General features: G+C 39.7%; 2 protein-coding genes across 2 annotated transcripts in view; both read left to right on the top strand.

Moving 5' to 3' along the window:
• Positions 1–15,978, top strand: part of eps8l2 (EPS8 like 2) — a 165,620-nt gene extending 149,642 nt beyond the window's left edge. The window contains exons 16-21 of the mRNA XM_043706415.1: positions 1,902–2,013; positions 3,696–3,827; positions 4,507–4,666; positions 8,432–8,615; positions 10,174–10,306; positions 13,310–15,978. Of these exons, the coding sequence (XP_043562350.1) occupies positions 1,902–2,013; positions 3,696–3,827; positions 4,507–4,666; positions 8,432–8,615; positions 10,174–10,306; positions 13,310–13,381 (793 nt within the window). The 3' untranslated portion in view covers positions 13,382–15,978. The remainder of the gene's footprint in view (positions 1–1,901; positions 2,014–3,695; positions 3,828–4,506; positions 4,667–8,431; positions 8,616–10,173; positions 10,307–13,309) is intronic.
• Positions 15,979–39,998: 24,020 nt separating this feature from the next.
• On the top strand, positions 39,999–59,749 carry taldo1 (transaldolase 1). The gene is made up of 8 exons (XM_043705994.1): positions 39,999–40,150; positions 44,975–45,098; positions 49,693–49,800; positions 50,843–50,974; positions 52,454–52,629; positions 54,174–54,371; positions 57,194–57,339; positions 59,526–59,749. The coding sequence occupies exons 1-8, from the start codon at positions 40,048–40,050 to the stop codon at positions 59,556–59,558; spliced, it is 1,020 nt and encodes a 339-aa protein (XP_043561929.1). The 5' UTR covers positions 39,999–40,047; the 3' UTR covers positions 59,559–59,749.
• Positions 59,750–72,089: the final 12,340 nt, after the last annotated feature.

Here is a 72,089-nt window from a genome sequence, read left to right as displayed (position 1 = left end):
CATAAAAGTAGTGGTAAGCTAATACCTTTAATCCAGTTTGACAAGTTGAATATGGTCTTCCTGTGTAGTACTAAGTTATGTGAAACAGAGGTTCTGTACTGAGCTAGCTAAACTAATCCAGAAAGGGCTTCAATTAGTCTTAATGCTAATGGTAAGAAAAGAAAAATTGACCTGGATGTCCAATCACTGGCCTGTCTCCCTTGCTGAAAATTATGCCAGTGCAAAAGAAAGGAATTGACTCACTTAATATATTCCCATGGTGCATTATCTTGCCTAAACAAACAAAGCTAAGATTTAGTTGCTCAGGTTAGCTGGTCCCCCGCAAGGAATTCAGCCAGTCTTATGACTACAATGTTTGGGGTACGTTTCAAGTCTATTAATGCCTGTCTCAACTGCCTATCTGATAGTAGGCACTGATACACAATTAGTTTTACTACCTTCTAACAAGTTGAAAGTCAGTTACTTGTTGGTTCTGATATAACTTAAACTGCATTCATTGTTAGATGAAATGAACTGAAGGAGTGTGAGGAATCAGAAGTGTAATATCATATCCGCATAACAATTGCAGTAAGATTAGTCTGCCTAGTATTAGAAAGTGATTTGGAGATGACGGTGTTGGACTGGGGTGTACAAAGTAAAAAATCGCACATCACTAGGTTATAGTCCAACAGGTTTAATTGGAAGCACAAGCTTTCGGAGCGCTGCTCCTTCACCAGGTAGTTGTAGGAGCAGCGCTCCAAAAGCTATTGCTTCCACTTAAAATTGTTGGACTATAACCTGATATTGTGTGATTTTTAACTTCGTATTAGAAAGCATAGCATACAGCAGTTAAGTTTACACAGTTTGATACCAGATTAATTGATTACAGAAATTGATTTCCTCCATTTCATGAAAAAGCCATTAGCAAACCTACAATTTTATTTTGGCAATTGAGAAATTGTCACTGGAACAGTGTATTGAATATCAGCCTAATGTTCTTACAGATAGATGAGGTGTGTTTACCAAAAACATTATTCTGTTAGTAATACTTCTATTTGAGGTATTTTTCTGAAAACACTGCACCACTCTAATTGTATATGATCTAGCCATCACATCAATAAATATAGATGGCATCTGGATTTAAAGTATGGTATTGAATCTAGCACGTAACTAGAAGTGAATATAAGGTATGGACTCATTATATATGTAGCAGTGTGTTCTGAATGGCTGGGATTTGGTAGAAGAATTGAGATGTTTTTCTTGAACTCCCTTAAACAGGCTGGCTATTACATATTACAAAACAGAGATGATATTCAGTTTTTGTGGATAAAACAGTGATTAGTGAAGGATCTTTACTGGGAAAAAAAGTGAAACACAGCATATGGAAGAGTATGGGAAAAATAAACTTGAATTTAAACCTTCTTTGGGAAAAGGCCTCTTATTACAATGGTTATTCAGGCAATCGTTAACTTATTGTCAAGATAGTTATATTGGTGAAGACCAAAAGACTCAGCACCAGGAACAGAACATTTAATTTTGTGGGTTTTGAAATTTCTCATTCGGAGTCATGCTTGGTGTAGCCAAGTTGGCAACTGAGTCCTATAACCAGTAGGTCATTGATCCTGATGAAAGCTTGCCTCCAATGCCAGATACGGAGAATTTTCGGGTAGGTTTGAGGACATTTGAATAGTATTGACCAGTTTTTACTATAGCTTGCTATCTATATATCTGATTACAGCTTCAACCTCCTATTGAAGGGCTAGTGATAAAACAAATGTATAATGTCTCATACCCACAACCACATAGGGGAAGAAAGATCTCCAGACTTTCTTGTCTTTTAAAATTCTTTTTTGGTAAATGATTATCTGTCCTCACTAAAATATTGCATGTGTTGTTTAGAATGGTTCTTTCTTTTCCAATAGAAATTACGAGGCACAAGGAATCCAACAACAGAAAAGATATGTTCGAATAGTATATGATTTTGTGGCAAGGAATGCCAATGAACTCTCTGTCCTAAAAGATGAGATATTGGAGGTGATAAACCATTCTCTATTTATTGTATGCGTGTGTTTAATACTAATTATTATTTAATATTATGCCTCCTATTTACTCAAGATATGTTTAAAAACAAGGACCCATCGAATGTGAGTAATTTAGTACCTGGACAAGTGCATATCAATCCACTGAGAGAAGTCTGCACAAGTAATTTGTTGCTGTTCTGTGCCATTACCTGTCATCAGAAGTAGAAAAAGTTAGAGCAGTAGAGTTTTTACAGAAGTGAAATGGGGGAGGCTGGGAAGAAAAACACAGGAGAGTGTCTGTGATAGGGCAGAAGATGGGGACATATTAAATGCTAGTAGCATTTATGGTGTCATTACTCACTGGGAATAGCGCATTAGAAGTCAAGCTGTAATATTCCCCAAGTCATCGCAAATTTGAGAATTTGATGAGATGGACAAATTATCCAATTCTACCTAGCTATCTAATTTGGGTTAAAAGAATATGTACACCTTCTTTCATCTGCAATAAGAGAATAGCTACTTATTGTAATCAAACTGTCACCCAAAATAGTAGAAAAATGCAGAGGAATTGAATTGCTAAACTTGAACTGTACAATTTACACCTTTTTAAAAATTTCTCATAATTATGTACACAGACATGAGAAAAAAAGACATGTATACGAAAGGTGGGGTCAGTCAGAGAAAGCAGAGTTCTGACACCACTCCAAATCACCGATGGTTCTTTCTCGATTCTTTGCTGAGGATACAAGATTGTGGGATGTTGATTTTCAGTCACTGCTTGACAATTTGTCTGTACACTGTCTCTGAAGGTAGTTTTCTGTTTTTCCTTTGAAAAAGATTTACAGAAAGGACAGCTTGCAGAGCAAAGGTGAGGGAGAATAGCTAGCTACTAGGAATTTTCTTCTTCTGCATAGGCAAGAGAGGTGGAACCATTGTCTTTGTAAGCTGGATGTTTCTGTTTTCTTGTCCATGCACCAGGCTATAGGCACCTGCCTAGTCACCAATCATGAGATTGTTACTATGATGAGCACCCCTGAACCTACTACAACTGGTGCTAGTTGAAAAGCCAATCAAAAGCACTATCTCTAGGTAGAGTTACCTTGCACACGTACGAGCAGTGCTGATTTGTCTGGAATTCTGCCTCACTGCCTGAATAAGGTAATGCTCAATATGTTCCAGTACTTTTTCTTTTAAAAGTACAAACACCTTCAGAGACAGCTTCCTTAATTTAGAGTAGTATATTTTCCTGCTTTTCAGCCATAGTCCCCCAAAAAAGTTGATTTTACAGTGGGAATAGTCAAAGGGAGTGATATGTGAAAAGGATCAAAAGATTTACTTCTTGGATGTCAAAATGCAGAACAGCAAACCACCTCTATCCAAAAACAAAAGCTAGAAAAACAAAACGAAGACTAAAACCTACCAAGAATCAGAAAGAAAACAGGCTTGGGGAGTTCGCAGGAGAGTGCAGGAAAGATTATGGTCCGAACTCGATACTGAGGCTAGAAGTCTGTCAACTGCCCAACTGAAAGTTTTGGTGCTGTTCCTTGAGCCACTTTAAGATTTGCTGGAACATATTAAGTTGATTGAGCACTGCAATATTTGCATGAGACCAAAGTGAAAAATTAAAGTGTTAAATCATCAAGAGCTCCAAATCAAAACTGTTAACAATCTAAACACCTGACTCTCTCCCTGCAGGTAGTGGAAGATAACAAGCAGTGGTGGAAGCTGAAGAGCAAATTTGGAGAGACTGGCTATGTCCCGTTTAATATGCTGAGTGTAGTAAATATCGATGCCATCCCCGCCCAGTCTGACTACCCTTACAGCCAGGTAAATGATACTGCACAAGAACGTCACTCAAAGATATGGTTCAGGCTGTGCATTATTAATAATGTTGTTGTAATCAAAAGATCGTCTTTTATACTAGTCCAACTTAATCAATACTGAATAATGAATCTGTAATGTTAGATGAATTATTAGTTTCTTGTGGGGACCAGTGAGAAACTTCACAATAATTGTATGTTTTATATTATTCCCTTTGCACCCCCAAGAATGCAGAAATTTTCTGCAATGAGGCGTCTTGTTTAAATGCTCGTTCTAGACATTCTCCCAGGGACAAGTGACTGTAATAGGATGTGTCATGGCAATTGCCTAATATATATGTATCTACACGGTTTGTTGTAGCACCATTATTTGTGGGGTGTTGGATTTATGTAGAGTTTAGCATGTCATACCTATCTATATTTAGTCACTTTTTATAGAAGATCTGTTTCCAGGGTGGAATCTGTGGTAGAATAAATTACAAAGTGAATTTGGGAGAGTGGGGTCTGGAGGAATACTATTATTTGCTTCATGCTTTCTTAAGGTCATGATGGCATTTTGGTGGCACAGGAAAGTTCTGTATTTGATATCCTGACATTCTGTCATCTCCTACTGTACCAAAGGTCAGTAATTCAGATAATATTGTGACAAAGAAGCTAATACTTTATCAACACTTAATTTCTTTAAGAGTGGCCAACGATACAAAGGAGAAATGAGTTCAAGAGGAACCGGGCCTAATACGCCAGGCTACATTTCACCTGGACCCTTTACTGGTCCTGGCCATGTGAGACATGGAAGCCATGAGCTACCAGGACTAGCAAACAGGCCCTACTCAAGAGACAAGGACCGTAAGTAAAAAAAAGTCATCAACTCTAATATAAATTTATAGGAAAACCACATCATAACGTAAGTATCTCTTTAATAAAGAGTAGGTTTCACTATCATTTCACTGATGCATCTCCTTAATAATAATAATTAATGAGGCTGATGTTAAGGATGCACACCTTCCTACAGTGTGGAAACAGCCCCTTCGGCCCAACAAGGCCACACCGACCCTCCAAAGAGCAACCCACCCAGACCCATTCCCCTATATTTTACCCCTGCACCTAACACTACGGGCAATTTAGCATGGCCAATTCACCTGACCTGCACATCTTTGGACTGTGGGAAGAAACCAGAGCTACTGGAGTACACCCAAGCAGACACGGGGAGAATGTGCAAACTCCACACAGTCAGTTGCCCGAGGCTGGAATTGAACCCGGGTCCCTGGAGCTGGGAGGCAGCAGTGAGACCCATTGAGCCACCATGTCGCGCTCGCATTGAGTGGCCTACTCCTGCACTGACTTTCCCATGTCTACTTTGTAATGAAACTATCCTGAAATAGTTGACATGAAAGACAGAGAAGCAATAACAATCACCTGATTTTACACATCTGACAGCAAGACCTAGCCAGCAAGTAAATGTGCAAACTTTGATTGCAGTTTTAAGCTGGTTGAAAATGATGCTCACCAGTTTTCTGGAGTTCTAAGATTTGCCAACAGCATTCAGGGTTCCCTAGAGGAACATTAAAAATTGGACAACTTATCTTCAATTATTTTGCTCAATTATTTGAAAGGCCAATCATTTTGATTTCAAACCTTAGCACTCTACCATCAAACTATCCCCTGGCATGTAGCTACACCATGCTTTCCTGTTTCTTAGTTATGCTCTGCATCCTGTCCCTATCTTGTTGCTGTCCTGTCTCCACTGCTCAGGAGTAATGCTTCCTGCAATTGAATAATCTAACAACACTCCCTGTTGGGGATCATGTTTTAAAAATGGTCACTTGTGTAAGAAATACCAGTGCTCATGAGGTTGTCTCCTTCCTGAAAAAATAATGCCCGAAGGCAGAACGCAAAGTGGCCAGAAAAATAATGTGATATTTCTGAGGTCAGACATTCAGCTGGGAATTTGCCAATATCCAGAAGAGACCCTTTGAGAAGTGAAAATGAGGACTTGTCTTCAAGAAAGTCTTTGAGTATTTTGGTTTGGCATGGTGTCACTCTATAGCATTTCATCAATAAATCATGATATCAGGAATGAGCTAGGCAAAAATGAAAATGTTTTGTTTAAATCTCCAAATTTAATAAATTAAATACACATCAGGAAGCAGTGGTTTATGCATAATTAAGTAAATGTACTACAGCCATCATAATTCATTTTTCATGTGTTATAAATCATTGTTATGTACAATGCCAAAGGAAGCTGTGCAGTCTATTGAGTCAATGCCAGCTGTCGGTAGAGTAATCCAGTTGGTCCCATTTTCCTGCTTTATCATCTTGGGACCAATTAATCTGTTCCTCAGGTGATGACATATTTCAAAACATATGATTATTTAGAGATATAGACAAGCTGACTAACTTGTGCAGTCAATATAGTAAGATGTTTTATTTTGCTTTTAAGAAAATCAATTTTCTTTGATAGCAAAATGCTATGGTGCAGCCTTCTAAAAACTTGTAAAGCACTTCCTTTACAGGGCCTCATTTATTGTTTGCTCCAAGAGTCTTAATCATTTGTTGTCAAGGGTGATCGTCAGGAATGCTGTGGTACGTGCCAGTTCCTGTACTCTGCCACACAGCATGCTCCTGATTTCAGTAATGTCACCAGGCAGTTGGACAGTAGATTTGTGGGGCTTTCACAGAGTAGGATCAAAATGTGTTAAAGTTTCACGAGGTGTAATGAGCACTGATTGTTGCCAGAGTTTGTAGGTAACTAGGAGGCCAGGACATTGGGATGAGATAGGTGGAGACTGAGGTGCTACTGAGACATCTGGGAACAGGATTGGTTGCCTGCATATGGGGTTATGGTGACTAGAGATTGGGAATGCATCTCTCCTTGGTGAAAGTGAGGACTGCAGATGCTGGAGATCAGAGTCCAGATTAGAGTGGAGCTGGAAAAGCACAGCAGTTCAGGCAGCATCCGGGGAGCAGGAAAATCGATGTTTCGGGCAAAAGCCCTTCATCAAGTCTGAAGCCCTCATTCTTGATGAAGGACTTTTGCCCAAAAAGTTGATTTTCCTGCTCCTTGGATCTGCCTGACCTGCTGTGCTTTCTAGCACTACTCCGATCTTGACATGCTTCTCTCCTTGCCCTGGACAACACTTCAATCAGATCTGATTTCAAAGTGAAACTGTTCCTCTTGCACCCGGGGCAGTCACTCAGTCTAGATCATGTTGGTGATTTATTGACCTGATTAGAAGACAGGTTAAGTTATAGAAGACATAGAGTAGAGAAAATAGGTGAGCATGCAAATTGGATGGATTGACCAGAGATTGACAGAGTTGTGTGGAGATTCAACTATTCAGTATGTTTATGAATGACTTGCATAATGATTATGCAAAATCTTGGGAAATATGACGGAATTTATCTTAGGAAAATGTGATGTTATGCAGTTTAGCAGGAAGTATACAGGAGCTGAATATTATCTTAATGGAGAAAGACTGTAAAATCAGACTGCAACAGAATAGAGTGACTTCGGACTCCTCTTGCATGAATCACAAGATGGTTAGCATCCAAGTTCAGCAAGTAATGAAGAAAGCAAATGGAATGTTTGCCTTTATTTCAAAGGGAATTGATTTTAAAAATAGAGAGATTTTGGAAAAGTATACAATAACATAGCTGGAACATTGTGTGAAAGGTTTTGAGCCCCTTATCAAAAGCAAAATATACTAACAATGCAGGCAATCCAGAGAAGTTTCACTCAGTTGATACTGGGTATGGAGAGATCCCCTCATGAGGAGAGCTCGAGTAGTTCGGGCCTGGACTCATTAGAATTTAGAATAAGAGGCAAGCTTTTGAAACATACAGGATCCTTGGAGGTGTTGACATGGTAGATGTATAAAGGTTGTTTTCCATTTTGGGAGACTCTAGGACCAGAGGGCATAATCTCAGTTTAAAGGGCCATCTATTTAAAACTCATGTGAGGATAAATTTATTCTCCAAAGGTAATGAACCTGTTGAATTCTTTACCTCCGAGGGCTGTCGAACATGGATTGTTAAGAATATTAAAGGCTGAGATAGAGAATAAGAGGGTTATCGGGAAAAGGCAGCAAAGTGAAAATGAGGGTTATCAGATCAGCCATGATCTCTTTGATTGGTGGAGCAAACTTGATGGGCTGAATGGCCCAGTTCTCGTCTTACATCATATGGGAATAAATTTGCCAATTCCATAATCATTGATGGCATAGTAAATAGTTTGTTTAGAATACAGTCACTTTGTGGATGGGTTCATTGTTCTCAGTGGTGAGTTTTGAGAAGATTTGTAGCTCAGGTTGAGGTTCTGGATGTAGGGTTTGTTTGCTGAGCTGGGAAGGTTCATTTCCAGACTTTTTGTCACCCTCGTAGGTAACATCTTCAGTGGACCTCCAGGCAAAACTTGCAAGTAGAGTTCAACACAAATAAGTTCAGATCAACCAATTTGAACCAAGAAGAAAAACATTTGAGTGTTTTTGAAATGGTGACGCTCCTAAGAAGACTGGGCATTCTAAAGATTTAGGGGTCCATGTAGGAAAAGCAATTATTGTTATGAAAGCATTTTTTAAATAAAAATGTTGGTTTTGTTTTTTTTAAAAACAGACATAATGACACAGATGGATGAAGTGAATGATGAACTTTTACATTTAATAACTGCGAGCAAAACAAAACCACCTTCTCGCAATTTTATGGTCCCAAAGCAGTCATCCATTCAAATACCACTAGGTTATGAATCTAACTCAGATGATGTCAAATCCTGGTTGGAAGCAAAAACCTTCAGCAAAGCGTAAGTAATATTTTAACATGATTGCCTACTACGTATAAGCATACAAAATGAACAAGAGAAGATCAACTGATTGATTCTAATCCAGTAACTTTGTAACATAAATCAGCCCCATCTGCACTGTCCATGTGTTCAATTTCCACAAAAAAAAAATGTGGCATCAATTAATAACTGAAGGATAGCTTTGAAATCTAACACTGAAAACAGTCAGGTCTACCTGACAAAAAAAAATCCAACTCCTTGTGCCTATTTTTTTTTCTTTGTTGCTAGAACAGAGTCAGTACCCTAAAGTGAGGAAACTCTAAATCTCCTAGTTATAGATATTTTTTAAATTTTACCCCCACCCTACTGCCTAACTGCGGTAGTGCATATATTTTCCCCAGCACCCATGGTGTGTGTGTGTAGGTGCGTGTGTGTGCAGGTATGTGAGACACTGAAAGACAACAAGTGTACAACTCTTTATTCAATTTCCACCACCAGGAAGAAAGGAAACATCCAAGTGGCCAGTGACTTGTGCCTATTCTTGGAAAAAGTCATATTATTGGATAATTTAGCTTTTTTCTAGTGATGGCACCATATAGTTCTACTATAAACCACTGACTAGATTGCAAAAGAAAAATGTTTAGTGATTTTTATGTTTTATGGTCACATTTTTACTAGTAGATGCAACTATACATTTATTTGCACTGGATGGCAGGGGATGTCACAGACAAATGTTAAATGTTAACAGTAATTTCTATCCTCCTGTCTTACAGTTCTTGGGCAGAAAACAGATTAATTTTTAATGTAATCAGTTGAAGGATCTTTTTTCAATGACCTTAACTTGCCCTATTTCAATGAGATCTACTTAAAGATTACAGTTTTGAAATATAAAAAGGAGCAGGTAAAATCAAACCTATATTTGGACTGGTACGGAGGGCTGGATCAAATAGCGAATCAATTTTGAGCATTACTTTTGCTCCGAGATGGACCAAGTATGGAGTGCACATGCAGATGGATTAATTCCATTGGCTGGCGTGCAAACTTACAAGCACCATCTATCCTCCTGGTTATTTTTCTGGAAGTAGAATGAAGGACTACCGACCAGCAAGCAGTGGGTACCTAAGGGAATTAAATGCCCTTGTGAGGCCTATTGTTGACCAGTAGATCCTCCAGGATGTTGGGAACTATACCAGCTTGTGGAGGTCACCTCCTGGTAGGCCGGATTGAGGTCAGCCCTCCACAAAGACTTTATGGTCTTCCCATAAGCCTAGTCACAACTGCGCTACAGTCACTTTGCGGATGGGTTCACCATGCTCCGTGGTGTCCTGGCTGCTGAAGGCTCAGGCCTTCACTGCTTCTGGAACGTACTCCTACGTTCTGAGACTAAGCCTTCAGTACTTCTGAAATGTAACATGAAGAATGATGTAGTATCATGTGATAAATATGACCTGATGTAATGTTGCATTAAATAGTCATCATTCTCTCATGCTTCTTTGGCCTTGATTTGCCTTGAACTGTAGACAATGTGAGGGAAATATACAGATCCCTTTAATCTGAACTCTTTTTTTTCCAAAAACAGGACAGTGGCTGGTCTGGGTATACTGACAGGAGCACAGATATTTTCTCTTAATAAAGAAGAACTGAAGATGGTGTGTGGAGAGGAAGGTGCTCGAGTGTACAGTCTAATTCAAGTACAGAAGGCTGAGCTAGATGTAAGGACCAATGTCCTGCATTCTACTAATGCCACATTTTTTTCCCATTTCTTCCATCAGCTGATTTACTATAAATGATGTACAAAGCAAAAATTCCTTCTGCATTTTGCAAGCTTGAGAAGGCACAGCAGTAAAACATTTTGGAAAGGCCTGGCAAACAGTTAAACTGTGCTTGGAGTATTTCTTCTGGTAGTATTCATGCAAACACTGACCAGTGTGTTCAAAGGGGATCACGATTATTTTACGAATAGGAAAGGTTTAGCGGGATATGGGCCAAATGCTGGCAAATGGGACTAGATCAGTTTAGGATATCTGGTTGGTGCGGACATATTGGACCGAAGGGTCTGTTTCCGTGCTGTATAACTCTGACTCTATGTCATGGTTTACTTGAGCATAGAAGGAATTTAGAAGTTGAGATCTAAATTGATTTTATCAGCTCATATAATGGATATCTAGCAATGTTAAACTGTCTAAAACTAGGTTTCACACATAAATGTCAAGACATGAAATGGACTGGCCCAAATCTCAATTATTTGGGAAGGAAAGACCTCAAGACCAGTACTTGCAGCTATAGACTCTGCTAGTGCCTATCTGATTGCAGTATTACATTTCTTTCTGATCAACATAAAATAACTCTTTTCCATGACAGTATCAGTAAAGGTACTTCTGACTGGATATGGCAGGACTGCAGAACTTAATTGAGATCTGTAAGTTGGGGGATCATTTGGTTCTGTCTATCATTTCCTGCTTAATGCTTTTTGGCATACAAGTAATCTTTTGAAAGCTTCACAATTATTACTCCCACATAACGGTACCCCTAGCAAATATTATCATTGTTTCTTCCATTTCCATGTTGAGATAATGTATCATGAGAGAAAATAAGAACAGATTTGAACAACAACTCAGCTCCAGGATATCTCTGCAAGAGATCTTCAGACTAGCCATCTTCAGCTGCTTCATTAATGGCCTTCCCTCCATTATGCGGTCAGAAGTCGGGATATGTAATCATTGGTGAATAATGTTCAGCACCATTTATAACTGTTCAGATACTGTGAATCAGATATTGTGTCCAAATGCAGCAAGATCTGAACAATATTCATGCTTTGGCTGAAAAGTGGCAAGTAAAATTTCCTGGCAAGCAACACAAATGCCAGGAAATGAGAATCCCTAATAATAGACCATCTTACCATAATCTCTTGATATTCAATGACATTATTGTCACTGAAACCTCACTGTCAACATCCTGGGGTGGTGGGGGTGGGGGGGTGGTGTAAGGTACCTTTAACTAGAAACTCCACTAGACTCTGTATATAAACACAGTGGTTCCAGGAGTAGGTTAAAGCCAAAGAACAATGCAGCAGGTAACTCACCTTCTGACTCCTTAAAGCCTGTCCACCATCTACAAGTCACAAGTGGGAAGTGTGATGGAACATTCCCCAATTACCTGGATGGGAATGCAACTTCAACAACACTCAAGAAGCTTGACACCACAAAGCAGCCTGTTTGATTGGTGCCACACTCCATCCACAACTGACGCTCAGTAGCAGCAGTGTGTCCTATCTACAAGATGTAGTGCAGACATTTACCAAAGATCCTTAGTCAGCCAGCTTCCAAACCCATGAACACTTCTATCTAGAAGGACAAGAACAGGAGATGCATGAGAACACCACCACCTTCAAGTTTCCCTCCAAGTCACTCGCCACCCTGACTTGAAAATATCTTGCTGTTACTTTAATGTCACCAGTTCAAAATCCTGGAATTCTCTCCCTAACAGCATTATGTGTCTATCTACAGCAAGTGGACTGCATTGGTTCAAGAAGGCAGCCTACCACAACCTTCTCAATGGCAGCTAGGGATGGGCTGCCCAGCCGACATCCCACGAGCAAATTGAAAACAAAATCTCTTATGCTCCTGACACTAGTTTCAGACTGGTTCAGACTGAGCTATATTGTATGCGCTGCCAACACTTACCAGTTTGTAGTTGGGTAATTTGCTGCCAGGAATCCCCTTTCTTTGGCTGTGTCTTAGGGCAGACTTGGTTTGCAGTAATAGAGTAAAACAACTAGTGAGTCTCGATGACAAGAGGCCCATGTTTTCAACAAGACGTCATTTACAGTATATTAGTAATCAGTTATAACTTAGTAAACGTTGTTATAGAGTCATAAAGCACAGAATCAGACTGGTTGGTCCACTAAACCAGCCAACCATAATTCCAAACTAAACTAGTCCCACCTTGCCTGCCTTTGGCTCATATCTCATAACCATTCCTACTACTTAACCAAATGTCTTTTAAATGTTGTAACTGTACCCACATCCACCACTTCATGTGGAAGTTCATTCCACAGATAAACCACTGTCTGTTTAAAAAAAATACCCTCATGTAATTTTTTTCTCCTTTCACCTTAAAAATACAGCCCCCTAGTCTTGAAATCTCCCACCATAGGGAAAGACACCTACCATTCACCTTATCTATACCCCTCATGATTAGATAAATCTCTAAGGTCACCCTTCATCCTCCTAAACTCCAGTGAAAGAAGTCCCAGCCCATCCAGCCTCTCCCTGTAACTCAAACCCTCCAAGCCTGGCAACATCCTGGTAAATCTTTTATAAACCCTCTCCAGCTTAATAATATACTTCCTATACCAGAGTGACCAGAACTGGACACACTATTCCAGACTAAGACAATTAGAGATGTGGATATTGGTCTTCACCCTATAAAATCTTATGATGTTCTGCCTTTTCCCACCAATGTCTGATTGGATAGAGCTTAATGCAGTCTTGAACATTCAGAACCATCACCTGTACAACAACCTACAGCAGATGGGTACTTGCCTTACTCTGCAAAGGTTTCTGCTGGATCAGTGTACAGAATTACCCAACCAGTATTGTATTGTCTCAAAACTGGACCATATATTTTCTCACCACCCATAATCAAGGTAACTTTTTTTTTTAAAAAAGATGTTGATAACTTTATTCTCTCCTTTCCATATTCTAATTTTACAGAAGCATCGAGGAGATACAGAACTGGAAGAAATCATGAAACGAAGACAAGAGAGGATTGATTCCAGTCAATAAAGTTTCATTGCTGTTTGCTTTGCGATTGGACAATAAGACCAGAAATTAACCCTGTACAAATGGAAGGGTGGGGTCTGTTATACAGAATTAATAACTACTGATTGTTTTGTGTATTTTACTCCTGTTGTTTCAAGAGGAAAATTCCATTCAGAACCTGCGTGGCTTTCATACTGGTAGTTGGCCTGAAGTATTAATACGTGCACCATATACTTTTAGAAATATAAATATATATATTATATATGCATGTAGCTGTAATAGTGGACAACTGTGGAGCATTGTTGCCAAAACCTGAAGCCAAGTGAACACAATATAAATGTAATTTGCTCATTATTAGTTGAATGGCAAAATGATAACTCTGCAGCAAGCTCCTGACCTATACAGATAAGCTGAGAAACTGCTAATAGGCAACATTAATGGATGAATTGTGACAGTAATCTTGTAACGTTCCTATACCTGCTATTTTATTGGAGAGGGCTGGCATCTCTGCTAAAATGGAAATGTAATTGTTATGGACCAGGCCAGCCCCCTCAAAATGTTTCCAGACGATAGCCTAGACCTTAACTTTTTGTATATTTTTTTAGGCAGATGTAAAATGGATATTCCAGGGGTGATTTATCTGGTCAAACCATTCAGCTTTAAACAAATCAGAATTAATTTAAACACTATGGATGAAACATGAACAAAAGAAAACAGAATTTAGAATAACTGAACTTATTTGAATACCCAACTGCCTCTATCACAACTTAACGAAGGAGCTAATCCAATCTCTGCAACACACCCTTGGAAAAAGGTAAATCCAAACGTAGGTTCTTACAGGCAGGAGAGCTTTCAGGGAGCATGGAATCTCTTTGCCCTGTAGCTGCTTCTCTAGGTCCCCAGCAATTTTTGACTGCTTGCTAAAATAAACCAAACTAGAAAAAAACACCTGAACTGGGAGAACTGGTCAGTCCCCTGCCATTGTTTCAAAGTAGACATTTCCAGACATATAGGAACTTCTGCCTTTATGACCTCTCTTGAAATAAAATCGAGGCCAACATAACCTTGTTAAAGGGGCAGCATCATCAGACAATACCATATAAACTATAAACACTTGCCACATAATATCAGCATTCTATCAATAATGGCTTAAATATGAGTATTGACTTAATAGTTCAGTAGGTAACTTATAAATTCAGTTATTTAAGACTTAACACAAGTGTACAACAGGTTGCACACATAATAATGGTCCTATCATTCTAGAATATTAATGTAATGACTACCTATTAATAGTCACTATGGTACATAATGTGAGTCTTGCTAAAAAGACATCCTGTTGAAAATTTTTATCTTGCACCCTTCAGAACAGACAGATCTTACATCTGTCTTGATGATTATAAGATGCTTCTGTTTCCAGTACAACTGCAGAATAATGTTTGCTTAGGCTTCTTGAAACAAGCATAAATCATAACACACCACATCCAAACAGACACTAAACTGAGACAAAGTATTGAACTTTGTTTGGGAACCTCCTTGCTGGAATAAAACACAATGTGGCAGCAAGAGACACCCAACATGCATTTTGCAAGTTGGCCAATCAATGGCTCAGAGCATGCTTGCTGACCAATTTACGATGATAATGATCTCCTGAAGCTGAAGGAGCCAATACGGGTCTCCCAATACAGAACATTAATTGCCCCACCGTTTGAGCTGAGTGGTCTAATACTGAGTGAGGTAAAGACAGCCTTTGCCTCTCTACTGGACAGCCAGATGTCAACTTCTCCACTGGGCAGCCAGCAACTACAGCTTTGGCCCAACAGCCATTGGTTGGTGAGCAGAGAGGATTGCTAGAGGGATGAAGTGATATCCCTGCCCCATCTGCTTGGCAGGCTGTGTCCACTCACCACCAACATTAAAGTGCTGTGTGAGACTTCACCTGCCGACCGAAAAACTCCACAATCTTCCATTGCCTTAATAGACTTGCCACTACTTGCAGGCAGGCAGGCAGTCCTCTGTCCCTGGTATACCCTCTCAAATGGCTTGGGATGTGATGATGGCCACAAATCGGCATCCTGACTGATCTTGTAAAACTCCAGGCTCATCTACCTCATCAGGCTTTCAAAGTTCTGCCCAAGATCATTAATGTGGATACCAACTCAAAGGAAACAAGATCTCCATTCAACAGACATCCATGATAACTCCGTTAGGTTTTTCATTTAATTATAATACAAATTCATATACAGATTCTCTATTCAGTGAATTAATTGTAATTCTAAGAATAACTAAATGGATCCACTTCCTAATCATGTAGATCTCACATATCCAGTACATTCTTAAAAGATGCTCAATTTGAAACAATATCCATGGTCGCAGGTACACACTTGAGAATTAATGCAGTGTCCACTTTCTACAAGCAACAGTCAGTAGTAGAGTATTGGTATTTTTAACCATGGTCATTTATCATTCTGCTGGTAGAAGTTAACTCCTGGCTACAATTGTCAGTACTAATAAAAGTTAGTAAATAGCAGTATGCAAATTGGATCTTGAAATATTTTCCTTTAAATATTATTTTACTGTAAAGGTGTATATATTTGATTCTGAATTAAACTGAGCATCATAAATGGGGTCTCTGCCTAATCGATTAGAATTGCATCTGTTTACAGATGTTAGAAAATGATACAGCAATGGTAGAAAGAATTTTTTTCTCCCTTGTAATCAGGTGATTTTTTAAAAAATTATTTTGTGTCAGGGATCCAAGTTTAAAAGAATTTCTGTTTGGCAGGATAATAAGTGAATCAGTTGCCACTCTGTTCCCATTGGACATGAGAAAGAGTACCAATCTGGCTGCAATTTTCTTGTCTCAATCTGGTCCCAATCGAAGGGAAATGTAAAAAATTCACATAATATACTGGGAAGAGTTGGTTGGAGCATAATATTTTGCAGCACTGCAGTGGTAGCTTTGTTCCATTTCTATTCTACAATATTTTGTTGTGCAGTGTTTGCTGCTATTGCTAGATGCTATGGGGCAATTTCTCAATCCCAGGTCTGATATTACTTATTTTGATCATGTTAGCTCCCTATATATTCAAATGATATGTACTCCCATATCTAATGGAACATAGCAATAGTATTATTCTTGAGTTTTCATAGTTACCCATTTTTTTTCCTTTTCTCTCCTCAAGATTTTTCTAGGAAACCACTCAATACACAACTGCTACTTTCTCTTCCCTCGCCCATAGCTCAGCCTGAAATTGGATTGCAGCAATGGCAGGGTGAGCTGACCTTCATTCGCTGACCTTAATTCACTGACCATGATTTCCCTGTCCTCTCCTCATAGCTGTCATGCACTTCCCCTCTAGCTTGGACTGTCTGGAAGGTGGCAATAGGTCTCTGCATGTGGCAGTAATAGGTCTAGGGTCCCAGACAGAGGAAAGACCTTTGTAGAAACCTCAAGCTTGGCTCCCGATTTACCTACTAGGATCTCTGTTTCTGCCAAGGCATACAAAGCTGCATCTTCAGGTTTCAGAGTTCACTTCCCCTTTGAACTCTGCTTGCAGTTCTGACAATGGCATAGCCACCTTTACATTGCAGCTTTGTTCAGACAGACAAGCGCTTTGAGTTCACAGATTTGTATCGTTCACATACTTGGTATGAAACATTAGCATCAAATGGAACAGTTAGAATTTATCTGATTTCAGGAGATTATGAAAGGGGAGTTCAGCAGTTGCAAGCAAGAATTTATTTTCTTCCCATCTTTTGTTCATGCAACACTTGCCATGGTGTTCACTATATTTTTATGGTGTGAGCAAACCTGGTATAAGATTAAAAGGAAGTGAGTGGTACAGTTGATGAGGCTATACAAATTGAGAAGAAAATATTTAGGAGGTATCCTTCACCAAGCATCTGCAGATAATGCTGGCCTTTTGAGCAGATTTATCTCTCAATACTGAACTTAATGTCCAAACGGTGGTTTTACAGTGTGCACTTAAGTTTTGTAACAAGTGCTTCAATTCATCATCATGCCTACCTTGTTCCAAACAATGACCGCAATAAGGTGCTACTCATGCACCAGGGATGGCAGATGCTGCTTGACTGTACAATAGTATTATGAACCTTTTGGTACTAAAGCAGTCGTCATTTGAGGGTTACTTGTCCGGGAGTCTTCACACATTAAGTCATGACTGCAGTTTTAATGGGCAGTCTGGTCCTGTCCTAATAATAAGATCAGCAAGCAAGTCTCATGAGAAAGACCAACTCTATTGCCTCCCTAAGAGGGCTGGTGTCATGTGTCATTCTAGATATCTCATTTTTCAGGACAGAAGACCTAATAGTTTTCGTTAGAGCCAAAAAAAAGCACATCAAAGGACTCGGTTGCAGCTTTATCTGCAGATCCCCAGTGTCAGAGATCATTTATAATATGCATTTACACTTTAGAATTTCTCTTAAGGACATCAAATGCAAACACATGTGGTGCCATCAGTTGCTGCCCACCTCACATGCAGTTTTACATAAATTAAAATTTCAGTTCCATAGTATTTATTTTGAATCTAATCAAAACTGGAGAATATCGGGAAAATTCCATGATTGTAACCTTGACTTCACCATCTTTCAGCAAGTTTAACTCCTAGCGAGCTTTGAGAAGATTTGTAGCTCAGTTTGAGATTCTGGATGTAGGCTTGCTCGCTGAGCTGGAAGGTTCATTTTCAGACGTTTCATCACCTGACTAGGTAACATCTTCAGTGAGCCTCTGGACAAACCTACATCCATAAGTTTAACTCCTCAATGAAAGGGCAGGATTGCAGAATTATGCAATCTCTTTTAAAATATGAAAGAGGTAACAGTGGTCATGATGATCAAGATTCTCAGTAATCACTAATAGACAGAGATTGCACTCATGACATCATTTGCACAAGTAATTCAATTAAACCAGTACGACGTCACATCATGAACACTCCAACTTCCTACATTTATCCAATTCTCACAATTTCTGAAAATCTTGAAAGTAGTTTTGACTCCAGATTCTGAACAATGTCAAACAATGCCCCAGTTATCACAAACATAGCTTCACTATTCACCACAAATCTGCAAAAATCTGAATAGAGATTTTACATAGTTTTGCTGCTGATATGGGCAATGTTCAGATATCACTGATGTAGATAGATGTCAGAAGCCTTTGGTGTATTTGCAACTTAAAGAAGAAAGGAAGCTGAACTCCACATGATTTTTCAGTCTCTGAATGCATTTTATTCTTATTTTAATATCAAGGTCAGCCTTGATCTAATATACTTTAATGTCAAAATTTCATTGTTTAATTTTTTGCTTTTTTATTCATTCAAATAACATATTTTGACATGCAAGTTCTAATAAGAGCATTGTTCTGTTGCTTTTTACATAAACATTTTGTCAGGGAAATGAAAGAACTTAAAATTAGCTTTGTGTAAAATGAACTTCATGTTTTTCCAGTGGTAAGTTATGGAGGAGTGAAAAGAGTTATGCAATAATTAACCAAGATTTTTCAAATCTGAGAATTCATTTTTTAAAAATTAGTGCTAATTTTTAGCTCTTTTTATGAAAACAAGTCTTTATTGTAAACTGAATAAATTAAATAAAGTAAGTGTATGAAGTTTTTCTTTCAAGTAATGCTATGTTTACTACCGTGTCACCAAATGGACATTGGACAGCAGCATAAACACAAAAGAAACAAGTTGACAATCACAATGACCACTCAACCACTGTACAGTATATCTTATATATACTAGTTCACTCTCCACTTGCATTCCTATAAAATATTCTATATTAATCTTTCTCCAAATTGTTGGTTAACAAGTTAGCTGAATGAAAAATACTGACATCTGAATGGGTCAAACCATATAACTCTTTGGATGTAATCTTTATCAGAGTGAGGATATTTCTCTCTTGTACAACTGCCTATCGCACCTCCCTGTGCATCTGAATGCAGCCCCTCATTGTAAGACCACAGGGTCATCTCCTGCTGGGGGCTCTGCAGGTGTTCTTGTGGAAAGATCACCAGACACTCTGAGAATTACTAGGAGAGGAAGAAAATCCTTCATGAAGTTAAACTTTTATTTGCAAATACAAGCTGTGACAATCAGATAATGGCTTCCCAACTGCCCCTGATTCTTGGGGCCACTACTCTTTTTATACTTTTCTAGTTCCTGCGCTTATCTGATAGCATTAGCATAACCAATCATACAAGTTTGCTTTGTCTTTGTAAACTAGTCATCTTCTGCCACACTGGTCTGCCGCTTGCACTTAATCTATCACATTATACCACCATCGTCATTAGCATTAGCTCATCTATCAGTGATTTAACTAGCCTATCATTATGTGCAACCATTATCTGTTACTGGAGCCCTGTAACATGTGCATGCATTACGCCACTATGTTAATTACATAATGCCAAATTAGCTTGCATATACTCCATAGTGGTGACCAGGCATATTTCTCCACCTCTCGTGGAGAACTAACTGCTCCAAGAACGGTGTGTGGTAAGTTGGGGCTGAAATCAGACGTGATACTTGTCCTGAAGGCTGAAACAGTCATCAATGCAGCAAGTTTGCTCCAATACAGAGAGAAACCTCACTCAGCCTCATGAAGAGAATTACTCTTCATGAGGCACATGAAACTGAAGGGACACCCTCAGATCAGCGATATGTCAGTGTCCGTGTTGCTGAAGAGGTGTAGGAGACAGTGTAGGCAATGGTCCCTCTTATGCATCCTCATGGTGATCTGGCAGCTTGAGGAGCTCTCTGCTGTGAGAGATGTCTGTGGACTCTTGGAGGGTGGTGCCCCTGTAAGAGGTAAGAGCTAGAAGGCCAAGTTGCAGCCATGGGTCAAGAGTGATGTTTCATGCTTTGTTAATGTGTCCATTGCAAGGGGATGACAAGTGTTATTCACTTGGATGTCTGCATCCCTGTAGAAGCAGTCCTTGTCTTTTCTTTTCAGGGCAAGAACCCTTTTCTCAGAGGGAGTGAGGACATGGATGTCCAACAACCTACCACCTGTCCGATATGACTCCACCCTATTTGGGCTGTCTTCTGTAATGACATAGAGAGGTGCATGTGTAATTCACAAGTGGGTGGTACAGTTTGTTAGGATATGTGAGAGAAAAGTAGAGGTGTTCGGAGGGAGTGAGGAGACAGCTTGGAGAGCATATCTGGTTGGTGGTGTGGGAGGATGGAGGTGGGGTGCAAGAACAAGTGAGGCAAGATGTGTGCAACATGGAGGATGTCAGAGTATAGGTATTGGTAAAAGGTGGGTACAGTGACATAATGTAAGGTGGAAGAGAACAGAACAATGCACTTACGCTGATGGAGAAAAGAAGATCATTGATCTTCTTCCTGCACTGTTGCCCAGTCTTCCTACGCTGGAAATGACACTGATCCAGGTAGCAATCTCTGACTAGGCTGAGATGACATATTGATGTAGCCTCATCAGCCATTCATCTGGAAGAAGACCTTTCCCTGTTCCAGGACCTTCAGATCCCTCTCTGAGAAGCCTGGCAACACTATCACTTTCTCTACTGCCTGCTCTGGCACCTAACACAGCCAAACAGCACAGCTTGCAAGTGGCAGTTCTCCGGCAGGTTTGGAAGATGGCACAGCCATGAGGAATGCCAGTCTTAATAAGACCTCCTATGAGCAACTAACTGCTCCAAGAACGGTGTGTGGTAAGTTGGGGCTGAAATCAGACGTGATAATTGTCCTGAAGGCTGAAACAGTCATCAATGCAGCAAGTTTGCTCCAATACAGAGAGAAACCTCACTCAGCCTCATGAAGAGAATTACTCTGCCAATCTTTACACCATCATACCTCAGCCAGTGAAGCATATAGTTCAGCCCTTTGAATTTGTTACATCACAGGATAGATCGAGTGAATCCTTAGAAGAGTATAAAGGCAGTAAGAATATACTTAAGAGGGAAATCAGGAGGGCAAAAAGGGGACATGAAATAGCTTTGGCAAACAGAATTAAGGAGAATCCAAAGCTTTTTACAAATACATCAAGGACAAAAAGGTAACTAGGGAGAAAATAGGGCCCCTCAAAGATCAGCAAGGTGACCTTTGTGTGAAGCTGCAGAAAATGGGGGAGATACTAAATGAGTATTTTGCATCAATATTTACTGTGGAAAAGGATATGGAAGATATAGACTGTAGGGAAATAGATGGTGACATCTTGCAAAATGTCCATATTACAGAGGAGAAAGTGCTGGATGTCTTGAAACGCATAAAGGTGGATAAATCCCCAGGACATGATCAGGTGTATCATAGAACTCTGTGGGAAGCTAGAGAAGTGATCGCTGGGCCTCTTGCTGAGATATTTGTATCATCGATAGTCACGAGGTGCCAGAAGACTGGAGGTTGGCTAACGTGATGCCACTGTTTAAGAAGGGTAGGAAGGACAAGCCAGGAAAGTATAGACCAGTGACCCTGGTGGGCAAGTTGTTGGAGGGAATCCTGAAGGACAGGATGTACATGTATTTGGAAAGGCAAGGACTGATTAGGGGTAGTCAACATGGCTTTGTGCATGGGAAATCATGTCTCACAAACTTGATTGAGTTTTTTGAAGAAGTAACAAAGAGGATTGATGAGGGCAGAGTAGTAGATGTGATCTATATGGACTTCAGTAAGGCGTTTGATAAAGTTCCCCATGGGAGACTGGTTAGCAAGGTTAGATCTCATGGAATACAGGGAGAACAAGACATCTGCATACAGAACTGGCCCAAAGAGGATTGTTTTTCAGACTGGAGGCCTGTGACCAGTGGAGTGCCACAAGGATCAGTGCTGGGTCCTCTACTTTTTGTCATTTACATAAATGATTTGGATGCAAGCATAAGAGGTACAGTTAGTAAGTTTTCAGATGACAGCAAAATTGGAGGTGTAGTGGACAGTGAAGAAGGTTACCTCAGATTACAACTGGATCTTGATGGGCCAATGGGCCGAGAAGTGGCAGATGGAGTTTAATTCAGATAAACGTGAGGTGCTGCATTTTGGGAAAGCAAATCTTAGCAGGACATATACACTTAACGGTAAGGTCCTAGGGAGTGTTGCTGAACAAACAGACCTTGGAGGGCAGGTTCATAGCTCCTTGAAAGTGGAGTCACAGGAAGATAGGTTAGTGAAGAAGGTACTTGATTTGCTTTCCTTTATTGGTCAGAATATTGAGTACAGGAGTTGGGAGGTCATGTTGCGGCTGTACAGGACATTGGTTAGGCCACTGTTGGAATATTGCGGGGAATTCTGGTCTCCTTCCTATCGGAAAGATGTTGTGAAACTTGAAAGGGTTCAGAAAAGATTTACAAGGGTGTTGCCAGGATTGGAGGATTTGAGCTATGGGGAGTGGCTGAACAGGCTGGGGCTATTTTCCCTGGAGAGTTGGAGGCTGAGGGGTGACCGTATAGAAGTTTACAAAATTACGAGGGGCATGGATAGGATAAATAGTCAAAGTCTTTTCCCTGGGGTCGGGGAGTCCAGAACTAGAGGGTATAGGTTTAGGGTGAGAGGGGAAAGATATAAAAAAGACCTAAGGGGCAACTTTTTCACACAGAGGGTGGTACATGTATGGAAAGAGCTGCCAGAGGAAGTGGTGGAGGCTGGTACAGTTGCAACATTTCAGAGGCATCTGGATGGGTATATGAATCGGAAGGGTTTGGAGGGATATGGGCCGGGTGCTGGCAGGTGGGACTAGATTGGGTTGGGATATCTGGTCGGCATGGACAGTTTGGAGCGAAGGGTCTGTTTCCATGCTGTACATCTCTATGACTCTATTTAGTGCAATCTATAGTATATCTGTGATCTAATTCGCTAACATCAGAGTCATTCCTAATGTCCCTTGAAACATTTGGCTAAGAAAGTCTCAAACTGAAAACTAACAATTGACAAAGCATTAAGTGTTGTTTGCAGCTAGAAGATTCAGAACGTGTATCAACCTCTGTGTGTGAGCATGTTTTCTGATGGTAGTCCTGAAAGGCTGACTCAAATTTTAGACAAAGTGAATTACACAGATTATAATTGATATAAAGGGGTTTTACATATAGAATATTAAACACATTGCTATGAATTACACTCATAATATTTAATAGAGGAAGAGATTATGCAGAACATGATAGGTATATGAGAGCAGGTTAGACAGTAAATATGCATGAGTTACATGGAAAGCAGTACGTAATTTGCAGTGAATTAAACGAAAGACATAGGAATTGCATGACAATGAATAATTGACTGAATTTCATTGCAGTGAAATATCATTCTTCAAAATTACCCTTTTTACTATTTGTTGGGTGTTAAATCTGTTAAAACAATTAAGTAGATATTCCATAAAATAGCAAATATCTATTTTTTAAAATGTATAAGTAATATGTCAGAATACTCCACTCAATATTGCTGTTGTTCACACTGCAGCTATGCCCTTAAGGTTATAGCACAGTCGCAGCTTATTTCCATAATTCTGGCTTGAAAATGCATTGGCTCAGTGTAATCCAATTTCCTCATTTCAATACTTAAATATGTCATAGTTCTCAAGCCATTTGATTCGGCAACTTAAGTCAAAGTTGTTCTTCCTGCCTGTCACTGTTCCTCCAAGACTTTCACTCACAGCCAAGCATTCAAGAGAGGAAAGCAGTAAAGTGCAGAATACGAAAAACCATGGGCCCAGATATTCCAATGGCTAGATAGTCATCAGAGCAGGGCAGACTGGAATTGCACTTCAGGGCTATGTAAAATGCCAGTCGCAGCAGGCTCCATATGAATTGCCCAAGAAGTTGATTTTGATGGGCAACTCCCCTGGACTCAGACACTAGAAAGTTTGCAAAATCCTCAGCACCTTTTCCTGGTATGTAAATACTGTGGGAACCTCCCAAATTGTGTCACACTACAATCTGGCAGTTGGTTATGTGCTAGTTCAGATGGTTATGCAAAACTTGCATTGGGTTACCAAATAAATACCTCCCACTTAACCAATTATAGCTGTGGAATCCATCATCAATATACTTATGCTCACCTTTTGAAGACTGGGACTAAGATGTTGATCTCACCTTAACTAAGATGTGATCATTTCTTTCTATTTCCATAGTGCATGGTGCTTTTCCCTGGTTTCACCCCCAGTCCTCATGCCCTCTAGTGGTCAATTCATCCAATGAAAATCCTAATTCCCTACAGTACTTGCTACTGAATGGGTTTCTCTTTACTGATGCATGGGTAAAATAAGATGCCATAATAAGGAGTACAAAGAAGCAACAAATGTGCCTTAGCACGTGCCAATAGATGGTAATTTGAGTAATCAAGTTCTTCCCAGTAGGCATTGCCAAAGATGTGAGACAGAGGAGTGTGTTCAACGCTGCAAACCTAACTTTATTCCAACACATCATTTCTCAGACCTATTAACATTCCAGATCTGTGCATGTTCTCACATCCCTAATTGTCCATCCACCTCTGACATTGCCCTCATTCTAATGGAATGTTATATATTTCAATCTATGGTAAGCATTTTTCAACATTTACCAACTGGACTTTGATGCCTGAATTTCAGCCTTACCATCTCCCAAATTCTCTTTCCCCCTTTATCCCTCTGACTTGCATTGCACCTGCTCATTTGCAATTTCAGCTATTGTGGTCCTCCTATACAAGGAGTTGAATTTCTCTGGCTTTTTCTTTTGTGGGAAATGAACGACAGATATTAACAATATGTGAGTGGCATAAATGCTTCCTTACATGAGTTAACTATTGAAAGACTGTTGCCCTTTCGGTGAAGTGTCCTTGAAGACTAACAAAACATTATCAGAGGCTACGTTCATTAAAAAGGTGGTTTAGAACATAGATTTTCATTGTATATTTTCAGAGATCAGTCATTTCTTTGCAGAGGTGAGTTTCCCCGACAGCCAAATGCTGAGACAATAAGAGTAGATTAATTAATGTAGAGAGTAAGGTCCTAGTTGACGTACAATATAAGTCAGCAATAGAGCCTTGTATTACTTTAATCACTTTTGTGAGATCATTCAGTATCTTTCTGCAGCCTGTGGCAATGAGTATTCCACTGATGGTTTCTCGCCTAAACCTTTCATGAGGCTTCCTCTCCAACTGTTATTGCTTCGAACCAGAAGTCAGCTAGAAGTATCTCTCTGGATGGTATAAAGTATCTGGCAACCTTTACTGCAGCTGCCTGCTTTCCTTCACTCCACCCCCATCTATTCACCAACCAAGGCTGCTGCTTCATGAGACATTCTTCTCCTTGTGCTTCCTGTTGTTCAAAGTTGAAGTTCCCTTTTCACTAACTCCCAGTAATAGCTAGACAGCACAGAATGGTATTTATTGTTTAATACTGTTGGACAGATAAGCTTTGTAATCACTGCATCAAGGTAATCTCTCACTGACCTAACTGTAAAACAAATGCCATTCTTGATTAACAGCCCTACCTAGCCACAGAGTTATCTTTTCCAACTTCCTATTTTTGTTGCATGTCCTATACCTCTCACTATTTAAAACCTAACTCTTGTCAACCTGCAGCCACGTCTCTGTAATGGCCATCAGTTTGTATTTATTTCAATGTGTGCAATTAGTTCAGTTACTTTGTATTGAATGGTATTGCATTCAGATAAGGAATGCTGAGGTTATATAAATTATAGCCAACTACCCTGTGTCTAACTATTTCAGACACAGAGTATCTGAATGATTCTACTGCTAAAGAATTTTAGCAAAATTGTGTGAGTTACAAAATGAAATCAATTATTAAATAGAGTCTTCTAACTGGTGTTCTAATAGTATGAATACACAAAATCCTTGATGTGGAACCTGAGGAGAAACACTGGCAGGTTAGCAAGGAGTCCCATTGGATGTGATGCCCCTGCTCTACAGCGAGGGGTCTGTCAGGTGAAGTTGTATTCTATTGTATTTTGTTTGTCCAAAGTTACAGTGGCTACATGGGAAAATCCACGATCATGGTCACTTATTTCCAGAAATTTAAAATAATGATTCCTAACTACAAGCTCCTGTGTTCCCTGAACTCTGTCCACTGCAACACTCTGCCAAGTTCTTTCCAATAATGTTGCTTCGATCAAAGGTTGGTCAAGGAGATGGTTAATTAACTTGGCAAAGGAGAGGTAGTGATATTGTGATATTATCATAAGTAATCTAGAGCCCCAGTTTATTCTTCTGGGCATGTGGTTCAAATCCAATCATGGCAGATGTTGAAATTTGAATTCAACAAAAAATCATTGATGATCATCTAACTGTTGTCAATTGTTGTTTAAAAACACATCTAGTTCACTAATTTTCTTTAGTAATAAGAAGTACTATCTTTAATTTGTTTAGCCTATATATGACCCAATAGCCGCAGCAATGTAGTTGACTCAATAGCCCTCTGAAATTCCCTATCAAAATCATTACAAAACCTGAAGTAAGGTATTAAACTGAATGAACCATCTAGCATGTATCGGAAACAACAATGTTAAATTCAGCACTGTCAACACTCAGAAGTCCTTACTAACATCTGGGGGCATGTACCAAAATTGAAAAGGCAATTGGAATTGTACATTACATTTAATGTCCCAGACATCAGCTTCAATATCCCTGGGTACATCCTGTCCACTGAACTGGACAGAGTTGGCAACGTAATCACTTACAATTGGGAGGGAACTGCCTCTAGAGTCCTCAACAATGACTATCAATAAAAAGGTTTCCAGAAAGTTTCAAGATGTTAAATCAAACATGGATAAAGAACCCTCCTACTGAGTATTATTTAGTCATGCCTGTAGCCAATAACGACAACACTGACATTTACCCTGAGATGTGGAAAATTACTCAGGTATGTCCTATCCACAAAAAAAGCAGAATACATCCAACCTGACCAATTACTGACTACTCTTGATTGTCAGCAAAGTGATGGAAAGAGTTGTTGACGGTCTATCAAAAACCATTGTTCAACAATAAACTGCTCAATTCCAGTTCCACCATGCCCACTAAACTCGTGACCCCATTGAAGATTTGATCCAAACATGGACAAAAGAGTTGAACTCCAGGTGTGAGGTAAGAGTTATTGCTTCATACTCAAGGTAGCATTTAACCAACTCTGGCAACAAACAGTTGTAGCCAAACTTGAATTAAAGGGAATCAGAGAGAAAATTCTTTGTTGGTTGGAGTTATACCTGATGTGAGGAAAATGAGCAATAATAAAAGATATAAGAGAGTAATTGGAGCATATGAACATTGAAAGCTTGCTCTCCATTTACAGATGCCATCAATGGCAGCACAAATATGGAGCATAGAATACAAAAGCAAAAAGGAAATACATATCTTCTATAACATCTCTGTTATGCTTCATATGATGTCCTATATATTGGCTGCTGTTTCAAAAGGTACTTAAAAACAATAGAAAAAAATGCAATGTAGATTTAATCGGATATTGCAAGAGTTGCAAGGATTCACAGATATGAATAAAAACTTCAAAGTAAGGTTTTCTTCAACAGGGTTGAAAAAGCAGAGGTTGTCTTATTAAGATGTTCAACATTATTATTAAATTTCAAGCTACTCCATATGAATTAAGAAAAACAATTAACCTTTAAGGCCATGAGTCAGTTTGTTGGTTTTGCAATGCTTATAATCGCTCTAACAAAGACACTGTGACGTAGCTGTAATGTAAATCGGAGTAGCATGTCAACCTAATTCTCATTTGTAGCTGCTATAGATTTTGTCATCAATAGCATTCATATTATTGTTATTTGTGTGAATTTCTGTTGCCCAGTTTCTGCCCATGCCACTGAACTAAAATGAGTGTGATTGGGTCATGAATGGCACCGTGAGAGTCTCTGAGTATGACATATAATTTCCCTGCATCCTTCTTGATCTCTCTCCAGAAACTGAATGATTGACTATGCTATTTTCTTCCAATGGCTCTCTGTTACCTGGCTAAGTGGGATAGTCCAAATTTTGTTTTGTTACCTATCCAATTGTACAATGAGTATTTCCAGTAACAGCTCTGCTTTTCACTTTTGCATCATAACCTCTGAAATCTCTGAGGGTCTACCTTACATCCCATCCCCCCCTCATTTACATTCTCACCCTCTGTGGCATTACTAAAAATTATGGTATCATCTCCCATACACACATTGACAGATACCCATCTTCCACAACCTATCTAGATCCTACTACTACCTCATGTTACCAGCTTGTTTGTCCAAAGTCCAATTGTAGATGAGTTGTAATTTCCACTAGGTAAATATTAGGAAGATCAAAACTATTGATGTTGCTAATCATCCGCAGAAATTATTCTGAAGAACCATTCTGAAGAAGGGTCACTGCATTTGAAATATTAATTCTGCTTTCTCTCAACAGATGCTGCCAAACCTACAGAGTTTATCCAGCGATTTCTGTTTTTGTTTTTGTCACAGAAACTGCATCCTGTTTTCCCAATGCTGTTCACCTTTTGCTTGCAGTCTCAGGCTCCACAAAAAGTCTGTGTCCGACTTGATCATGAGATGAGCCTCAGATCTCACATCCAGTCCATCACAAGGATTCCAAATTTTCATTTCTTTAACATCACCCGTTTTTACTCATGCCTCAGATGACCAGCTGCTAAAATACTAATTCATGCTCTTGACATCTCCAGGCTCAACAATCATAATCTGTTGCCAGCATCCTATCTTCCACCCTCTATAAGCAATCTCATCCAAAATGTTGCTTCACATATCCTCACTTGCAATAGGCCCCACTCACTCATCACCTTTGTGCTCATTGACTTTAATTGGCTCTGCATTTTCAATTGCTCCTTTTTTCTAATCCTTGTGTTCTAATCCCTCCATGGCTTTGTTCCTTCTTATCTGTGTCATTTCCTACACTCCTTTCAGACCCTTCATAAAAGTTAAACTCTTGGTTAGGTATTTAGCCATCATTTCTTATATTTTTCCTTGTCTTCATATCTATTCTTATTCTTGTTATTTGTGAACCTTGGGATGTTTCTTACACTAAGGTGCTGCATAAATGTTAGTCTTTGCTGAGTCAAATTCACTCTGCAAAGAACATAAAGATTCCCAAAAAAGAGTTCTTTACCATCATTTTTCTAGAATATATTATTTATTAATTCTAAATTTTCTTTTCTAACTTCTGTATTTGAAACAGCATTTCATCAACTAAATAGTTATGTTATGTTTTGGAACAATGTTTTCACTGAAATTGTGTAACAGTTTCAGAATCATTTCCCTTATTTTCTGACTCACTCGTAAATCTTATAAGTACGCTGTTGTTATGACACGGAGACAGTAAACCGAACCAAATCAGTCTACCTCTGTCTCCAACAACACAGCAAATTTAAAAATTTCAAAGAACCTAAAATATTGACCCTAAGCAGACTTTTTGAATAACTTATCCCAAACTCTATGGATAATCAATTCTGTATACCAGTTTGTATCTTAAAGAAAAGACTAAAGAAAAAACAATTTACGAAAAATGTAGTGACTTTAGCTGAGTTAAATTAAACAACAAAGCAATCTAGTTAATATCCATGCTTTAAACCCAAAAACCTTGTTTTCAGCCTCATTCACACAAAAACAAATAGACAAATAAACACTGTTAAGGAATAAATAAAGGCAAATAACTAAGTATTACTTAAGTGGTTCTCACAATGCTAATTTCAACATGCAAAGATGGTGGTTTGCTGTTGATTTTCTAAAGCTGTCAATTAGAATCCCCTTCACAGTTCATTCAGATAAGACCATAAGACATAGGAGCAGAAATTAGGCCATTCAGCCCCAATCTGCTCTGCCATTCAATCAAAGCTGATAGGTTTCTCAACCCCATTCTCCTGCTTTCTCCCCATAACCTTTGATCTTCTCGATAGTCAATCTATCTCAGTCATAAATATACTCAATGACCTGGCCTCCACAGCCTTCTGTGGTATTGAATTCCTTAGATTCACAATCCTCCGACTGAAGAAATATCTCCTTATTTCCATTCTAAAAGGTCTTCCTTTTACTCTAAGGCTGTGCCTTCGGGTCCTAGTCTCTCCTGCCAATGGAAACATCTTCTCAACATTCACTCTGTAATGGCATTAATACTTATAGCATAGATTTCTAGTTTCTGACTTTGCAAGAGCTGCTCATGCGATGTTAGGCAGGGAGCATTCAAGTCTTCATGCAATGGCACCAACAGCCAGATTCCTTTTCTTCAGAAAATGTAACCTAAAACCCAATTCAAACTCGACCACTCCCTAACAAACATGAGGTTCCAATTACCATTCAATATCTGTCATTTGCCAGTCTTGTTGGAATGAATCCTTTACTTGTTAATAGCCAACTTCCACTATCTGTTTAAACATGATGCTCTTTCCCGATGACAAAGCATCTGCAGAACCCTTTGATCAGGAACCAACTTGTAATAAACCTACAGGCTTTGTCTCACAAATAAGCAAATGCTTATTTAGTCTGTTTTCTTTTTGACACAAACTGTTACCCATAGTCCAAAAGATATCTTTAGCTCACATTTCCCAGCTCACAGCTCCAAACCAAAACTGATAAAAGAATAAAATAAACATTACAAAAAACAATGTGGGCTCTAACATGCATCTTTGGTCTCTATATACAAGTTAATATTTCTAAATCATTATAATTTTTCTGGAATCTTATCATTGTTCTGGAATGCAAAAGTCTTTTGCACATGCTCGAACTTAAGGATGTATGATTAAATTTAACACTTCCCATTGGAATTTTATTTTGTAGGGTTTCATCATAGCTTTGACTTAGTATGTGACTAGACTGCAGAATAATTTAATTGTCAATAGATTCAGGGACAGAATGTTCAGCAGCAGTTGGTTGTTCGACAAGCTGCATTTATATAACATCAAGGGCACTTTAATGCAAACATGGCTATGGTGCTTTATAATGCATTGAAAAAGAAAAATTGACATGAAGTCATGTAAGGAGATATTAAGGATAATCAAAAGCTTGCACATGGAGGTAGGTTTTAATGAGGTCCTTAAAGGGAGAATTTTACATGAAGTTTGAATGTGATGTAGTTACCTCTAGAGTCTTAAATCACAGCAAAGATAAATATGAGAGTATGGAGATAAATTAGTGAGGGTGGATTGAAAAACTACTAAACATCTAGCAGATTTTTTGGGACGAGGCTTCTATTCCTATGGATTAAGAATTGGTTAAGAGACAGAAAGCATAGAGTATGAATCAATGGATCATTCTAACATTGGCAAGCTGTCACTAGTGGGACATTGCAAGGGTTGGGACTACATTTATAATTGTTTGCAATCTATATAAGCAATTTTGATGTGGGGACCAATTGGAATATTTTTAAATTTGCTGATGACACCAAGTAGGGTGGGAATGTAAGTTGTGAGGAGGCAACAAGAAGGCCGCAAGAGGTTTTGGATGGACTAAGTGAATAAACTAATATATGTCAGATAGAATATTTTTAAAATAAATATGACATTATTCACTTTGGTAGAAAAATAAACAAAAGACAGGATATTTCTTAATTGGTGAGCGGTTCACACGTGTGAGAGATAAAATGAGTCTGGGTGTTCTTATTCATGAGACATGAAAATCTAGCATTCAAGTACAGCAAGCAATTAGGAAGGAAAATGTAGGAGGTCTCATTAGTAATTTTGTAGACATCATGAAAACTGTTGATAGTGAGGAAGGGTGTCAAAGGATACAGCAGGATATAGATTACTTGGAAAGTTGGGCAGAGAAATGGCAGATGGAGTTTAATCCAGATATATCTTAAAACACCTAAAGGTGGATAAATACTCGGGACCTGATTGGGTCTACCCTAGAACTCCGGAGGAAGCTAGAGGAATGATTTCTGGGCCCCTTGCTGAGATATTTGTATCATTGATAGCCACTCATGAGGTTCACTAACGTGGTGTCACTATTTAAGAAAGGGGTAAGGAAAAGTGAGGAAACCATAGACCTGTGAGCCTGACATCAGTGGTGAGCAAGTTGTTGGAGGGAATCCTGAGGGACAGGATTTACATGTGTTTGGAAAGGCAAGGACTGATTAGGGATAGTCAATGTGGATTTGTACGTGGGAAATTATCTCACTGACTTAACTGAGTTTTTTGAAGAAGGAACAAATATAATTGATGAGGGCAGAGTGGTGGACATGATTGATATGGATTTCAGTAAGACATTCAACAAGGTTCCTCATGCTAGACTGGTTAGCAAGGTTCAGATATAGAACTGGCTCAAAGGGATAAAACAGAGGGTGATGGTGGAAGGTTGCTTTTCAGAATGGAGGCCTGTGACCAGTGGTGTGCCACAAGGTTTGGTGCTTTTCGTCATTTATATAAATAAATTGGATATGAACATAGGAGGTAAGGTTAGTAAATTTGAAGATGACAGCAAAGAAGGTTATAATCAACTAGGAGAAAGTGAGGACTGCATATGCTGGAGATCAGGGTCAAAGAGTATGGTGCTAGAAACACACAGCCAGTCAGGTAGCATCTTAGGAGCAGGAGAGTCGACGTTTCGAGCGTAAACCCTTCATCAGGAATGAGGCTTGTGGCCCAACAGGGCTGAGAGATAAATGGGAAGGGGTTGGGGCTGGGGCAGAAGGTAGCTGGGAATGTGATAGGTAGATGAAGGTGGGGATGATGGTGATAGGTCAGAGAGGAGGGTGGAACAGATTGGCAGTGGAGGAGGCCCAGGACTTGTATGTCCTTGGTGGAGTGGTAGGGAGAGTTAAAAAGTTCAGCCACGAGGCGGTGGGGTTGTTTCATGCATGTGTCCCAGAAATGTTCTCTAAACTGTTCTGCAAGTTGGTGTCCTGTCTTCCCAATGTAGAGGATACCACATCAGGAGTATTGAACACAGTAGCTGACGTGTGTAAGTACAAGTAAATCTCTATTGAATATGGAAGGTTTCTTTGGGGCATTGGATGGTTGTAAGGGGGGAGGTGTGGGCACAGTTTTGCAATTCTTGCGGTGGCAGGGGAAGGTGCTGGGAGTGGTCGGTGGATTGGTGGGGGGCATGGACCTAACAAGGGAGTCGCAGAGGGAATAGTCTTTACGGAAGGCAGATAGGAATGGGCAGGGAAATATATCCATGATGGTCTGTTTGTATTGGTGGAAATTGCGGAGATTGATGCATTGTATCCAGAGGTGAGGAAGGTGGGGATCGGGCGATTCGGTCCTTGTTGCAACTGGAGGGGTGGGGTTCAAGGGAGGTGGTGTGGGAAGTGGATGAGATGTGCTGGAGGGCATCTTAGAACGTGAGGGAGGGGTAATTGCAGTCTTTGAAAAAAGGAGGCCATCTGGGATGTTCTGTGATGGAATTGGTCCTCCTGGGTGCAGATGCGATGGAAGCAGAGGAATTGGGAATAAGGGATAGCATTTTTACAGGATGGAGGATGGGGGGAGATGTAGTCCAGGTAGCTGTGGGAATCGGTGGATTTTAGTGGATGTCAGTGTTGAGTCGGTCACCGGAAATGGAGATGGAGAGGTTCAGGAAGGGGAGAGAGGTGTCTGAGATGGTCCAGGTGAACTTAAGATCAGGGTGGATCATGTTGGTGAAGTTGATGAATTGTTCAAACTCCTTGTGGGAGCACGAGCTGGCACTGGTACAATCATTGATGTAGCGGAGGAAAAGGTGAGGAATGGTGCCAGAGTTGCTGCAGAAGATGGACTGTTCCATGTATCCAACAAATAGACAGCATGGCTGGGGCCCATGCGGCTACCCATGGCTACCCCTTTGGTCTGGAGGAAGTGGGAGGATTCAAAGGAGAAATGGTTGCAGGTGACACCAGTTCAGCCAATCAAGTGAGAGTGTCAGTGGAAGAGTACTGGTTGGGTTGGCGTGAGAGGAAGAAATGGAGTGCTTGGAGGCCTTCATCATGGCAGATAGATGCGTACAGGGACTGGATGTCCATGGTGAAGATGAGGCAGTGGGGGCCAAGAAAGTTGTGGAGGTGGTGAAGGACATGGTCCCGAACATAGGTGGGGAGTTTCTGGACCAAGGGGGATAGGATGGTGTCAAGAATTGCAGAGATGAGTTTGGTCGGGCAGGAGGAGGCTGAGACAATGAGGCGAATGGGGCAGTCAGGTTTGTGAATTTTGGGTAGGTGGTATAACTGGGTGGTGCAGGGTTCCCGGACTATGAGGTTGGAGGCTGTGGGTGGGACATCCCTTGAGGTGATAAGGTTGTAGATGGTCTGGGAGATGATGGCTTGATGATGTGAGATGAGGTCGTGGTTGAGGGGGCAGTAGGAAGAGGTGTCCCGTGAGTTGGCACTTGGCTTCAGCGGTGAGGTCGGTGTGTCAAACTACCACTGAGCCCCCCCTTATCTGCAGGTTTGATGGTGAGGTTGGGGTTGGAGCAGAGAGAGTGGAAGGCCTCACGTTGTGAGAGTGAGAGGTTGGGGTGGGTGAGGGGAGTGGACAGGTTGAGGCAGTAAATGTCCCGGCAGTGGTTGGAAATAAAGAGATCGAGGGCAGGTAACAGACCAGCACAGGGTGACCAGGTCGATGGGGTGTGTTGGAGGTGGGAGAAAGGATCCTCAGAGTGTGGGCACAAGTCCTGGTGGAAAAAGTAAGTCCAGAGGTGGAGGCGGCAGAAAAAGTGTTCGATGTCGCAACGCGTGTCAAAGAAGGTTATCTCAGAGTATCTTGATCAGATGGGCCAATGGGTTGGGGAGTGGCAGATGGAGTTTCATTTGATAAAGGTGAGGCGCTGCATTTTAGAAAGACAAATCAGAGCAGGACTTGTACACTTAATGGGAAGTTCCTGGAGCATATTGCTGAACAGAGAGACCTTGGAGTGCAGGTTCATAGTTCCTTGAAAGTGGAGTCTCGGTTAGATAAGATTAGGATAGTGAATAAGGCTTTTGGTATACTTGCCTTTATTGGTCAGTGAATTAAGTAAAGGAGTTGGTAGGTTATATGTTGAGGCTGTAAAGGACACTCGTGAGGTCACTTTTGGAACACTGTGCAATTCTGGTCTCCCTGCTATAGGAAGGATGTTGTGCAACTTGAAAAGGTTCAGAAAGGGATTTATAGGGATGTTGCCTGGTTTGGAGGGCTTGAGCTATAGGGAGAGGCTGAATACGCTGGGACTATTTTCTTTGGAGCGTTGAAGGCTGAGGAGTGACCCTTTAGAGGTTTATAAAATCATGGATAGGGTAAATAGACAATATCTTTTTCCTGGGATGTGGGAATCCAAAACTAAAGGGTTAAGGTGAAAGGGGAAAGATTTAACAAAGGGACCGAATGGGCAACGTTTTCACCCAGAGGGTGGCACGTGTATGGAATGAGCCGCGAAAGGAAGAGGTGGAGGATGGTACAATTACAACATTTAAAAGGCATCTGGATGGGTATCTGAATAGGAAGGACTTAGAGAGATATGGGCCAAATGCTGGCAAATGGGACTAGATTAATTTAGGATATGTGGTTGGCATGAACGAGTTGGACCATCGGGTTTGTTTCCTTGCTGTACATCTCTATGACTCTAAGTAAGTGTGAGGACATGCACTTTTGGAGGTCAAATGCCAGAAGAAAATATACAGTAAAGGGCAGGACTCTAGGAGCATTGATATAAGGAAAGATCTTGGGGTACAAGCTCCCTAAAATGTCAGAAGGTGTATGTCATTCTTGCTTTCATCAGTCAAGGCATTGAGTATTGGCAAAGTCAGCAAGACATGTTACAGCTGGATAAAACTGTAGTTTACAACACATTTGGAGTATTGTGTCTAGTTCTGGTCATCACAGAAGTATGTGGTGGTTTTGGAGATGGTGCTTGGATTGGAGTGTATTAGCTACAAGTCGAGGTTGAACAAACTTGGATTATTTTTGATACAGATTCAAAGTCTGAGGGTCAACCAGATAAAAGTATATTAAATAACGAGATGCATGGATAGGGTGGATAGTTGGAATCTTTTCCCAGAGTGGAAATGTGAAATATTAGGGGACATAAGTTTAAGGAGAGAGGGATAAAGTTTAAAGTAGATGTGTGAGGGAAATTTTTTACACAAATGGTGGTAGGTGACTGGAATACACTGCCAGCAGAGGTGGTAGAAGTGGATATGATAGCAATGTTTAAGAGACATTTTGACAGACACATGGATGGGCAGGGAATAAAGGAATGCAGACCATGTGCAGGCAGATGGGAGTAGTTTACAATGACATCATAATCAGCACAGACAAAGTGGGCCAAATGGCCTGTTCATCTGCTGTACTCTTTTACGTTATCTTTAATGTAAAGCAGTATGTTGGTATTCATTACAAAGGGATTGGAGTATAGAAATAAATATGCCATCCTATGGTTGTATATAGCCATGTTGCAACCTGAGCTGGAACATTGTATACAATTTTCATCTTTTTATCTAAGGAAGGATATGCTTGCCAAAGAGGGAGTGCAATGGGGATTCACCAGATTACTTCCTTGGATGACAGGATTGTGTTGTAAAGCGAGAATGAGGAAACTGTGTCTTTACATTCTGGTGTTTAAAAGATCAGATATCTCATTAAAGCTTACAAAATCTTGTATAGGGCATGACAAAATTGATATAGATAGGATGTTTTCCCTGCTTTGTGACTCTTGAATCAGAGAAACAATCTCAGGGAAAGGGGCAGACCATTTAAGATTGAGATGAGGAGGAATTCTTCACTCAGTGGTTGGTGAATCTTTGGAATTGTGTGCCCCAAAGGGCTGTGGAATCTCAATCATTGAACAGATTCAAGACAGAAATTTATGGATTTCTGTAGACAACTGACATTGAGGGATATGTGAATTGTGTTGGAAAGTGACACTGTCAAGATGATCAGCCATGATCTGGTATGGTGGGACAGACTTGATGGGCTCAATGACGTACTCTTATTCAAATGTTCCGATGTGGCATATAAACCTGAAGAGCAAGACTTTTTAACAGTATTAGCATACAAGGAGCAGGAAGGCAAGTCAGGTGAGCAGCAAATAACGAGAATAGGATTGAGAGTACAGGAAGAAATGTCATGGACATGCTGAGGGCAGAGATGCCATGAGAAGAGAAACTAGAGAAGGACTCAAAAACATGAAAAAGAGCAGTCAACCACGACTGATTCAGCATTGTATAAAGTTCAAAGAAAAAGTTTATAAAGTAGCCTGAATTAGCTGTAAATCTGAGAATTGGGAAGTTTTTCGAACACAGCAGAGGAGCAGGACCAAGAAACTGATAAGGAAAGGAAGAATATAATATGATTGCAATCTATTAAAAAACATGAAATAGACAGTAATAACATTTACAGGGACATAAAAAGAAATTGTTTTGTTCAGATGAATGTGGATCCATTATAAGCAGAATCAGGAGAAGTTATAATGAGGAATAGAGAAAAAGCAAAGAAGTTAAACGATTACTTTGCAACAGTTTTCACTAAGTTACAAAAAATCTCCCAGAGTTAGAGATCCAAGTGATAAAGGAGAATGAGAAATTGAAGGAAATTAGTATTCGTAAGAATATTTGTTAGAAATTAATGGGGCTGAAAGATAAGAAGTTCCCAGGACCTGATATTCAATGTCACAGAGGTAGATAGTCAATGGTAGTCATCTTCCAAAATTCCACAGATTCTGGAGTAATTACTATTGATTGAAAGTTTGTAAATGCCATTCAACTATTTAATAAAGTAACCCGAGGAAAATAATTGTGCACTACACAAGCATCAGTCTTAATCAGTAGTATGAAAAATACTAAAATCAATCATAATGACATGATAAATGGATCCTGAATAAAAATGATCTATTTGGGCATTGCCAGAATTGATTATAATAAAGGACTGGCTAAAATACACAAAACAGGGAGTAGGAATAACTGAGTCATTTTCATGTTAGCAGACTGTGAATAGTGAGGCAACGTGAGGATCAGTACTTGAGCCCCAGCTGCCGCAATATATATTAATGATTTGGATATGGGGACCAAAAGTAATATTTGCAAATTTGCATATGTTAGAAAGTTAAGCAAGAATGTGTATTGTGAGGAAGATATAAATCATTTTCAAGAGGATTTCCTCATGCTTAGTAATTGGACAAGAACATGGCAAATGGAATATAATGTGGAAAAATGTAAGGTTATCCTTTGAGAGGAAAAACAGATATCCAGAATATTTCTAAATAGTGAGAAGTTGGAAAATGTGCAAAAGGACCTTGTCAATAAGTCACTGAAGGCTACTAGAAAAGCTGATGGAACGTTGGCCTTTATTGCAAGTTGATTTGAGTACAGCAGTACTGACGTCTTGCTATAGTCTTGTATAGGAGCTTCTTTAGATCACATCAGAAGTAGTGTGTGCAGTGTTGGCCTCCTTATCTCAGGAAAGATACTATTACCATAGAGGGACTGTAATAAATTGTCACCAGATGTTCCTGGGACTGTGTGCTAGTCCTATAAAGAGAGATTGGGCAAACTAAATTGTATTCTTAGAATTCTGTATTCTCTAGAATTTTGAAGAACAAGAGATGAAATCATTGAAACCTACAATGGTGAGTGTAAAACTGGGGGACACTGTGAAAATAAAGAGGTGCAGATTAGGATGCCCTTTGAAATTTCTATCTCAGGGGTAATGAAAAATTAATCTTCAAGCATATTAAGTAGATATTAATAAATCTTTATTAACGATGTAAAGGTTTATGAGGATAGTATGGGTGAAAGACATTTAAGTGTTCAATCAGCTATAATTGTGTTAAATTGTAAAACACGCTTAATGGCCTGATCCAAAGAGCAGTTGAAGAGTAGGCAAAGAAGAAGACATTGAGAAAGCTTGAGTTTTTTTTATTCAGTGAAATCGAACAATATCTAGAGACTCAGTTGCTGAGACAGGAACTGTATTGAGGATTTCAATCTTTGCTCATAATAATGTGTATAACAGGAGGAACAAATCACTGCAGATGCTGGAATCTCGACTGAAAGCAACAAATGCTGGAGGTCACAGCGAGCCAGGCAGCATCCATGGTTGTCCACCTGATGAAGGAGCAGCGCTTCGAAAGCTAGTGCTTCCAATTGTTGGACTATAACCTGGTGTTGTGTGATTTTTTTAAATGTTGTACACCTAAGCTACACATCGCTGGACACTATGGGTCATTTAACATGGCTAATCCACCTGAGTTGTTTAACTATCACTGCCTTTAATAGTGCACAGTGGAGGAAAGTTACACAAAGTGACGGGAAGCATTGAAATCCTGCCAAGAGGAAGTTGCCGAGAACCACCAATGCCGGAATAAAGCTGAACAGGTTCCCATTCTCTACAGAATGTATGACCACAGTCCGCGGCTGGTAAAAAGGCTAAACCTCTCATTGGCTGCTCAGATCACTACATCATCACCGCCTGACCATGATGTCGGTCATGGGGAGCCCACCCTCTGACCAATCCGAGTGGAGGTGGTGCTTCTCCATGCGGATTGTGTAATCCTCGCCAGGGACGTCCATTGTCTGCGCGGCTTGTCCCGGAAGCCGGGGGGGGAACCGCGATTGGCCGCGGCGTTGTCCATTCGCTCAACCGATTGGATATTATCCGGCTTCCACCGCGCCCCCTCCGCCAACCAAACCTCACCCCCTGCTGGCCTTGTCAGCTGCCTATTGGGCGGCTGAGGCTGACATGGCGCTCGATTGGTCGGTGTCGTGCGTGACGCAGTTGGGACCGCCCCCGCCCCGCCTCCCTGGGGGCCTTCCGCCCTCCCCCCCTCCCCATAAAGCGCCCGCCGCTCGCCCACTCCCGCTATGGCAAATTGCGACCCGACTAGTAAGCGGCAGAAAATGGCGTCCGCGCTCGATCAGCTCAAGGAGTTCACGGTGGTGGTGGCAGACACCGGGGACTTCAACGGTGAGGAGGGGGGCGGGCTTCGCCATGGCAACGGTGGGAAGGGTGGTGGTCTCTATGGTAACGGGCCGGTGGAGAAGTCTGAGCCTCTTATTTGTTCCTTATCCCACTCCCTGGTTAATGAGCGCTTTGATAGCAAGGGGGGGAGGGAGGGTAAAATCCACGGTAAGGGTCTCCAGAGCCGGCCTCCCAGTCCCACCTCCCACCCCGGATCCAGACTCGGCCTACCTCCCCGCCGGCTCCTGTGAGCCTGTATCCCCATTCTTGGGGTAGCTGCCGGTTTCCTTCGTGCCGTCGTGGCCCGGTTGGTGAACAGTCGGCTCTTTGCTGAGTCCCCTGCAGTGCCGCTCTCCCCACTCCGGAGAGCTGAGCACACGCCAGCGACACCAGGGGTGACATTGTACCGCGGCACCCGGGGTGTCCTGCAGTTTTTCATACGTTTCTTCCCACCCCACCCCCCCCTAAGTGCTCGGCCGAGGGAGGCCCTTTCGGTTGAATGTTAAGAATCCCATGGCCTTAGTTTTAAAGGAGGGCTGGGGAGTTATCTGCTGTGGTAGCCCATGTTTACCCTTCAGTGGGCATCACTCCTGGTAGAGAGGGCCTTATCGTTATCGCATTGCTTGTGGGAGTTTGTTTTGTGCAAGTTGGCTGCTGCTTTTCCAACGTTCCAACAGTTAGTCAGAGATGTACACCACGGAAATAGAGCCTTCGGTCCAAGCTTAAAAATGTGTTGCTGGAAAAGCATAGCAGGTCAGGCAACATCAAAGGAGGAGAATCGACGTTTCGGGCATAAGCCCTTCCTCATTCCCGAAGAAGGGCTTATGCCCGAAACGTCGATTATTCTTCTCCTTTGATGCTGCCTGACCTGCTGCGCTTTTCCAGCAACACATTTTTAAGCTCTGATCTCCAGCATCTGCAGTCCTCACTTTCTCCTAGTTGATTTTAACCTACTGTGAATTCTCTTGCAAGGATGCCTTCCTTGAAGAAGTGCTCCTCCTCCCTCTACAAGGATCAGTGAGTCCCTCTCTCTCTCTCTGCACCCCCCAGGTCATCTCATCTGCCGATTTCCTGAAGAAGGGCTTATGCCCGAAATGTCGATTCTCCTTTGCTGCCTGACCTGCTGTGCTTTTCCAGCAACACATTTTTAAGCTCTGATCCCCAGCATATGCAGTCCTCACTTTCTCCAACCTGTCCATGCCAACCAGATATCCCAACTCAATCTAGTCCCACCTGCCAGCACCTGGTCCATATCCCTCCAAACCCTTCCTATTCATATCAGGAATCCTGAAGAAGGGCTTATGCCCAAAATGTCGATTCTCCTGTTCCCTGGATGCTGCCTGACCTGCTGTGCTTTTCCAGCAACACATTTTTAAGCTTGGACCGAAGGCTCTATTTCCGTGGTGTACATCTCTGACTGAAAAGACTTTGTCTATTTATTTTATTCATGCCCCTCTGATTTTATAAACCTCTAAGGTCACCCTTCAGCCTCCCATCATACATCAAAAGTATTTCATTGGCTGTAAAATGCCTTGGAACATCTAATATTCATGAATATTATATAGATTTTTTTCTTTTAAAACCCTGGAAGATGGAAGCTGCTAAGCCCATTCTCCTCCTCAGTCAGATGCCTGTCTGCAACGCTCCCTGCTATATTGTTAAGCAGGTGACAAAAACTAAAGATACACCACATAAAAGGATTTGATTTGACACATAATGTCTATGATGCTTTAAAGCCAAAACTCATGGGTTTTGTTTCACATTGTATAGTTTGCTGATTTGGTTTTTGAGACTAAGGTGCAGATTGCATTGTTTGATATTTTGCTTTCTGATATGAGTTAAGGAAGATGATTTAATGGCTTCTATCTTCTGATTTTAAAAACTGAGAGTTCCATGTAAATACTGAATGTTTTAAAGTGCTTTAGAGATGGATGGGAATAGGAAGTGTGGCTTAATTTCTGATATGGGTGTTGGTTTTGTGGTAACTTTTTCATCATGTGGATCTGATCTGTCTGCATTGCAACATATTCTCTTGAATAGAAAAGATATGGAGGCAATATTAAGCAGTTCTTGTAAGCTGTTGTCCTTTTTCTGTTCCTGTAGCTAAATGAGACATAGGCTTGGATAAGTATTTTTCTAATCAGCCTGATCAGAAATATTACTAAATGCCTCTGGAGCAAGTGGACATGAATGGGACATTCCTGTGTCAGAGATAGGGGCAATAATGGGGCCCCCTGGATTTTTTTGTTTCAATCAATTTGTTCAAGAATGTTACACCTTCTGGAGCAGGTGGGACTTGAACCTGAGCTGCTTGACTGTAATGCTCATTATAGTCAAAAGTGAATTTGAATTAGTTTATTTGTCATTCTAATGGCCAGAACATTAATTCATTTTTATATCCAACTCTTTGCACAAGGGAATTCTGATTTGTCTCCTGGTCTTAAAGCTACAATGTTTCTAGCTGCCCGAGAGATAAATGCAACTGTACTGTGTGATGTTGTTGAATGCTGTTCCCCATCCAGACTGACTGAGGTATCCCAGTTAGGAAGTCCAGGATCCAATTGCAAAAGGAGGTTTCTAGGCCCTGCCGATGTTCCTCAGTGCCTGACTGGAAAGCCACAATAGTGTTGAATGCAGAACTAGTCTTAAGAACAGTAATCTGATGTAGGTGTTCTCCAGGTGGGTAGGTGAGGGTTAGATGGAGTGTGGAAATGGCATCACCTGTTGAGTTTGGGGGGGGGGTTGCAGGGATGTGGTGGTGATCTTCCTCACTGCCGTGTCATTTTGAGCCTCCAATTGTGCGTAGAAGTTGTTCAACTCATCCGGCAGGGAGGTATCACTGCTACAAGCAGAAGATGCTGTTCTGTGGTTGGTGGTGGCCTGGATGCCCTTCCACATTTCTCCACGTATCACCATTTGTCCTGAAAGTGGCTGTGTATTGTATGCACGTTTTGCCTCTGCCCTGGGTCTGATTGGCACTTGTTGTTAGGGCTGCCTTGTCATCTGCTTTGCAGGTCGAATCGCACTTCCTGAGCAGTGCACACCTTTTGCGGTCATCTGCGGCTTCTGGTTGGGGCGAGAAGTCATGGTCTTGGACACAGTGGTGTTGTCAATACACTTGCTAATGTAGCAAATCAGTACTCCCAGCTGATGGAATCTCCATCGGTTGCTGCCTCCCTGAATATGTGCCAGTCAGTGCACTCAAAACAGCCTTGAAGAGCAGAAATGGCTCCTGCTAGCCAGGTTTTCACTTACTTCAGAACTGGTTTGACACATGAGTGGTCTGTATGCTGGGGTTAGCATAACAGATGTGGTCTGAGGTGGGGCTGGGGCACCATCCTGTATGCATTGGGGCTGTTTGTGTAAACAAGATCCAGCATGTTTCTTCCCTCCTCTAAGTCCATATGCTAATGGAATTTAGGAATTTGGGACTTGCATGGTTAAAATCTCCAACAACAATAAACAGTCCATCAGAATGTGTCCACTAATAGCCCCATATAGTTCAGAGTGCCTCCTTTACATTGGCACTGGGAGGAATATAGTCCTTCTCTAAGGACAGCAGTAAATTCCTGTGGCAAATAAAAAGGTCTGCATCTAACTATCTCAAACATCCACCAGTGAGTAGTGTCTGGAGCCTTACCACACAGCTGCATTTCTTTCGGCGTAAAACCAAGGCAAGCCTGTCTAACTGGATTAGTGTCTAGAACTGTTGCTAAGCTGTTCTGTGAAAACAAGTTCAGTCTCTGAACTCCTGCTAAGAGGTCTGCTGCAATCACAGTCCAATTTATTGTCCGGTGAACCGAATGGACGTTGGAGCTGACCAGCTAGTGTTTGTTTTAGCCTAACAACTCCTCTGCTTCTGCCTCTTCACACCACTTCTGATGTCTCAACATCTAGCATCAGGCAAGGCAGAGGACTGGAGGCCTGGTCTCCACAGCAAACATCACTAAGCTCCAGAGCTCTCCACTCTGGTACATTTTTTTTCAGCCAGTTCCTGTACTATAGCAGTGTTTGTTTGGGGGGGGGGGGGTTTGGTCATAAGTACAGTACTTGCATGCCTGCAGGATCAACTCTATCTGTATTGAAATTGACTGACTCTGTCTACTTGAAGTAATTTGCCTTTTAATAAAATGCCTGAAAGTAACTCTAACAAATGCAGATGTTTTTTAAAAAATAATATTCTGATCTATATCAAGAATAGGAATAGTTAGAACCTTTTTTAAAGTGTTCATTGCTGTAATTTGAGTCACTCCATTCCATTGAGAAACTTGGTCATGCATTGTTCAAAATGTGGGCAGGGCACAAATTGCTTAGTCACTTTGACTTTGCAGAAAACCATGATGTACAGTTCATCTGTAAACTAGATTTTCTTGCAGTATTAGCAATGCATTTATGCTATTCTGTGGAGAATGAAGCTAAACAAGTTCACTATCTGTTGACTACAAATGCATTTGAATCCCTTTGTATGCATGTCTGACAATCTAACATTGGGGTTACTGTTCCAATAAGTGTTACTTGCTCTGATTAGTTCTCGATTAGTTCAGTGATCACACCAGGAAATGTTTTTAACAAATTGCAGTGCAACAGAAACAATGAGTCTTGGTGGGATGTTCTTCAGTGGGATGTGTGGATGCAATGGGCCAAATGGCCTGTTCCCACACTAGGCATTCTGCATCTAAAACAATTTTTTTTATAAGTATGGGTGATTGCAAGCATCATGTGATCAGCTTAAGTATCCTTCTGATGGCTTGATGTCAGTATGTATCTTGAGTACTTTTTGATTTTTTTCCTTTTACGTATGGCATAATTGAATTTGCTTTTCATGTACAGCCATTGATGCATACAAACCTCAAGATGCCACAACCAACCCCTCGCTCATACTTGCTGCTGCTCAGATGCCAGCTTATGCAAAGCTGCTTGATGATGCTATTGACTACGCCAAGAGTTGTGGCGGGTAAGACCACTTAAGCTGAAGCCATATGGATGGCGATTTTTAAAATTGTGATCCAGCAATAGGTTTTAAATGGAATCTTTTCCCTTGATTATAGTAAATTAAAGGATTGAATTTGTCGGCAAAACTCTTTAAAACCAACACACTAGGGTAGTGTACTTGTTAGTTTCCAGCAATTTGAGAATTGCTAATATTTCCAACTTTACTTTGCTTCAAAAAGTAATTGTAGTAACATTTATTTTGGGTGTCAAGTTTTTGCTTAGTTTGAACTCTAATGTGCTGCTGCTTTTAAAACTCATGCATATAGTACCAAAAGTGTATGTTAAATAAAATAGCTCATGTTTTCATCCTGTGATGTTGTTGATTGCTCCTGTCCTGTTTTGAGTGAGTGTAGCTCATCCCAGCTAGAGGACAATCAGTCTCCTTCCTCTGTCTGACTTACCAAGCCAGTCGTAGATATACAGCATAGACAGACCCTCTGGTCCAATTCTTCCATGCCAACCCCATATCCTAATCTAGTCCCATTTGCTAGCACTTGGCCCATATCCCCCTACTCTTCCTATTCCTATTCCCTTCCAGATCCTTGTTTAAACCTTGTAACTGCACAGCCTCCACTACTTCCTCTGGTAGCTTATTCCATATGTTCACCATCCTCTGCATGGAAAAAGTTTGTCCTTTTTTTTTTTAATCCTTATACTGGCAATCCCCCACTCACCCCAAACCTATGCCCTCTAGTTCTAGCTTTCACCCCAGGGGAAAGACCTTAACTATTTATCCTATCCATGCCCCTCATGATTTTATAAACCTGTAAGGTCTCCCCTCAGCCTCTGACCCTCCAGGGCAAACAGTCCCAGCCTATTCAGTCTCTCCAATTTAACTTAAATCCTCCAATCCTGGCAATATCCTTAAGTTTTTTTTTAGCCCTTTCAGGTCTAGCAACATCCTCCTGATAAGAGGGAGGCCAGAACTGCACACAATATTAACCAAAGAATAATCTGCGAAGATTTCCCGCTTCATCTAAATGCTGTTCCTCCGACATCTCTGGAAACAGGGCAGTTTACAGTTTTACTTTGAGAACAATCTATGTAACACTGTATTATCTCTCAGCCCTCCATGGCTTCTAAATTGCCTGGCTGATTGTCTGATACCTAATGCTAGAAGCTCCCCTCCATTAAACAATGGGAAGATCTTCCCACTATCTTCGGTTACCATCACAAGCCCTTTTCAGAGCTATTGGAATGGCCCTGTCCCTTAAGGCAGCAAAATGATATTTGAGCCAGGTTGTCCCATGAGCTGTAGACTATGTATCTGTCATTTTCAAGACATTGTGTATTTATTCACTCCTTAGAAATGTATAAACACTTAAAGGGCTTCACAGTAGATTTTTCTTTGCCCAAGGTGTCTGAAATTTAAAACTTGGGTTACAACCTCTGAATAAGGCACTCCTAGTTTTGGACTAGGATGTGCAAATACACTTTTATATTGAGGTGGTGAAATTTTGTAATTCTCCATGCCATTAGGACTGCTCCACTTACTAGTTGCTTAGATACTAAATCAAAGAATTAGGGTAATCATGGAGAAGTTGAAGCTGAGATAGAAGATCCTCAATTTGAATGGCAGGGTGTAGCCTGAGCTGACTAGCCTACTTTGATCATTGGTTATTCTTTGGTCTTCTATAGCAACATCACTAATCCTACCACCATTTATCTGCTGAAATTGTCATTCATGCTTTAGTCACCTCTTGACAACTATTCCAATGCTCTGAGCCTTCCATCTTCCTCCATGTTTGGACTTGCATTCAGTACAAATTCGGCTGCCCGCATCCTAACTTGGGCCAATTCCATTATCGCTCAACATCAATGCTCACCTGACTTCCATTTGTTCTTAGGTTATGCAATACTCCAGTAGAAATCTCCATCCTTGTTTTCAAACTTTTTTCCTTCCCTACTCCCTTATTGTGACCAGTTATCTAGTGTGGGTACATATGTTTGTGCTGTTGGGTTTAAGAACTATCTCTGATCAGCCTTCTAGCTATCTGTACGAATGACTGCTTTGCTGTTTGGTGTCAAACTTGTTTGTTTTTTGTAACACTTGCTACAAAGTGTGATGGGACTTTTACACTAAAGGCACTCCTATAATGTTTGTTGTACTTCTGTGGATTACTTGAGGATCTGTGATCAGAATTATAATGGTTGGCTAACCAATCTTTCTACCTGACAAACTAAATAGTTAACTGAAGTCCAGCAGTGAATTAGTAGAAACAGAATTTCACAATGCTTCCCTAATCCTAAATTTCTTTCACTTTTTTCAATTTTTTTCAACCTTCCCTTGACCCCTGCACTGTGACTTGAGATTCTGACAGTTCTAGCTGCTAATACATTCAACTACATCAGTTTATTACATGATGGCTATTTCACATTGAATGGTCTTGCGAGCTAAAGTTCTGTGTTTTTTCAGAATGCCTCTAGTTACTCTTGCTACCTTTCTTGATAAAGCCATCTGTATTTCTTAGTTCTCTTCAAACTTGACATTTTGATTTGAATTTGTGGCTATGCTGACTTTTCATCTTCCAAAGGAATAATCACATGGCTATAATCTCATTTTATAGTAAATGTTTTACTTGCGGTTTTATTTCTTTCCTTACACTTTTTTTTTCTTTGAAAAACATGTGAAATGAAGTTGTAAACAATTCAATCCTTCAAACCTGTTCCACTCATTTCTAATGAAGATGGCAACTTACTGGGAGGTGGTATCATTGGGTGAGCAATCCTTACCCCTGGAGTGAATAATCCAGGAACTTGGGGCTATGAATTTGAATCTCTCCATGACACATGACAAAATTTGAATTCAACAAAATCTGGGAGAATGAGGACTGCAGATGCTGGAGGCATGAGTTGAAAAGTGAAGAAGGGCTTATGCCCAAAATGTCAATTCTCCTTCTTGGATGCTGCCTGGCCCGCTGTGCTTTTCTAGCACCACACTTTTCAACCCTTCAATAAAATCTGGAATGGAAGAACAAATCTATTCAAATAGCAACTATTTTAACTACTGCCAATTGTCCCTCAAACATAAATGGTTCACTAATTTCTTTGCTTTTGGCAAAGTCTTCTGTTCTTAGCTGGTCTGGCCTGTGTGTGACTCCAGAGCTGTAGCAATGATGACTATTAACTGTCATCTGGGAAATTAGGGATGGGCAATAAATGATACCCATATTTCATGAGTAAATTTTCATACTCTTCATCCATTCAATATTCCCAAATATACTGATTTCTGTTTCCACTTTCTGAATGAAATGAACCTCTTTTAACTGGTGTATTCTAAAGTTTACAATGTTTTGACTGTAGGAATTTTGAAAGAATAGAAATACTTGTCTGGATGAACGAATGTAGCTCTGACAATGCATGTGAAACTTTACACCATCAAAGGGAAAGCAGCATGCTTGACCCAGCATATTATTTTCCACTTTGTTCACTCTCTTCACTGCACAGTGGCAGCAGTGCATTCTATCCACAAAATGCACTGCAACATCACAAGGCTTCTTGGATAGCACTTTACAAATTCATGATCTTCTCCACCTAGGTGGAGATGGGTAGTAACTGTACAGGAAAACTGCCGCATTCAAATTCACCTCTAAGCCACCCTGACTTGGCACTCTTATTTTGTTGAGTCAAATTCCTGAAACGCTCCCCACAACTGCACTTTGGGTCTACAGAGGTATATGGACTGCTCAACGCAGCTGTCATGAGCTCTAAGTTGGACAGATACTAAACATTGGCTTAGCCAACAATATCCATCCACATCCCGTGAAGGCTTTTTATTTTTAAATGGCACCAGTCCCTTTATGTTGCAGGGAAACATTTGCATTTGTTAACCTAATTGCTTGCTATGCCTCCAAGCAAACTTTTATTTCTTGTATCAACTGCTCCAGATTATTCATTATACCAGCATCTTCTAGTTCCATTTTAAGATTGTCTCTTCTGGTTAACTTTCTTTTTAGGCTTACTTTTATTCCCATGATGCTATCCTGCCCACTCAACTATCTCCTCCATACCCTTTTTCCTATGGATTTGCTGCATCTTGGCACTTTTTTCCTGCCAGACCTGTATTCGGGACTGTATATTACACCATTATGTTGCTTTTATTCATGTTAGTGACTCTATGCTGAAACCCAAGCATACATCTTCGCAGTACCTTGATTAGTTAATTAGCTTTTTTAGTATTTAAACAGTTCGCGATCCATCTTTGGCTAGGTATTGTATACCCAATAAAACAATACAAAACCTAATTCTGATGTCATGTGTAAAATGTATTGTATGCTTACAGATGTTACCTCCATTTTGAAATTTAAAATTTGTAATTTAGCTGTTTGAGGTAAAAGCATTTTCATTCTAAGCATTTTCACATCTTAGCCTGGTTTTGCATTAACTTAAACGGTCAAAAGAACCATTATACCATGACCCTTTGACGTGACTTTCTTCCATACAGAATGTCTAACCCACATTAAAAAAAAGTTTTGATTCCTCACTTGCTTGAGTCACTTTTTTGAAAAAATCTCAATCCTGTGTTCTTGTTGAGACAATGTACTTTTTTTTTCCAGATCAAAGTCTGATCAACTCTCCAATGTCATAGACAAGCTGTTTGTCAATTTTGGTGTCGAAATTTTGAAGAAAATTCCTGGCAGAGTTTCAACTGAAGTTGACGCAAGGTACTAGAACTTGAAGCTATCTACCAGATATTTAAAGTGTCTTCCCAACAGAACAATTAGGTTGTCCAAGATACTTTATTACTGTCCATTCTGAGCAGTTGTGCAGTGTATTAATATTATGTAGGACTATGAAGTCTCTTCCTGATCTCTTTTTAGTTTAACAATGCTTTTTGTTTCCTTATTTTAACATAATCTTTCTTTGGTGAATAAGCACACAGCCCCAAGATAAGTTTATTAAACAAAAAGAAATAAAAAGCTAACTATAGTTTGAAAGACTTCAAAGCTCATGGCAAAACCAATTTATTGTCTCAACTCCATCTCTTTACATCTATTTCAAAATCTAGACACATTCCTTCCCATCAAATCTAAGTTTGATTTAACTGCTTGTTCTCAGTTCTGTTTGAACCGCTTTTTTTTTCCCTCCAGTATTTCCACAATTGAGATCTTTTGGCTTTTCAAAGCCTCTATCTGTATCTTCTAATCGCACTCCTCCTGGTCTGGATTCTTAATGTTCTTTCTTTGAAAAACCTTATTCCATAACTCCTCTGAGCAATACCACCATGACATAGAGTCCCCACAATCTCTACTTCAGGTGAATTTATGCTCATCTGTTTTCTCAGTCATACTCATTTTATGTTTATAGTTCCAGAAATATAACCTCATTATTTTTTCAACCCCCATAAGCCACCCAGCCAAGCTTTATATTAAAATTATGATCTCTATAAATCATGCTCCAATCCTCCTATGTACTTTTTTAATCCAACCCCTACTTCCTCTCCAATCCTGACTAGGAACTAGATTCCCATTTGCCCTACTGCCACTGGATCAAGAACCAAACATCCTTGCTAAAAGCACAGTACCAGCTCTAGATGCACTGCAGCAGTTCAAAAAAGGCTGCTCACTATCATAGGCAATATATGCTAGTCTTAAATGACATGCGCCCCCCCCCCCCCCCCATAGGATAAACAGAACTGTATCTTTTTGTTTATAGTTTTAATCAAGATAATCTGGAAGTGCCTATCTCTTTGGTTTTTGATACTAGATTATCATTTGACAAGGATGCCATGATCCAAAAGGCCCAACGCCTAATTCAGATGTACAAGGATGCTGGAATTAACAAGGATCGTATTCTTATCAAACTTTCTTCCACATGGGAAGGTATCCAGGCTGGAAAGTAAGTTCTCGTTTGTAACTACACTAATAGTTTAAATGTCAAACTTAAATATGGAATGAGTTGCCATGAATATTGCACATTCTATAACTTTTCACAAGACCAACAAAATCTCAATTCCAACATCTGTCCAAAACAGAATGCAACTGATGGTTTTAATGGTCTTGTTGGAGTTGTACTTCATCACTAGATAATGTACTGGGGATTGGGGTTTGATACAAAAGGAATTTCTTAAAATTTGAATTGTGAAAAACATGGTGATTAATACCCTTTTATAATTAGGGAAGGGAAACTGTCATCCTGGCCTAGCTTGAATGTGACTCCAGAACCATAGCAGTGACTTTTTTGTATCAAACTGTTTTTAAAGTTTCAAAAGAATGAAACCTGATAGACTTGGCATTGCAAATTTCAGCACAAACCCAGCCCTGTCAATCCTTTAAGTGCCTCCATGCCCCCATTCAGGGGCACTTTCAGTGCCAAAATTCAGAGCTGTCTCTCAGGTTTGTAATTAAACAGTCTGTTAGTCAAGTGTACAGAATCATACTTTGCAGGCAATGACCCAGATGTTCTGTTGACCAGGCAGTCATAAACTAATGTAGACAGAGGTTGTGCATGGGGATTCTGGAATCTCCATAGTACATTTCTATTGTCCTCTCAATTCAATTTCCCACTGAGCAATTCCTCTATATATGAACTGTCTCTCCACTTAATTTCATTGAAACTCTGATTTAAAGTAAATCACTTATTCTCTAAGTCAACTATTAACTAGTCTAACCTTGAATCATCTGAAGGTGCTGGATACTATGGCTCTGGACCCCAACTGCATTAGTGATGGTACTGTACATATCTACTCCTGAACTTGCCATGCCTCTAGGCACTGTTTAGTATAACTACAGTAGTGATATCAACATGGAAGTTTGCTCAGTTGTCTTCTACATGCAGCAGGAGAAATCCAACTCAGCCATCTAAAGTGATAGAAGGGGGTCACTGATTATGCTATTTAAACCACATTTGCTTAGCAATGTCCTGCTAACAAGAGAACTTGGTATTTGGAGTTGCCCTTGGCTCAATGACCCCTCTGAAGGAGTTCCTCAGGGTTGCATCCTAGGCCCACCCATTGTCTGCTTTGTTAGTGACCTTCCCTCCATAAAGTGAGAAATGTCATGTATAGTCATTAATGAACAATGCTCAGCACCATTCATGAATCCTGTTGGAGATGGGAGAAAAGTGGGATGTTGGATAAGCTATTTCATTCTGACCTAATGAGAGCAGAAGAAAAATTTGCTTGATATTGTGCTGGTGAATTTTTCATAGTCAATTTTAGATTTTGAAATCTCTTGGGTAGTTGGGTTGAATATTAAAAACTACAAAATGCTTATTTTCTTCCCTACTGACTTTTGCTGTACACAACATTGTTGAATTGCTATGACTAGTTTACTGTTCCAAATAAAGTATAGTTAACCCTGAGTACTTCTGTTTTAGGTTCCTTGAAGAACAGTGTGGCATCCATTGCAACATGACGCTGCTTTTCTCATTTGCTCAGGCAGTTGCCTGTGCAGAGGCTGGGGCAACATTGATTTCTCCATTTGTGGGTCGCATTTTAGACTGGCATATAGCCAACACTGATAAGAAAAGCTTTGAACCATCCATGGACCCAGGTACACTTGTCTATCCATTTGAATTCTGTGGCAAAACAGTAACTCTTGTTGCTACTAGTTTAGCTATGGCCTGCAATTGTCTAGACATTGATCATGGGCTCCTTTTTCTACTTGGGGGTTTTTGAGCTGACCTCTGACTCTTTGTCTGTAGCAAATGATTTGCTGTAAAAGTCAAATAGTATCTCATACCACTGACTTATCCCTCTTTCAGGCAACTGTCTCTGTCTGAGACAAAAGTAGACTGCACCCTTTGACTCTTCTGTGAACTTGTATCTCTGCTGTCACTAAAACCAGCCTAATTCCACAGCCTTAACATGGCCTGACTCCACTCCAGCTGAACTCATTCATTGCTAAAACACTAATTCTTACTGTATGAGGCAAGACTTGACTAATTAGTGTGTTCCAAAAAGACCTTGGCATATCCAAAGTTGTAACTCATTTCCTATCTCCCCTGTGCTCTGGTTTACCACTCTGGATCACAGTTGAACTATGCTTTGTTTTAAGAAATTCTTGTTTTTAACCTTTTTGTGGTCTGGCTTCTGTCTCTCTAACATCAGCTTCTGGCATCTGCATTTCTCCTGATTCAGACCTTGAGTATAACAAAACTTACTGAGATTGCCATTGTTTCTTAGTCTTTTGGCTGCCAAGACTCAAACTCTTAAATTTCCTCCCTAAACCTTTTCTAGAACTCATTCTCTCATTCTTCACTTTGACACACTTCTAGAAAGTTACTTCCTTAGCAATGCTTTAGATCACTTTTGACTTATTTCCTTGTTTGGAGTTGAACCTTTTTATAACATTCATGTGAATTGTCTTTGCGTCTTGGTATTTTTGAAACAGTGGCTGCTTGAAGTAGTGATTCAGCACATTGGTCTTATGTTGGAGTGCAATGACCTTTGTGCTGAAGTAGTCACTTCTGTAGAATTAGACACTAATATCCTGTAAAATACTTTGCATAAGTTTAACTCTGGGTTTGACCTTTTTTATATTGCATAGTGCAGTAGTGGGACTGATTTCAAGTAATGTTTATATGTGGGGCTGTTGCTATAGCTTATTGGGAAGTCTTCTGACAAACTACCAATTGGCAGTTTACCTGAACAAAAATGCACAAAACTACACAATGGGCAGCTGAAACATCAATAATTTGGCAATCCACTAAATCCTTTTACTCTAACTTTTTTAAATGTTGACACTTTTTTCGATTCATCTTTTCTGTTGGATTGCTGGACTATGTTCCTGTTTGGTTATTTTGAATTAGTAAGTTAACTATACCATTGGTTGGTTTGATTTATTTGTCACATGAAATTAGACAGTGAAAAGTATTGTTTTGTACTGACAAGACAAATCATGTCTTGAGGACAGCTACAGAGAAAGATAACTTCCAGTTGGAGCAATAAAATACTTTTTAACAATTGTTCTCGTGCTTGCCTATACTTAGATACAACTTTTATAAAGAGATCTCTTGCATGGGATTCTTTCTTAGAGGAAAGTAATCTGGTTTTGTCACCTGACTTTTATATTTCATAATCCTGATTTGCCTATAGGTGTGCAGAGTGTAACAAAGATCTACAACTATTATAAGAAGTTTGGGTACAAGACTATTGTCATGGGAGCATCTTTCCGTAATGTTGGTGAAATCAAGGCATTGGCTGGCTGTGATTATCTTACAATATCTCCAAAACTGCTGGAGGAGCTTAGCCAAGACAATGAAACACTAACACCTACTTTGAGTGTTAACAAAGGTAAGATGAAGGCAGATGCAAGAAATCTGAAACCAAGAATGCTGTGGTTCTAAAGACCTTTTTTATTGGACTTGCAGTGTTAATTTTTTCTCAACAGATCCTGTTGAGTTTCTACAGCATTGTTTGCTATAAGCAAGATTTTTTCCAGCTGAATTATCAAACGGTGCTCTCCTGCTGTCTTTAGTGATGCAAGTTTAATTGTGGTGTATGTCAATCCCAAACAACTCTGCTTGCATTTACACCAGGGTAATTTGGATTTGTTTTGAAGGAAGATCTGGCTACAGTTAAATGGACTTTGTAGTAGGTTGCTGCTTCAATGTATCCTTTTTAAGGAAATAATGTAAAATGTTTCACTATAACAAACAAAATTCATCAAAAAATCCATTGTGGCTTTGCAAGGAAGCTGAATATCAATTAATTTAATGGAGGAGATTTATAACATAAAATTAGCCTAGAGATTTTAGAGAAACACAAGTTGAGGAATAAATGTAAATTAGCCAAAATAAACATTAACAGCTAGATATTAACTATTTTAAAATGTAGAGTGCCTCAAAAGGGCAACTTTAGTGACAAAGGTTGTGGAGAAGAAATTGTTACAATAGACCAGTTTCTCACCAGAAATAAAAGGCAGTAACTGCCTGAAATAACTTATTTTTAATGTTTGATTGCATTTTTTCAAGTAATATTCATTTTTGTCAAGCCTTTTATCTTCAAGAATAATTACAAAGGAATACCCAAGAGAAATTGGTACTTGTACTGTGGTCAGAGGTCTGATTTTTAGGCTGGCAAACAAACTTTGGTCGAGGCAGTGCCTTGGAGAATGCATCACTTGAACACTGCTGGTTAATTCTGGTTAACACATTCTGTTCTGAGAAATGATCCAGAATGACTCATGTATTAAAATCAGTTTAACTGTATTTGCATCTATTCTGAACATTCCCCTCTAAATGTACATATTTTCCAGTACATGCATGTGCACATACTAGAAGTCAACTAACAGTCCTATATGGGTTGATGAAATTTGCAGATTTTTGCACAATTGCAAAATAACAGCTAATGTTGCACACTGGGTTTTTCAAGTAGAGGCTGGTTGACTCTGGCATTAACTGGTGTGTTGCCCATGGTAATGCCTTTACTGATCATTCAGTCTAACTTGTCTATGGCAACCACACCTCCTAAATCTGGTGGTAGATTTGATCACTGAGCTGCAAGATTTGTTCTCGGATCTCTTTCATCCTGATCCGTGAGCCTTCAATGAAGCACTGGTGTTTTGTCCCACTTACTATTGGTGTCATGGTCTGTTGTGGTGATGATTATCACCTCCTGTTTTGAGGTTGTGGTGTCCAAATCATTTTGGAGTTCCAGTTTGAATGCCAGACCTCTAGAAATTCCTGTGCATGTCTTTGTTTAGTCTGACCCAGGATGGATGCATTATCCCAGTCGAACTGGTGTCCCTCCATCTCTAAGGATACTAGTGATAGTGGGTCATGTCTTTAGGTGGCTAGTTTCCTGTCTGTCCAATGTAATGCTTATTGCAGTCCTTGTAGGGTATTTTGTATCGGGTGTTCATTCTGCTGGTTGTTGGAACAGGTCCTTTTTAGATTCGTCAAGAGCTGTTTGTGTTGGTAGGTTTGTGGGCTACCATGATGCCAAGGGACTAGGGTAGTCTGGTTGTCAACTGAGTCTTTAATGTATGGTAGTGAGAAGAGTCTCTGGATGTTGTCATCTTTAGGTTTCTTGTGTAAGAATTAGCAGACTGTGCTTATAGAGTACCTGTTCTTGAATACATTGTATCGGTGGTTTTCCACCGCTTCTAGTAGTTCCTGAGTGCCGCAGTGTGTCATGGTTTTAGATGTCCTGATGCAGCTCTATTTGTGTTGTTGGAATGATTGCTCCTGTAGCTGAGAATCTGGTCAGTGTGCGTGCCTTTCCTATAGACACTGGTCTGCAGCTCTCCATTGGCTTTCTGTTCTACTGTGACATCTAGGAAGAGAAGTCTGTTCCTTTTTTGGTCTCTGAACAATAAGCACAGAGGAAGGGGATAATTCTGAATATTTGAAGTGGTGGTCCTGATCTGATCTTTGATCTCCAATTGTATTTCTACTAAACTTTTTTGTGTGGTATCCGACTTAAATGTAGATAAGTGTTTGAATACTTTTTAAAATGTAATGATCTCAACTCATATTTGTACAAAAGAAGAGGCATGAACAAGTGTATATCTTCAGATAAAGTTTGAAAGAACTGGCAATAATTCTGGTCCAGGAGGCAGACCCTAATTTATACCAACTGCTAGTTTTATTTGTTGCACAAACCTAGCTATTCTTACATGGAGAACCTTGCATCACTTTTAATCTAGACTCCCTCCTCTGGGGTGAGGCAAGTATTGTCACTGACAAGAGTGCTTTGTGGCAGAACCTTCAATACAGGTGCATGTCTATTTTTAAACTGACTTTTTTATAAATTCTTTATGGGATTGAAGGATGCACATACCTCTTGAGAAATTTGGTTCCAATCAAGTTAATTCTTTCTTTCAAAATGGTGGCGAGTCCCTGCAGAAAGAAAAAGATCAACTAAAGTCCTGAGGACAGTTGACAGCATATGCAAGTGTATTTAATTAACATTTAATGTTTTTAGCTCACTAGTATACTATGGATTAATGTGTTTAATGCTCTGTGAAAGATCATAACTTGAGGAACCACTTTTCTTGCCTCAGGTGGCTGTGTAATGACTGAAATTTCTGTATGCGAACTCTTTTCATATTTTAAGCTCCAGAATTTTTTAGAAAACCTATATCCTAAAAGTTCTTATTTACCTGTGTGCAGCCCAAGCACTTGACCTACAGAAAGTTGAAATGAATGAACAGACCTTTCGATGGTTACACAATGAGGACCAGATGGCTGTGGAAAAATTATCTGACGGGATCCGCAAGTTTTCAGCTGATGCAGTTAAACTAGAAAACATGCTAAAGGTATGGTTGAAAATTGACTGACACACCAGATATAGTCAAGTGTGGTGCTGGAAAAGCACAGCAGGTCAAGCAGCATATGAGAAGCAGGAGAATCGACGTTTTGGGCGTTAGCCCTGATAAAGGGCTAATGCATGAAGTGTCAATTCTCTTGCTCCTCTGCTGCTGCCTGACCACCTGTGCTTGTCCAGCACCACAGTTTCAATTCTGATTTCCAGCAACTGTAGTCCTCGTTTACATAAGAGATCGTGCTGAGTTGGAAATCAATTAGGCAGAAAATCTTGGAGTTGAAAAATTGAAACCCAGAATTAGTTCAATGTGTGGACTTGTTGTGCCAAAGGGTCTGTTTCCACACTGTAGGGATTCTGTGATTTATTTCAGTCATAAGATCCTCTTGAGGTGCAAATCTAATGCTGTCTTTTCACCTGGTACTGAAAGTACTGCTAACTGCCTCTTAATGGAAGATCCACTAGAGTGCTCAATGCACACATCCTAATAGGATAACTAACCTGCACTTGTTTACAAGAGTTGGGGCAGATGTTCATAAACAACTTTTTTTATTTGCATTGGAATTGACTGCAAAGAGCAACACTTCAGTTGGAGCACTGGTCAATGGAGGCACCTCCCCAAGTTTTCTGTCATGGAGGTCAAGTGAGGAAAGCAGCATTCAGCAGGGACATCTTAAGGAATCAACTCCCCCCTCACCCCCAAAGAAAAGCAAGCAAATGGCTTGGCAGCAGCTTCCTAATGGCATCTGTTCCACAGTTCTGATCTGTCAACAATTTGAAAATTATTTGGTCTGCTCCATGTGACAGCATCACTACAACAAATATGTAGCAATCTGGAATAACTTGGTTTATTAAATTGAGTGGTGTGAATAGGTTGAATAACAAGGCCTTTTCCCGGGAAAGGGAGTCCAAAGCTAGAGGAGACAGGAAAGATATATAAAGGACCTGAGGAGCAATGTTTTCACACAAGTGGTGCATGTATGGGATGAGCTTCCAGGGGAAATGGTGGAGGCTGGTACAATAGCTACACTTGAAAGACATCTGGGTATATGAATAAGAAGGGTTAAGAGGGATTATGGGCCAAATGCTGGCAAATGGGACTAGATTAATGTAGAATATCTCATCAGCATGATGAGTTGGACCAAAGCTGTAAGACTGATTTAACATTTAGAAACCCATAAAATTTAAGAGCTGGAGTAGACTACTTAGTTATTCAAGGGTGCAGGCCTATTCAGTATGATCATGGCTGAGCATCCAAATTAGTATGCTGTTCTGCTTTCTCTCGTTTTTTAAATCTTGCAGGTAAAGAGGGACTGTAGGTAAAGCTCCTTAACCTGAGCAGGTTTCTAGGTTGCTTCCATACATGCCTGCCAGATTGTACTCCCTTCAACATCACAATAGTCTAAGAACTCTACTACAAATTTGGCAAGTCAAAAGCACATAATGTGCAAATTGAATGGCGAGCCATTTAAATAAAGCATGTTCAGTTGGGGAATATGTAGGATGGGGAAGTTACTGGGCTTGGCTAGTCCAGATTGAATAACATGCATCAAATCTGGTGTTGTCTATCATTTGCATTTTGTGGAAAAATCAAATGTGGGTATAGAATGTACTTGTGCCACCATGGTATACTGCACAGGCTGCTTTCAAAGTGTCTGAAAGCAATGTCCCTTAGCGATGCTTTTGGTAAAATGTCTTTTTTAAATTGATGTGGATATCTGGAAACCAAAAAGTTCTCTTCTTTCGTTTAGATCAGTGCATTGGAAAAAGGAAACTAGTTGCAACACATCTGTGGGAGATTTAATCTAGTCTAAAACATTTTGCAAACTCTGTGTGACAAACCTAATAGTGCTTAACTTTTCACCTGAGGTACTGCCTGGTCACCAAATGCCATGTTGGCATCTTTAATTCAAATGAGCTGCTTCACCATCCTGTCACCTTAACTAAGCTACAGTAAGTTTAATTTTGTGTGTATAAACACAAATGGTATCCAGGATAAACCAAGACTAAAATTGTAGAAATGGAGTGATTTCTGCAACTTGTACCCCACTAGTTTTAAATTCTGCAAGGATGGCATGAGTAATTGCTCTTAAGGGTTGGCATGTATACCAGATTTTTTACCAGTGCATGTTATAACTGACTCTTCTGTTTTATGTTGATATTTGTTTGTTCGTTTTGCAGGAACGGCTTTTTACTGCCAAGAATGGATGCTAATTGTCCCTTAACTTGCACACTTCCCTGTTTTGAATCGTGTGGTTAGATGGCTGAAATTTTTAATTTTCACTTTGACCAACCATGTAAAAGGTACACCATACATTGTATCATTGGTGTATCTGTTATTGAGCAGTACTTAATGTTGGCTTGTGCAATACAGTGCAGCTCTTTCTAATAAATGCATAAAACTACTAATGTGTTGGTTGCCTTTGCTGTGAGATTTCTATTTCTTAACCCATCAGTAGCTCTTTTTGTTTCTATTATACAATTTGATCTGACTATACTTATTGTAACATTGTATGGGTGCAAGAAACAAAGGGTGTTATACTAATGAGGTGGGAAGATATTGGTTAATTGTGGCAGTCTAAACTTATTTGGTAAATTAAGTTGAGTTCTTGGCATACAAGGCAGTGACCAAATATATTGTTTTTGAAGATTTTGTACAGATCTGGTTACCTGTGCAATGATTGTAAAAATCCTTGCTGACTAAACGATAGTAACCAACATGGCTTGAGGGATCAAGAATTTTGTGCAGATTCTGTAGGAGAAAATGGAAGAGGTAATCTAATATTATGAAAAGTGTAGTTGGGCTGGATGGACATTGAAGAATTCTTCATTTATGAAGAATATTAAGCAGCCAGTTGCACTTTTTCCCCAAGCAGGTTATCAATTGAAGTACAATAGATTTATGAAGTCTTGTCTGTTATGATAAATGGACTGTGCAGTGCAAATTGTGTTCAAGATTGAAAAGTGGTAAAGCTGAATTGATATTGAAATTCTTCTGACGTGTTAGATAATGTCACCTCAATTTTTGGGGAATTTTCATTTATATGTAATGTTTTAACTGATTTAAGAATATAGTCTTGATTTTTGCCACTTGTACCACATGGTGGAGACACTGATTTATAATTGTAGTTGCAAAAAAAGTTGGCAGCAAATGTCCAATGTATGTAAGTACTTAAGACTTTTTTCAGACTTTTTATTCTTAGAAGAAATTGCTTGCACTTCTAATTCATCTACAATAAAACTAATTGAATAACTTTATTTTCATAAGTGTGGGTGCATTGAGATTCTTTAGTACACTTAATTGCCCTGGATCATGCCCTATCCTATTGCAATAAACTTCCATTTCATTATTCTGTTGGTTTTCAATTATTTCTATCATGCTCTTGAGACACAAAGGAATGAGAAACTTGTTTACTGGGCAATTAACACAACAGAATGAAGTTAGTTGTCAAAGTCTTAGTTCTAGTCTATATACCATAATTCATTTGGAAAAAATTGGAGTTCCAGAGAAGCAGTATAAGAAGCTGAAGGAGCAGGAAACAGAATATTGGTGTGTAAAAGCTCATCTGGCTAGAAGTCGTCAGCATTTTTGGTATTTTCTAGCTCCTTTTTTTTTTAATCTCATCACAACCTGACAAGAACACTGCTCTTTGCCAGGCTTCTTCTGAATATGGTTCTACTGGGACCTTGGATAGAAAATGTCTACTGATCCATGTGCATCAGCTACCCGAAGCAACAGTTTTGTGGGTAGTTTTGTCATGACTTAAGCTGATTTGTTTAATCCAGGAGTGAACATAGGTTCTCGCATGACTGATCACTTTCCTTGGTTTTCAACCACTGATGTTGGCGATCTTATCTGCAAATGATTTACTAAGGAAGAAATTACTACTTGTCATGGCCACCATAAATAACAACTGAAGATGCTGAGTATTTTCTCAACCAGAGGGAAACTTATTGATTTTTCACATTGTTTAGAGGATTTTCATGTTTGAATTTTAAAGTAGAACTACAGTAAACAATTGCCACTTCTTTCAACTTTCCAGAACACTAACCTCTGAAGTTTAATCCAGAAGTGATTTCATGATTGGATTTGTATTTAAGTGTGTACATGTAAAAACTATTAAAATGTATGCATTTCTAGGAGCACTTTCTTTTTTTTTCTCAGGGGAAGAGGTCCACATTTCTCCTAAAGTTGCAGTCCAAATCTAGCTTATCTAATGAGCAGCCTATTCCTCTTTTTTTTGACTTCAAACTGAAACCAGATTAGTGCCCCCACTATAGTTTCTCTTGAATAAGGGATTGAATCACTCTCCAATTGTTGCTCCAAACTGCATGCCTTGAAGAGGCATTTTATGTTGACATCTCTTATTGGAGTTTTTATGGGATGAAACTAAAATTTCAATGTAAATTAACATGTTAATGAGAGAAACTGATTTAATGTAAGGGGAAAATAGTTGGCTAGGCACATGCCTTACTTTCTATGGTATGCACATGATAAACTATCTGAAGATAGCAGAATCCACAACTGAGTTCCTGGGAAACAGTGAATGATTGAACAATCCTGGATTCAAATTTTTCTTTTTAATGTAAGTTTTCTCCAAGAGACTCGCCTTGAAGCTTCTGAGCAACTGTAGGTGGACCACAAGATCTAGCCCTTTCCTTTTTTTTTAAAAGTATTGGGTTTAGAATGAAGTGCTGGTAAAGAAAACTCTAGCTTGCAATTAAGCTGCACATGAACACTTTCTTTGTTTACTTATGGCAACCTGTTTACTGAAAGTTCTACCCTAAATTAATGTCCTGCTTCTGTTCCCTCAAAATTGAAAGAACAAAAAGTTGAACATGAAGGTTTGAGCATTAGGATAGAAGTAATCTTTTCCTTTCTGCACTGCATGTGAACTATTAATACATTGCAATGTGAAACAGTAAAACTGTTTGATTTACTAACCCAGCAAGTCCTGTTTTCAAAAGATGCTGCTATTGACATTTGCCCAGACTCAATATTTAATTGTGATAGCATTCAATGTACAGGTCACAGGTATTCCTGCATTTTTGATTGTCTACTGTTCTGAATTAATGCCTCAGCTAAGAATCACTTAAGCTTCAAGTAGTTGCAATGGCCTGGGTTAGTCAGCTGATGACCCTTCTGGGTTGACCTGAAAACCCTTTCTTCCTCCATTGTCTTGAAGCCGCAAAAAGACACTTCATTGCAGATGGTCAGCACTGGGGCAGTCATTGGTATAGGTGGTGCCAAAACCAAGATTAGTTAGATATTTAAATTATTCAATCACAGATTGGTTTTATTTTTTAAACAGAATTCCCATAATTACATTTGATGTACAAATGTTTTATGTAGGATATTTTGTACTGAAGCAAGCCATTTAGCCCAGCACTTCCCTACAAGAAACCTGTTCACTTATCCCTAGTCATAATATATGAAACTTTTCTGGTTACTTAATCATGCATGTGAAAGAATTTGGGAACTATTTCAAATAAAGCTTGTTCAAGCAATCCAAACACTTGGAAATTTTTAAATGTTTTAAGCAAAAAAGGAGGATGTAGCTTTGTATACCATGTGACTTTTTAACCTTGATATTTACATACAATCTAAGTTTACATCTTTTTGTACATGCTTCCACAACTCCTCCCTTGCCTAGCTTTATAACTCTACAACCTATACAGATGCATCCACATTGCTGTGGCTCTGGAGTCCCATGTAGGTCAGACTAGATGTCCTTCCCTAAAGCATGTTAATGAACCCATGGATTTTCCATTGGCAGTGGTTTCATGGTCACTAGACTCCCTTTCCAGATTATTAATTTTAAATTAACAATCCACCATCTACTGTGGCAGGTCTGCAGAGCATTGCTTGGGCCTCTGGGTTATAATCTAGCAATTAATGCCACTAGGCCTTTCATTTACTCTTTGGTTTAAAAAATATTCAAACTGTTTATGGCTTGATTTTTATTTTCTGAAACTTTCCGGCATGGTCTTGTGACTTTTTTTTCTTCATGAGACTGAAGCAGAAAGGATCCAGTTTTAAGCAGAACTAAGTGAAAATTCTTAAACTACAGTCCCACAAAATCCATGACCTGTTTAACGATCTACTTAATGGAACTTTTTCAAATCTGCTCAGTACATATTGGCAGGTCAAGAAGTAAAATCTTAAAGGTAGATCTTAAATTCTGTCTGGCAGGGAGGAGCAGCAAAACAATGAACTTTCAGTTTAGTTTTCCACCATTATCATTTTCCCACCCATTGTTTCTCCATCGCTGCTTCAGACCAACTGATACGATGCTGGTCCAGAGTAAGTGAGCATTTGGGCTAATTATTTTGCTGTTCTAAGCCTGCTACATCTGTAAACGAAGCCCAGCCCTTGATGTGAAATGCACTTCACACCAGCAATATAGGCCAGCTGGTTGCCATGCAGTACAACAGCAAAAGCTAAAAGTTATAAAGGAAACCATGCCAGAAATAGGTTAGACTATCTGCAGTGAGAGCTTGGTTGACATTCCAAGTTGATGTTTCATCTGAACTTAAAGGTTTTGATCAAGTAAGTGGAGGGTGGTGGTAAAAGGAAACGTGCCTGAGAAGGGATTAAAGTTGAGAAATTCCCTAATAGGAAGATGTGTCATTAATGACCAGCAAATTATGTAGACCAAAATGAAATATTATGCATGTCATGTCCACTTTTATTAGTGAAAATTTATGACTGTGTTGTTAGTGTCTATAAATAAAATATTTGAAATAGTGAGTGGTTAACCTTTCTATAGTACTCATTGTATAACATGCCTTGTGCAAGGGTTTTGCACGTCTCTAATACAGTCTTGTATAATATACACAGGAGTATATTAAGGTGTTAGGAGAATGGCTTCCACATAGTTTGACAGGAAAGATTTAACTGAAGACTTCAGTAAAACTACTTCTGACCTTTGAGCAAGGAGGAAGTTGATCACTTGCCTTAATAGGTGAGTAGTGCATGGTACAAAACTTATTGCACGGATGACGTCTATTTATTACCCATACAGGACATAACTGATTACGTGTCAAAGTATTTTCCAGTTTCATGGGCCACGTAATGCAAATATATTTCCTGGATTGATCTTAATTTTGTCCAACTGCACCCTCTGGAAAATTTATGCAAGTATGATTAGTTTTTGCAATTTATTTTTCTAGCCAATGAAAATCTAATTAATTTAATATAAATTTAATCTGCCAGTGGGAAATTGGTTTCTTACTTAAACCCTGCTGATTCTTCTCTCTTTCTGACCATGGAAGTACTATTTTTAATTATCTATCTGCTGTGCATATTGCGAATAAGGGAGGGAAAAGCTCAAGCCAAATTATATCAAGGATATCCATATAAGGATGACAAACTATATGCAAAATTTACCATTCCAGTGAAAAAATCACTGGTCTAAAGGTGTACGCATCTCTAATTACTAAGGTTGGTATGTGATATTTCTAATGCAAAATATCTAGAGAAATAAGATTTGAAATGACTACATACTTTTGTCAAGCATCATTCACTAGAAATCCAGGTCAGCAATGATCTCATTCATTCTACCCAAAGAGAATTGAGGACAAATGAAGACATTTCTGAAATAGAAGGAATCAAACATTGGATAAATGTAACTTGCCACTTAAGTATTAATTTTTAAATAATAGTTAAATATTGAGCACCCACAGTACTTTGCTTTAACCTGGAATGTTATAGGTGTTCTTGAATGCAGACATGAACTTCCTCACTTTCTTGGGGATATAAATTGAATTGACCACTGCAATTATCAGCAAATTACTTCTGATCTTGTGGGAGAAACTCATTTAAAATACCTAAAATGGTTGAGACTAGGACTCTTCCTACAGTGAGGATGTAGGGCTGAGAAAATTTGATACCCAATAACAGCAGCCGCCTTCCTAGCAATTTTTGAGAAGATTTATAGCTCAGGTTGAGGTTCTGGATGTAACTTTGCTCAGAGTTGGAATGTTCATTTTTGCCACCACTCTAGGTAACATCAGTGAGCCTCTGGTGAAGTGCTGGTGTTATGTTCTGCTTTCTATTTATGGATCTTGGTTTCTTTAAGATGGGTGATATTATTTGTGGTCCTCTTTATCAGAGGATGGTAGATGGGGTCCAAATTGGATGTGTTTATTGATGGAGTTCTGGTTAGAATGCATTGCCTCTGGGAATTCTTGGGTGTGTGTCTCTGTTTCAACTCGTCCTAGGATGGATGTGTTGTCCCAGTCAGTGATGTCCTCCTTCATCTGTATGCAAGGATACTCGTGACAGTGGGTCATGTCTTTTGGTGGCTAGTTGGTGTTCATGTATCCTGGTGGCAAGTTTTCTGCCAGTTTGCCCGATGTAGTGTTTGTTACAGTTCTTGCAAGGTATTTTGTAAATGACCATTCTTTTTGCTGGTTGATTATGGTGTCCTTTAGGTTCATCAGTAGCTGTTTGTGTCTTGGTAGGTTTGTAGGTTACTATGATGCCAAAGGGTCCAGGCTAATCGGACACCTTGGCAGCATGGTAGCCCACAAACCTACCAACACACTGAAACAGCAACTAATGAAGCTAAAGCATCCAGTGAAACAAAAAATGCATGTCACTTACAAGATACCAAGCAAGAACTGTGTGATGGAGGCACAGAGATGGACCCTCATAATCTAGAGTTAAATCAGTTCACATTTTGGAGAGCGATCCTTCCTCTGAACTCTGATTTCTCTCCACGTGCTGCTGTTGTGGAGAAAATACAGAGAAACACCAGGAGACGCAGAGTTCTTCAAGAAGTAGGTCTTTTATTTGCAAACAAAAAACCGTGACCCTGAGAAAGCAGATTCTTGAAAGCCCCCGAACCTCAGGGTAAGTGGATTTTTATATCTCTTGTTAGCTTATCAGCATGTACCTCACTCTAGCTACACAGTAAACCAGTGATGTTAGTTCCCATTATCTCTTTAGTTGTACATTCTACTTAATGTTATTCCAATGTCAGTTAGATATTTATTGCTAACTCTTGCAACAATGGTCTTTCATTCCAGACCCTACTTAATGTCGTGATTAGATATTTATTATCAGCTCTGCTACAGTGATCGTCCATTCCAGACTAACCTGTCATAGATATTTAGCTATTCCATCTATTACAATAGTCTCCTGTCTCAAGCTACCTCTACTAATTAGATATTTTAATGTAATGTCCCAAGCATTTATGGTCCCAATCCTGTCATAATAATACTTAACACAATTAATAAAGCAAGTTTCTGTTATCTCATCTCGCCATAGTGACCTTTCAGCCTTAACCTTACTCTGCTAATTGGTGTAAAGAGCATTCTACTATGGTTATCCTATCCTACCTTCCACAGATTGCCAGTGGTATTCATGCTTTAACCTTCCCATACTTTCATGTTCTTTATTTTCCATACTGCCAGACCTGTTTAGCTTTTCCAGCAATTTTTGTGAATTAATGATTTATCTTGCCAGTACCAGTATTCAGTACTTACTGATGTCACTGATTTGTAGGATTGACTCTCCTTCACCTGGACTTCTTGACATATGAAAGAACCTCAAACCTTGGACACTGCTGCAAATAAAGACTACCCTCTGACAACTACCTAAAGAAGGAGCGGTGCTTTGGAAGCACTAGCTTCCAGATAAACTTGTTGGACTAACCTAGTGCTGTTTTTTTTTTAACTCTGACAAATATAAATGCTAAATTCAGACATTTGCTCAGCATGAAGAATTCAATGTCATTTAGTACTATCATACCTTGCCTTTCGTTGCCTGATGCCATCAAGCGATTGTCCCCTTAATGCAATAGATTGGAACCTGACCATTGTAACAATGAGCTCCCATTGAGGAGGAAAATGGGTTACTTGAATCTTTGTCCCTCCAAACAGCAGGAGAAATTTGTGCTAATCCAGAAATGCACAAGAGGCATATACCAAGTGCCATTCTCGTAGAGAGTATGATCTTGGCAAAGGATTGAGTCCTGACATGTGTTCCCTCAATCACCTGAGTTCTGACCACACTTGACACCCGCAGTCAACCTGGCTTGTGGACCTATGGCTCTCACCAGAAGGACCAACCATGTGATGGATTGAGAGCAACCAAATCTGGCAATAGAGGCTAAGAAAGTTTGGGCCTAGGGTAAGAAAGGTTTGGTCAGAAACATATGGTTTTTGCTTCTGGTTTTGGACATTGTATGATTTTGTGTTTTGGGTCTAAGTGGAGGTTAAATTGTGGTTAAATGAAAGTATTATAAATCTCTAAGCCAGTCTAAGTTATGTATCAGGGCATTAGGAGATGTATTTTGATAAACAAGTTTGCTTTTGAGTCAAATACAGTCTGAGGTTTCGTTCTTTATAAAATCCTGAAGTCCATGAACCATTGTAAGTATAGATCAGGAGCTGCTTATATGATGAAGCAACTACTGACTTGTCACCAAAAGAGAAAATGCTGGAAAATCTCAGCAGATCTGGTAGCATCTGTAAGGAGAGAAAAGAACTGATGTTTCGAGTCTAACTGACCCTTTGTCATGTGAAGCTCTACCTGTGAAGTGAATTGTTGATATCAAACACAAAACATGGTCTCTTTCAAATACATGACTTTTTAAAAAAAAAAATTGGTGTTTAGTTGGACTAAAGTCAGTGGACGCCTTCAGCTGTGGTGTTATGTGGTGGAAGCCCTGTCGAGTAACTTCCTGAAACAAGCAAGTACTTGGAAACACAGCTCATTCTATTTCCAAGTGAACATAACGATTAGCAAGAAAAATAGTGTTGCAGTCTGCTGTTGTTGGTGATGAAGAAGCTCTTAAGTTATGGAATTGAGATGAAGAAAACCTCGTATTAGCAGAAGAACTAATCCTTGGCTGAGGTTGCAGAACTGGCAATAACTACTATGAGAAAAGGTGTAAAATTAATTCAATTAGTTGTGAATTTGTGCCATTATCAAACACCATACTGTCATAGAATTAGTGACTACTTCAACTGTGCTCTAAACTCGATTAGTGAATTCTGTCACAAAAAATAAATTGCTGAAGAAACTCAGCAGATTTGGACAGCATCACTGGAGAGAAAGCAGAATTAAGTAAGCAGGGGGAGTTGCAGGGCCTATTCTGAGACTGTCTTCTGCTTCTAGACTCTCCCATGAGGCAAGTGTCTTCTCATCATTTACTCTGCCAAGTGCCTTAAGAATTCTGTACATTTTGATGAGATCACCGCCCTCACTCTTCCAAACCCCATTGATCCCAACCTGTTCAACCATTGCTCTTTGGGCTGCACACTAGGGATCATGTGAGTTAGCCTCCTTTGAACTACTTCCCAACTAAATGATGATTTTCTTAAAGGGGACCACAATTGCTCCTAATACACCCAGATGTGATCTCCCCAGTAGCCTGTGTAGTTTTGCTGTAAGACTTTGCTACTTTTATACTCAAACCCCCTTGCAGACATATTTCTGCATCACCTATAACTACGGGTGACATGCCTGATGACTGGAGGGTGGCTAATGTTGCACCTCTTTTAAAGGCGGCTTGTAAGGAGAAACCAGGGAGCTATAAACCTGTGAGTCTGACTTCGGTTGAAGGTAAGTTGCTGGAGGTGTTATGGACCAGGCCAAAACATTTCAAGAAAGTAGTCTAGGCCCTAACTTTGCTAGTTGTTTTAAGCAGGTGTAACGCTGATATTCCAGGAGTGGTGTAGTTGGTCAAACCACGTAGTTTTAAACAAAACAACTTATTTACAAAATTACTGACTGAAGCACAAACAAAAGAGAACAGAATACTGAATAACAACCCATCTGAAAATCCAACAGATCATCCAAACTTAATGATGCTGTTCCAAACACTTTCAACAATCTCCATTAAGCACCCCTTGGCACAAAAGGTAAGATCAAACACAGGGTCTTACAGGAGAGGTATCAGAAAGAGTGTTTTTTTCATGTTGCGGTTATTTGGATTAGAAACCTCCTGACTGCTTTCAGTGAATAGCCAGACCAGAGAAAACTGAGCTGGGAGAAATGGCTGCCCCCCTTTCATTGTACAAGTGTTTTTGTAAAACTTAAAAAGCCTTTTGCCTGAAACAATATCCATTAGCTATAATCAGAGTGGCCCAACTTAGACTACTTGGAGTCTGTGTCTTTTATGACCTGACTGTGGGGAAAAAAGAAAGCCAGGGACAACCATGTTAAAGGAGCAGCATCATCACATTTCCCTCACCCCCCCCACCTTTTCAAAAAAAATGAACCATCAATATCCAAAGATGGCTTTGTTTTAAAAACCCCTTAATTTTAAACTGTTAGTACTCTACAACACATATACGTTACATGGACAATAATCATGCAAGCATGCACTACTACATATTGCTTGTTTTATTCCTTTCAATTCATTGGCAATTACGTTTTCTCATCCAGCCACATGGCTGTTACAAAAAGCTCCATGTAAACAGTCTGGCACTTTGTTCTTAACCCATTGAAGTTTGTGGAGAAAATTATGATTATTGTATATGATTGTCTCATACATTACTATAGCATAAATATTGAAATATTGTCACACTAACACCAAGCTCAAAGTCTCCTTCTCAATTGTCGAATGTTCCTGCTGATGAATGTTCAATTTCCTGGAGGAATATTTAATAGGTATTTCTGTCCAACACCCACATCACTTGCATCAATAGCCATCTTTAATGGCTTTGCATAATTAGGTGCGGCTGATACTGGGGCAGTGGTTAACACAGTTTTCAGGCTGTCAGATGCCTTCTGACTGTCCACTGAAACAATTCTGTGCGTTGAGCAGCCACATTTGGTACAAATTTTCAATAAAATCCAAACAATCCCAGGAATCATAGTACCTACTCTTTTTATCAATGGTGTGGGAAACTCCCCAGTTACCTTTTGGTTTTGCATCCCATCGGGCCATTTGTCCATGTCCAATAACATGGCCCAGGAATGTGACTTGGGCATTGAAAAATTCACTTTTAGCCAGGTTTATCACCAAGCCTGCCTTTGGAAGTTGAATGAACAAGTTTGATAAATGTTGCAAATTCTCCTTTCATGTGTATCAAAAAATTACCAAATCATCTATATAAACGGCATAGTTGGGTAGTTCAGCAATGACCTTATTAGTTAGTCTCTGAAATATGGTTGTCTCACTTTTCATACCAAATGGCATGACTTTAAATTGATATAGTCCATTTGGCATTACAAAAGCTGAAATTGCCTTTGTCTGCAGTCTCCTGTGAGCAAGTCCAACTTGCTTGTCCCACTTTTTAACACAGTCTTCCAAATGTGGAATCGGATATGCATCAGTCTTTGTAACTGTATTGATTTTGCAATAGCCAACACATAACCATTGGGTACTATCTGGTTTTGGCATGATTACTATGGGTGAGCTCCATCTGCTGTAACTCAGTTTGATTATGTTGTCTTGGAGCATGCATTCAATCTCCTTTTGAATCTGTGCCAACTTTAGAGGGTTATGCCTGTAAGGATGTTGCTTAATCAGAATAGTATCTCCTATATCTACATCACGCACAATTAGGTTAGTACTTCTCAGCTTATTTCCACATATCTCCCCATGTGATAGTAATAACTCTTGCAAGTCATTTCAATTTTCCTCTGGAAGGTAAATCAATTTATCCCAATTTTTGACAACTTCCTCATTGTCCAATTTAATTTGAGGAATGTCAAATTCTGAATCCTCTGAACTTGATTCTTCCCTCTGTGTTGTAACCAATAATACCGTCTCCTTTGGCTTTCCTTCCATCACAATATCTTTTGAGAATATTCACATGACACACACTGTCTGGAGTCCCTATCAAGCAGTTCATCTCACTCACTCACTTTTGACTTGATAAGGTCCACTAAACCTTGCTTTTAAAGGTTCACCTATCAGTGGAAGTAACACTAACACCTTATCCCTGATAGCAAAATTACAAGTTTTTATTTCTGGTCTGCTTCCTGTGATACTTTTAAATGCTGTCAGGCCAACTCCCCCACTCTATTTAATCGTTATGAAAATTTGACACATTGTCTAATTGTGTGGTCTCTGAATTTTGACTTACCAATTTCTCCTTAATCAGTTTCAATGGACCTCTTACTTCATGCCCAAAAACTAATTCAAATGGACTGAATTTGGTTGATTCATTTGGTGCATCTGTGATTGCAAAAAGCACAAATAGAACTCCCTTATCCTAATTATCGGGATCGTCTTGACTATAAGCTCTCATCCTGGTCTTTAATGTCTGATGCCGCCTTTCTAGTGCTCCCTGTGATGCTGGATGGTACGCAGTAGATTTGAATTGTTTCATTCCTAAGCTATCCATAACTTCCTTGAGTAATTTTGATGTAAAGGTTGACCCTTAATCTGATTGTATTTCTGTGAATAGTCCATATCTCATGAAAAATTTGAGTAACTCCTTTATAATCCTTTTAGCTGTGATATAGCAGAATGGAATAGCCTCTGGCCATCTTGTGGACGCATTCATTGCTGTTGACAAGTCCTGGTTCCACTTTTTGTTTGAGGTAGGGATCCTATCCAATTAAGACTCTTGTAAAAGGTTCCTCAAATGCAGGAATAGGTATTAAAGGTGTGGGTTTTATTACTGCCTGTGATTTTTCCAATTATCCGACATATATAACTTGTCTGGCAAAGTTCAACTATATCTTTGAGACACCCGTACCAATTAACCCCAATGCCCCATGGCCGAACACTTCAACTCCCCCACCCACTCTGCCAATGACATGCGGGTCCTGGGCCT

This window comes from Chiloscyllium plagiosum, chromosome 16 (genome assembly GCF_004010195.1).
Source record: "Chiloscyllium plagiosum isolate BGI_BamShark_2017 chromosome 16, ASM401019v2, whole genome shotgun sequence".
Taxonomy (NCBI): domain Eukaryota; kingdom Metazoa; phylum Chordata; class Chondrichthyes; order Orectolobiformes; family Hemiscylliidae; genus Chiloscyllium; species Chiloscyllium plagiosum.
Note: the sequence above shows the minus strand (reverse complement) of the source record. Positions and strands in the feature narration are given on the sequence as shown.

Coding starts and splice junctions, on each gene's coding strand:
- taldo1 (XM_043705994.1), top strand. CDS start 40,048: ATGGCAAATTGCGACCCGACTAGTAAGCGGCAGAAAATGGCGTCCGCG. Junction 52,630..54,173: donor TGAACCATCCATGGACCCAG/GTACACTTGTCT, acceptor ATTTGCCTATAG/GTGTGCAGAGTGTAACAAAG. Junction 54,372..57,193: donor TACTTTGAGTGTTAACAAAG/GTAAGATGAAGG, acceptor ACCTGTGTGCAG/CCCAAGCACTTGACCTACAG.